Here is a 72,089-nt window from a genome sequence, read left to right on the forward strand (position 1 = left end):
TAGGCTTTTTTTTGAAAAAAATTTCTTTTGATCTTCGCTCCTGAACTATAATTTGTCTTGCATCCTTCGACAAAGGGGTAAAAGCTATGTCCTAGAGGTCAACACACACATGGCCAAGTGTCAAACATTAAGATGGTTTGATCCTAGACCTAAGACAATCGTATTCCAAGGTTAACTAAAGACTGCATGCATTCTCAAGAATATATCCAATAAGGTTAAACTCATTAATGATTCACACTAGCACATCAGGCAACTTCAAAAACTAAGTAGTACATTGACAATTTCCATGTGGTCATGCATTATAGTTCATGCAATTAATTGAACAGTAAAAACGAAAGAGAGTGGGTATGGAAGAATTACACCTGTATTTTGGAGATCTCCTTGATTTCGATGAGAAAAATGCCCGCAATTTGATGAGATATTTATGTATGAGTGTTGCGGCTATCTCAGGACTTGAAAGCGAACCCACCTCAAACTTTTCCACCTGTACAACCAACTAACAAGCACTATACCTTGAGAGGCACATCAGTGTGAAAAATTAAAGACTCGTTTAAGGAATCCAAACTAGAAAAAACTTGAAAACACTAACCTACCTACCAGTCACCACACTACTACTGAGGATACGGTAAGAGGATGTTGTAGAGTCCTGGCTCTAGCCCTAAAGCTAAGCCTCTATCCGCATCATCCAAATAAATAAATAAATTCAACCTCAGTAGTGCCATGAGTTTCATCCGTCTATTCATCATTGTCCGGTATTTCCTTTTCATTTTCCCATCCACATAAACTCATCAAGAATGTAACCATGCGAGGATAGTCATCTTGTGGAAAAGGAAAGCATTGGGCTATCGGGGATATGTCCTCTACGGAGTAGGGGTCAGTGATGGTGGTCAATAGGCGAATTAGCCATTCTAATTCCTCAACATTTTCCTCTCTGGCTAGTACATCTATATGATCCCATTCAGTTTCAATTACAGGATATCACATGTGAAATATCTGAGAAAGGTATAGATGATACCTCTCACCAAAGGTGGGAGCAGATGAAGTGTATGATGATCGTGCATCTGCCATATCTGCAAACACAGATATAGCATCAGTAGGTTTATGACAGGTCAATCTAGTTCTTGATTGTATATACGAATATTTCTGCTCTTAACATGCTCTTGCTCTTTTTACTATTTTTTGCTTTGCTTTTCTTTTCTTTTCTGTGTATGAAGCTATATATATACATCCCCTTGAATTTGGCAATTACATAGTCAGGGGAGAAGTTTAAGGAGGAAGCATTAGAATGTCGAGCGTGAGTACATGCTCCCCCTTTCCTTGGGTAGATCATATTTTTTGCAATGATGTTGCAGCCTCTTGGAACCAATTTGTCCAGCGGGTCATAGGTTGTGATGTGGGCAGATAGCTTTTTATGACCATTGTGGCCACATCCAATTGTAGAGATGTTAGTGTACGCTCCCATTGACGAATGGAGGAAATGGTTTCCGATGATACTATTACAAGGGGAGACGTAGACTCATCGGTCTTTTGTTGGGTGTTGACAAGAGTAGGTGTAGAGCATGTAGAAACTTCTATATCAGCGTGTGCCTGGCATGAGGAGCTAGAAGCTTCATGTGGCTCCCCCCTTCCTGAGCTAGGTGGTAATGATCGATATCGTTTGGGAATCCAAACTAACTCTGGAAGAAGTGGTGCGGAGCACTCTGTTACCTTTCCCTTACCACGGTCTTGAATTGTCATTGGGGTGGCAACATTTGGTTTGCAAGGTTTTACAGGTGATGTAGAGGGATTCAGCTTATGCTTAGGGACCCAAATCTGGTCATTCCCTTCGTAATACCCTTGGGCTACTAATAATTTTTTAGGGATCCATCGTGATGTCACATTACCCTTTTTCGGGTGGGTAGCTGCTTTCCTCCTACGAGGCTTTGTGTGTCTGAACGAGATTGAGAAGGGGAAGTAGCTGTTAACGAAGCTTTTGGGACCCATTTGTATGTACTCTTTGGCATAGTAAGCAGAGCTTTAGAGACCACCCTGCATGTTTCCACTCTTGGCGTTGAAGCATTAGAGGGGTGGCAAACAATCAAAGATGGTTTTGCCACTGGACTTTGTGATTTTTCATTATCTAGCATTTTGTCCAAAGTTGATGGCTTAGGAGCGGGATTTTGAGCGGTCAGACCTAGTGTTGGTTCTTGCGTTGTGACTCGTCTGGTTGCCCAATCGATATTACACTTGGTGGCCATCATCCATTTGCGCCCTAAGTTTACAGTCCCTTCCATGGTACCCGCAGGCATAACCAAAAAGCTTTGAATTACAGTCCCCTTGTCATAGGCAACCGGAGTGTGTAGAATTCTTGAGACAGGGGTTTTCTTCTTGTTGATTCCTTGAACTTGGATAGCACTCTTGGATAAAGGTGGTTTTCCAAGTTGACACCACACGCCAAATTGTGTTGAGCTCCTGTATCCAATAATGCATTATACAACACCTCCCCGTAAGGACTCTGTAACTCAATTGGGTATCTTAGAGGTGGGTCAGATTCCAGTGAATCCTCGTCTGCCTCCTTGAAAATGCTTGTGTAATCCCCAAGTTGGCTTCTCGTTGGTGCCTAGCACGCTGTTGACGTTCTTTGGCTTCAATTCTTGCTTGTAACTTTTTAAGCTCAGCTTGTTCTTTAGCTGCCTTCTTTTGATGGATTGCATGTAACTCCTCTTGGCTCAGGGGGTCATAGTACCTTTTGAATTTACTCCCATTAAGGAATCCAATGGTTTCAACTCCGTCGAGAGTCTCCACTCGGATGGTACCTTGCGGGGTAATTTCACATACTCTATACGGTCCCTTACCAGCATATTTGAGCTTCTTCTTTTCGTTACGCACTCCATACATCAGGACTTTATCCCCAACCTTGATGTCCTTGTCCTTCAGGTGTGGCGATCAAACCATTTTTTCCTTCTATCCTTCTCCACAAGGGCATATACAGCAAATTGTCTTTCTTCGTTTAGCTGCTCAAGGATATATAGACGCTCTACTAAGGAATTACCATCCCAACCCTCTTGAGTAGCAACACGAAGACTAGGAATGACAAATTCCCACGGCGTGACCGCTTCTTGGCCATATACCATTTTAAATGGTGTGCAATTAATAGCCACTTTGTACGCAGTACGATAGGCCCATAAAGCTGTTGTAAGCTTTAGATCCCAATCCGTGCAATGAGCTTCAACTGTCTTTGTCAAAACAGAGATTAAGGTCTTGTTGGTACTCTCGGCTTGGCCATTCGCTTGCAGATAGTAAGGAGTAGATTTATGATGGGATATCATGAAATTTGTTGTGAGCTCCTTAATCACTTCATTTATAAAATTTGTACCATTGTCACTCACAAGTTCAAAAGGACAACCGAAGCGTGTGATTATATTTTCAAAGGGGAACTTGGCTGTTGTCCTTGCATCTGCCTTACGTGTCGCTTTTGCTTCAGCCCATTTGGTCATATAGATAGTGGCCACAATAATATAGCGAGATTGTGTGTTGCGGGCCGTTGGGCTAATTGGACCTACAAAGTCTAAACCCCACTTTTCAAATGGTTGGTTTACTTTGATCGGATGTAGGGGCATCTGATCTTTCCACTGGGGTTTCTTGTATCGTTGGCATTCATCGCAACCCTTCACAAAGAGTGATGCATCTTGGAACATAGTGGGCCACCAATACCCTGATTGTAAGATCTTTCGCGCAGTTAAGTCTCCTGAGAAGTGACCACCGGCTACACCCATATGTGCCTCTTGCAAAATGTATAGATACTCATCCTCTCGGGCACAACGCGTAAGAACGTTATCCTTTCCTCTTTTATAAAGAGCCCCGGCTATCAGGCAATAGGGTTCGCATTCTTTGATCAGCTTTCGAGCTAGATCTTTACGAAGCTCCTTGGGTGGAAAGCCATTAACCAAAAAGTTAACAATCTTCTCACTTCATTTAGGCATTATCTCCACCATGAACAGGGAAGTGTTAGGTAAGTCATCATCAACCCCTGTAGGAGCCTCACCATTAGGTATGCGAGACAAATGATCAGCCATAACATGTTTTTTGCCAGGTCTCACACAACAACAGTGAAATCAAACTCAAGAAGAATCAATAGCCATCATGTGATTCTTCCTGTGGAGCATGGTTTGTTTACCAGATACAACAATGCTTGATGATCCACATAGAAAACAAACTTGGTGGCAAGGAGGTAATAACGAAATTTCTTTACTGCATATATCATTGCCAACCCTTCTCGCTCCGTAGTGGTGTAGTTCATCTTAGCATCGTTCAACTGGCGACTGGCAAAGCTAATGGGGTAGTCTAGCTTGTGTTCTCCAGGTTGAGTTAACACACACCCAATAGCAAAGTTTGATGCATCAATATGCACATGGAAGAGTAAATCCCAGTTAGGCATTCTCAAGATTGGAGCACTCGCCAAGGCCTTCTTTAATAACTCATAGGCACGGTCACATTCTTCGATCTAAATAAACTCGATGAGAAGCTTATACAATGGTCGAGCTATCTCGGCGAAGAATAGAATAAATCTTCGATAATAACCAACGTGGCCCATAAAGCGTTGGACTCCCTTATAGTTGGTGGGTGGGGGTAATTCCAAAATGACCTTGATTTTACTCTCATCTCAGTGGAAATCCCATTTTTGGACACTATATGCCCTAAGATAACTCCGTGTTTAACCCAAAATTGGCATTTGAAAGGATTCAATGAGATGCGATATAATCTACACCTTTCAAATATTTTTCGTAAACACATCAAGTGCTCGTCCCAAGAGGAATGAACACAAAGATCATCTAAGAAAGCTTCACAGAAGTCCCTTAGATATTCCTTAAAGGCCGTGTTTATTAATCGTTGGAATGTTGCAGGTGCATTGGTCAAGCCAAAAGCCATGACGCGAAAGGCAAACACTCCAAACTCCGTGATAAATGCTGTTTTAGCTTGGTCCTCGACTGCAATTGTGATCTGATTGTAACCCGAGTACCCACCTAAAAAGCTATATGCCTCCTTGCCTGCCACTCTTTCAAGCACATGTTTAGAATATGGCAAGGGGTAATGATCCCTTCTGGTGGCTGCATTAACCTTTTTGAGATCAACGCACACTCTGAGTTTCCCATTCTTCTTTGGTACGATAACTATCGGAGAAACCCATTCTGAGTGCTCAATAGGGTATATGAATCCACATTTTACAAGCTTTTCAATTTCTTCTTGTACAATCTTTACGTACTTAGGATTCATTGGGTAGGGACGTTGCTGGACTGGTTTAGCAGTGCTAATCATTGGAATCGTGTGTTGCACCACTGAGGGTGGAACACCCTTCATATCATGATATGTCCAAGCAAATATATCCTTGAACTCTTTAAGAAGCTTCTTAAGTGCAGCTTCTTCCGTCTTGGTGAGGTCTTGATGAGCAATAAAAACTGGTTTAGACCCCTCACCCGGATCTGCTAAGTCTATCTCCTTAACTACCGCAGGGCCATCGTAGACACCGCTACTCCCATTGGTAGGCGTTCGTTGGGCTTTTGTGTAGACCACTTTACGTTCCCCTGTGGTGAATGATTTGAAATGCTCGGGTGCGGGGTGTAAGTCTACTGGTTCTTGTTGTGCCAGGCTTTTTTCTTTCAATTTCGCCTCCTTTTGTTGCTGAGCTAACTCTTGGTTTTGCCGCCTTCTTGCAGTACGACTTAGTTTTGGCTTCTCTTCGATTTCTAATTGGGCGACGTCATGAGGTTGCGGAATACACCACATGACACTTTGGAGGTATTGTCCTCCCCAATTATCCGCTATCTTCCGATGAGCGTCAATAGCTCCTACATAACTAAGCCATTCTGCAGTGGATCGCTCTTTGTTTATTGTGGTTCGCACCTTAGCTCAATAGCGTTGGCGCTTATGTCTCGTTTTCTTCTTACCAAGTTTTTGATTTTTGTTTCTATCAGATTCGAACTCACTTGGTCGATCTTCACTTGTGTCCCCCTCACTCTCGGATGAACTGTAGGAGGTCACTGTCCTAGGCCTTGAGCACCTTGCTTCCACATTTGGGTGAATATTTGATTCATCCCCCCCCATCAGGCTCACGGTCAGTTTCTTCTTGAGATTCATACTCAGAGTTGCATTGGTCAGAGTCTTCTGCTTTCAGTGTCAGTGGAGTTTGCCACTTTCTCGCCATCAGAAGTCAAGTGCATAACACCTATCATGTTTATTGGCACTAACGGTGGCATATCTTGCCCCTCAGCAGGTGTTACTCAACTTGTGCCTCTATTTTCCCATGTGTCTATGGTTGCCGCTAGGTACCCAGCCCACGTTATCCGACTCAGTCATACCCGGAGAATCTTTCCCATCATCAGTCTCTTTTTTTGCATGTATAGCAATACCTTAATGGGGCGGAGTGAATAGTGGTATCCGATCGATTATCACTGATAACCTTGCTTCCTAAAGGATGTGCACGACCATTCTCAAGATCAACTCGAATGACTGAGTCCTGGAATTGTAGGTAGACATGGTTTTTCGTCCAATCATGCACCATTTGTGCTTCCCTCATGAAAGGACGTCCTAAGATCATTTGATATGACATAGGATGCTTGGAGAAATCCATTACAATGAAGGTATGTTTTACCTTGTATCCCAGGACCTTGATCTTAAGGTCCCTTAACATTCCAATAGGTTTAGCTATGGTTCCGTTTGCCATCTTAACCACTATGTTTGTGACTTTGAGGTGAGGTCTCCCCATAGATTCCCAACAGTTTTTACTCACAATGCTCACTCTAGCACCACCATCAAGGATTCCCTTTAGAGTTAATCCCTTTTGGTAGTAATGGGGAGGGTGGCATTAGATTCGTCACCTTCAAAGTACTGTCCCAACTTGTTAACAGGTATTTCCACGACTGAGTTTTCATCTAGGTTGGGTTGTAGATCCCAATGTTCCTTCTCATCTTGAAGCGTGTCGGGTCTATCCATATTTGCAAATTGTGGTAATCCCGCCTTTAGTTCTCCGTTGAGAAATGCCCGAAGAGCTAAGAATAGCTCAGGATCTCCGTATAATTTGGATATGATCGTGGTTCTGATTTCAGAGGACATGAAATCCATTAGCTTAGACACATTCAACGGTACTTTTCGAGACATCGCCCCTTGAGGATGGAATCACTTCCTCTTCGATGGGGTCAGGCATTCCCTCACTAAACATTCTTTCCAGCAAGAAGGGTGTTTGCCCACTTCCGGATGTCCTATCCTCACTTTCTTCCCGAATGATACTCGGTATAGCTAACGGTTTATGGTTCCTGTGAGGCTGAACTTGCGTAGGAAACACTGTGTCTGGAATTTTGATTTTTCTCGAGTTTGGCTCCAGTTCTCTTTGTGTTTCTTCCACCAAACCCCTTAAGTGTTGCACTTGTTCAATCTCCTCAACTGGGTTTGGGTAAGTTCCAATCTTTTTCTTGAGGGTTTTTGGCCCACGTGGCTTGTCTTGGGGAGTCTCAGTCAGTTTGGGTGGTCGAGAGGGCATTAATTGACTTGGTTGTGGGGTCGAGGAAGTTTCCTTCTGTTTTTCCTTATTTATGTACTCGCTTGATTCTCCTTTGTTGAGCTCCCGAGTGGGTTCCTCCCTTAAGGTAGTGGCTTTGGTCCCCATGGTTTCTATTGAATCGGAATCATCTTCAGGATCATTCATATACACAGGGTCGTCTCCTGTCCCTATGTTAGTCTTTGAACTAGGCTTGGAGCTCGTGGCATTAAGCGATCTCTTCCGCTGCGTTTTCTTTTTCTTTGCTCGAGCAATTGATGCAGTATCCCTCTCTTCGAGAATGTAGTTTTGATTTTGAAGCATTGACCGTGTAACTATATTCGCGGGTACAACGGGTGTGGTTCCTCGTGCCTGGTTGGTGACCTCAACCAAATTCAATGGCATAATCTTGGGTGCATTAGGATTATGTGGACATTGATCAATCAAATGATCTATGCCACAAAGATTACATGTAAGTACCGGCATTCTTGATGTGCTCCCTTGATTTGGTTGCATCTGAGTAGCGATCTTCTGTAGTCTATTAGGGCACTCCGCTACACGATGCGGTCCACCACACTCGTAGCATTGAAGAGGTGGTCTCCCATGTAGTACTGGGGAATCATTTCAAACGTATCAATCCCATATGAAACAGTGGGGTCTATCTCCTCTTCATAATCCCCACACGCACTATGTGACTCACAACCCATCTGGTTTACAGGGGTAATCCTTGGATGTAGAGGTTGTGGTCCTAGCACTGGCGGTGGTAACAGCACAGACTGGACTACATTCAGATTCCTTGGAACTATGTGCTGTGAGACGGTTGCTCGACAGGTTGTGCAGGCATTAGCGCAGGTACTTGAGGTGTGTTTGACCAGGCTAGTGGTGCCTGATTTGCCAACATTCGCTTAAGTACTAGGCAATATTTAGATTGATGGCCATACTTACCACATGCATTGCAATTCCCATTGAATTTGACTCTGAATGTGGGACATTCACTCGTGCTATGTGGTCCTAAGCAAACTGAACACCATTGTTGCTCTCTTCTTGGGTACATATGGCTATTTTGAGGAGCTCGATTACCCCTAAAGTATTCTTGAAGAGCCTTAGTAAGACATTTCGGATATCTTGGGCTCCTTGGCAATAGGTTTTACCGTCATTGGCTCGTGCCCAGATAATGCGAACTAACGGATTTTGTCTCCGAAGACACCTTTTTACCTGCAATCATCAAGTTGTCTTCTAACTGGATTGCATTGGCAGTGACTGCTTCCCACGTTGTAAGACCTCTAATGACTAGGCCATTCTATATGTCCTCGTGGCGCAATCCTCGGATGAATCTATCGAGCAGTTGGTTGTTATTGAAGCGTTCATCGGGAGTGCAGCGAGAATTTAGATGCTTCAATCGACTTATAAAGTCTCTCACTGACTCCCCTTCCTCACGTTCAGCTTTTTGGAGTTGAGAGGCTACTCCCCAAAGCACACCCTCACGTATGTATTCTTTCAAGAACAATCTCTTGAGAGTGGGGTAGTGAGTGCGCTCTTCAACCCTTAAGGTTCGATACCAATCTCCGGCCTTCCCACTCAAGGTTAAGCCTAAGGCTTTACACTTATGCAGCTCATTGTGCTCTTCCAAGGAATCACACATGTGTTCAAAGACTTCAATGTGCTTCCTCACATCTTCGTCACCACTGAAGTTTTGAGTGAGCTTAGCCACTTGTACTGCCTTGCTTCTAGGTTCTCTCTCATGCATGCCCCACATATTTTCTGTAATAGATCGTCCGATCATCTGAGCAAACGCTGTGAGATCACCTAGGTGAGCAGGCATAGCTGGTGGAGGCACTTCTGGGATAGCCTGGCTGATAGGAGTTGGCGTTGGTCTGGGTATGTTGGCAAATGACGTAGGATATGATATGTGACTAGGCCTAGCTCCTCTTGGATAAGGATTGTGTGATAAGGCGGTCGTGGAGCATACGCCATTGGCATACTAAGAGGCGTAGGAGCTACATGAGCATGAGTAGCGATAGGTACATATGGTTGATAAGCACTGGCACGCACTGTTGTATGTATTGTTCCACTAGGTAGCGGCGTCGTACTAACTACAGCGGTAACAGGCTATTAGACGACTAAACATGCTAGATCCGAGTTGTGGGGCCCAAACTGGCATGTTTTGGCTTGTCTCTTCAGGGTTCTTGGTAGGGTGCCCTTCCATGGCTTCTGAGTCAGAGGACGAGTCACTAGCCGCTATTCGTGGATCTTGGGTTGCACTCCCTTGGGTTCCAACCGAAGGCCAAGATGCCAACGTGGAGGGATGGAGTGAGCCTGTGTAAACTGAAACGCTTTCTAGTAGCTCAGGCTCCAGTACCCGACCACAGCGTAGATGCATGTGATGTGGGTACCCTACGGGCGTTGGTGACTACCTTTGAAGCCCACACAAGTGGTTTCGTAGGTGTTTTGCACCCCGTTTTTACTTGTTTTTGTATTGTTTTTAACCTGTTTCTAACCCCCTTACTTATGGTCGAACCTGAACTAGGGCGTGTGATAGCTCCAAACGAGCGTATCGTTTAAAGGGTCCTAGCGTGCTTTACAGCACCGTGTTCACCTATCCAGAGCTCCTGTGGTCCTCAAAACAGTCTGTTTTCTTGTGGGGGAAGGGGTGAAGGCCTATTTGCTTGTGGAGGAAAGGGTGAAGGCTTTATCCCACATGCTCACTTCACTCCTTGGGGGGTGGGCTACATATAGGGCACAACTTCCCATAAGCTCTCACTTGAAAGAAAGCTATGGAGGCTCACTCTCCTATATATATATATCAAAAGATCGAGGCCGGGGTCGGGGTCAATTAGGGGTTTTTCTTTTCAAAATTTTTTTCTCTAAATAAAAAATCTTTCCTCTTCACACGTTTGGTTTTTTTCTTTTAAAAAATTTTAGTTTTTTTTATTTTTATATTTTTTAAATTAATTTTTCCTTCTTTTTTTTGTTTGGGATAAGTTTTCTAGGGTTTCTTTCTAAGGTTCAGACTTTGCCGCAGTGCAGTTTGCACATAGCGCAGGTCTGGGGATTCAGAAATCCCCCTCACACGCAGAAAACAAGAGAACACTATGCATGCCCACACGCAGAGTGGAAAACTAACAAAAGAAACAGAAATGCAGAAGACAAATTACAGAAACAGATTGTAGAACACGAAAACACCTTAACAACAAACACACAGTCGCCTTTCCTATAGTGTAAATTTCACTTCATGCAGCAGACCGAGCTGCAAACTGGAGCTTGGTGCCGAGCATCTCCCCGGCAGCGGCACCAAAAATGTGCGCTTTTGCTGCACAGGTCGTAGCTGGGGACTTGCCGAACACTGTATGCGAGCCACAAATGGCTGCAAGCATACAACCAGGAAAGCAAGCTCAAACAGAATGCAAGGGTGTGTCACTCACCGCTCGCCGTGAAGGATTCCCGCGTCGCAGCAGTGAAGGAGGAGCCATCGTCGCCGCTCTACCGCCTCGCCGCCGCCGTGCAGCTACACAATGCTCGATCGCTCTCTCACTCTCGCTCTCTCTCTCTCTCACACATGCAGGAGAAGGAAACCAAGGAGATAAGATAAGATAAGAGCACTCTTGTATTCAACACATGAGAATGAGGGTTTTAGGGTTACATTTGACTCTTATAGGTGACTTGGCCGTTCACACATGGGCGTCCATACATGGCCGGTCGATCCTAACCCTCACCCTGCTGATATTCAAGGTGCGCCTCTCATCGGCGATCACCCAATCCCTTTATCCTTAACATATGGTGCCGACAAGCCTGGCCCATGACTCAGAATATTTAAATTAATGACGTAAAACATAGTACGTCTCAATGTCCGTCATAGGTTAATAATGAAGTATTTATACTTTACATGCGGCTTACCCATAAAGTTTATATGAAGATGCAAGAGATCATGGATAAAAAAACTAAACTGCAACACTTGGGATGACATACATGTACAATATTCCCACTCTAGCTCTTAGGTAGTTTTGAAAGATTTTTTATTGTCCTCCAAAGATCGGGTAAAATTCTTTTATTTTTGTCTTAAATATTTAGATGTGATAATATGTTAGTATTAGTGTTATGTTTTAAGAAACCAGCTATTATATTCTTGTGTATTAACTTTTTAACAACAGAAGCCTCCATTTGAAAAAGGTAAGAAGTCACTCTTTCAAGAGGAATTAGAGTTTCCACAGAACTTTCTTGTGCACCTTGAAGAGCTCAGCAAAAAAGCAAGATGCCTTCTAAGAAATGCTGCTCCAACCAAAGGAGATGAGCTGGAAAAGTTTTTTCTTTCTAAATAGGAAAGTAAAGTAGCAACCTATAACGTGATTTGTGGGGATGTAAATAATCTTCGGAATATCATTCCAAAGGAAGACTACAATCTTGTTATTACTGACATCCCGTCGTATGGTTTTAATATGAGTGGTTCTACAAATGATGAGAGAGCATATATCTATCAAGAAATTCAAAAGATGAGTGGTTTTAATATGATGTATTCTACAAATGATGAGAGAGAATATACCTATCAAGAAATTCAAAAAATGAGTGGTTCTACAAATGATGAGAGAGCATATACCTATCAAGAAATTCAAAACATGAGTGGTTCTCCAAATGATGAGAGAGCATGGTTCTAGCTCACCTTGCCCAACCATTGGGTCGACGAATCTGGCGATTATTACGCACACACCCATTTGAAATTCAAAAGATGTTGCAAATTTCTAAAGTGGTAACTACATCAAATATGTGGAGATTTGTGATCTTTCATAACACTAGCCAAGCTACATCAATAACTATAGCTCTGAGAAAAGAAACACATGGTATGGAGCCTCTTGTTTGGTATGATTTCAAAACCTTATGTTTCTAGTTTATTTTTCATTATCATTTAAACACTTTAGATTTATCTTTCAATAAATTTGATTGTAGGGTCAAAACAAATATAGATCATGTTCTTGGTTCTCAAAAGTTCCTTTAAAATGTTCACGATTGGCTATTGGGATAAAATATGTGTCAAAGCACATGTTAAATATATACTTTCTTATTATTGATTGATTGTTAGTCCTTATATACTATTTTTAAAAATTACAGGTATAACTATGATATGTGTAGTTAATAGAAAGAAAAATTACATGACAATTGAAAAGGATGAGATCTAAGTAGCCTTTATTCCTATGCGTGTGAAGGGTGCCTCCCCCCTCTCTGATTAGCCTAGGGAATTAGCATCTCTACTAGAAAATGCAAATCCTACTTTAATGCTCCCTGGTCCCCAAGGAGAAGAAAACAATGACTAACCCAACAAAGAAGCAGAGGCTCAGAAAGATCCTGATCAACTTCTAGATGTTTAGATACTTGAGTCTGCTATGTAAAGTAGTAGACCATTTTACTTTGTTTTGCAAGATTTGCAACATGCACAGATTTGGAGATGACATGGTTCTTTGGTTCAAGCCATGGCAAGGGAGAGCATGATGGGGGAGGGGCTATTATATTAAGAGAGAACTCACACATGAGTAGCTGAAGGCAAATGGCACGACTCTAAAATGTGCAATAGATATGGTGACATTTCTAAGGGCCACCCTTTCCCCTAGTTATAATTCTAGTTACACTTCCAAGGAAAGGGAAGTAAGTAGAGTCTTTTGGGAGATTAAGAAAGGGGATGTGGACAAGACTAAAAAATGGGAATGTGAAGCTCTCCCCTAGTGATCCATTACATGAATAGATATTCATTCCCTGACAACTAAGCACTTAGATCTAGGAGGTTATCATGCTTTTGTTCTTGGTGTATGCACGACAAATGGAGAAGATGCAAAAACAAGGAACATGTTGACATGTGGGAGTATCATATTGTCTACCCATTGGTGGATATCAATAATAAAAAAGATGACATTAATGAGCCTACTTATGCATGCCATCACAAAGCATTGAGCGAAGAAACTATAGGCCAAGATTGCAATCAAGGGCTCCAATTCTAGTCCCTGCCCCTCCCTGGTGGCCGTACAAAGTCTGCCTATGCCCCTATCATCCTGCCCTTGCCCTTACCCCAAAATGCGAGTCCATGTTCACTGATTACCTATAGAACATGCTTGGTTTTATCATCCCTAGCACCCCAGCATCATGAAGAATATCTAGGTGCATGTATGCAAGACGATCATCAAACATGCGAAAACTGTGGGAAGTTGTAACAGACGTGAGAATCCCTTTGCTTTGCTTTGTAGAACTAGAGTGGAATGAGCCTTCTTTTGATTGGCATGTAAAGTGGATCCATTCTTTGTGTTGGTGGGGAGCATTGGTAGTACTGAAGACTGTACTCTAGAACTATGAGGTGCTCCTTGCGCCAATCACGTTGTATGCCAAAATCCTCGAGTTGGGGATTAGTATCATCTGTGTTGATCGTTGTATATCCTCCCCTTGTATGTATTGGATGTTGTTTGCACCATCTGCGAAAACAATAACTGATCATGAACATAACAATGCAGATTTCTAGCAGATTAGCCAAGTGTGGGCTGGCTAGTTTGGTGTGTCTTGCCACATTTTCCCACAAGGTCCCCTCTCCTCCCATTGGTAGCAGCTCTTCCAATTCAAGCATTGGTACTTAGAGAGGGTATGGTAATTATGGTTGCTTCTGTGACTCCATGGTAGAGTAGGCATCTGGCATGATTCTTTAGGTAGGCTCAAACAGTGTAATTTGCATCAGCACTTTGAACATCAATTCAGGCTTCAAGAGGGGATTTCTTGCCCGAATGAAGCTCTCGTACTCTACAACAGCTAACAAAGACTCAATGACATTTGCATCAAAAAATTCTTATATGACATCTTCAGAGGGAAGATCACATACCTCATCGAGCTGTCGTGGTGGAGATAGAGTTGTTGCCGACAACTCCTCGGGGGCGAGAGGGTTAGTGGGAATATGAACTGGGGTAGAAGAGTAGCAAGAGAAGATATAATCAGCATCAGTTTTGTTAGTAGGAGGCACATTAGGAAAGGAATCTAGTAGCTTACTAGAGATGGAAGAAAACACGGGGTAAGTAAAAGATGTTGAGGATCCGAGTGTTTCTTCTTGTTCTTCTCCCGAATTGGGGCTTGTTAGTTTTCATAAATTCTTGGAGGTCAAGGATTTCTTTTGTGGTTATATTGGGATATTCAATATGTTCTTTATCAAAATTATAAACCACAATGGTGAGCATTGCCTCTAGGTGTTTATGGATGTTTCTATATAGTTTTATAATACCATATGGATGATATAATGTTGATTCAGAGGGATATTCAATATGTTTATGGATGTTTCTATATAGTTTTATAATACCATATGGATGATATAATGTTGATTCAGAGGGATATTCAATATGTTCTTTATCAAAATTATAAACCACAGTGGTGAGCATTGCCTTCAGGTGTTTATGGATGTTTCTATATAGTTTTATAATACCATATAGATGATATAATGTTGATTCAGAGAGATTTAGATGTTGATGAGTATTATAAACTTCAATCCACTCTTGGCTGATCACCCATTGGTAGCTACGTGCAACAACTTCGTAGTTGGGTAGGTTAATGGTATGTCATCTCGTAGAAATAGGTTGAGTTTATCGACATTGTCATCCAGGATGGCCGATTGTTGCGCACCGATACCAACTACGAAAGTTGAGCACTATTGGATGCAATGGGAAGAAGAAAATGTCGTTTGGGTTAGTAAGTACTAGATCATGGAGCCGTTGTTATTAATAATCAGGAGTGCTAAGATGGCTACCTCACGAAACTCTTGAGCATCTGGTAGCTTTGTGTATCATCTTTTGGCTTCATTTTTGGCTATGCTATGGGCTGTGGTTTGCTTGATCTTGAGCCTTGTTGACCTCCTGTTGCAGGCACTCTTGTGTGCCAAGACTTGGGTGCTGTGGAGTTGTTGGTTCACATGTTCAAGCACTTGTTGGTGGCTTACCAAAATTTGATCCATCTCTTGTGTCTTAGTGTGCTGATAACCTCATTGAGGCTTCTAAGCTTCTTTGTGTGTTCCTTGTTCATCTGTTCTCTTTCTGCCTTAGGCTAGCCACCTTTTGCTGCTGCAAGGCAAGAAGTTCTTCCTTGAGCACTTGGGTCTGCTGAGTGTACCTTTCTTCTTTAGCCTGGAACGTGGCGTGGGCTTCCCTTAACTACTGTGTGTGATATATCTCTTTTCCTTGGTGTGCACCACTTCCTTTTGGAGTTGTTCCTTTGCTTTATCAACTTGTGCTTAAAGCTCATTATTTTCTTTGGTTGTTCTGATGGTCTGGCTTAGTAGCCGATTATGCCCTTCAAATGTTTGAAGCCTTACTTCCTGTTCTTCGGTTGCCTTTAAACCCTTAATGATTACCTCCTTATGTGGAGTGTCACAGGCAGCAGCACTAATTGATCTTGAAGAGATTACACCTGTTCTATTTTGTCTCTGAGTTGTTGCCACAATTCTTCGTGTCTGTCATGTAGTAGATGAGTTGTGAGAAGGTGACAATGCCACACTCTTTGTTCTTGTGACCAAATCGCGGAGCTGGAAGAGGCCGTGCCATCTGCTTCATGAAACTAAAGTTGGAGTAAACTATCAAGTCCTTCCATGGTTTCTTCAAGAAAGGCTTCTGAATCCTTTGGTATATGTAAACGATCTAGGAAGGAGCATGTGCTTGGAGTGCCTTTGAAGTCCATGGATGTGTGGATGTGGTCTCTTCATTCTTGTTGCCCTCATCTGTTTCTGGCAATGAATGTTCCTCCTAAGCTTGTGTGGCACCTATCTCATCTAAAGTGGGAAGATCATGTAGTGGTGAGAGGTTTTTTAGCACAAGGGTGGCAAGGATGGTAGGTCGTGTTTGTATTATTGACTTAGGAACTGTGGTTTCGGAGGGTAACTTCCATGTTAAGCTCATGCTCTCCACTCCCAATTCTGTGGTTGTTACCTTTGGTGTTTCTTGTTGTTCCTCGAGAGCCTGCTGATAGGCGCTTGGTCTCCTCTTCCACCTGATGTAGGATGCCCCTCATCTTTTTAGGCTTTCTTGGCCTCTTTTCGTCTTTCTCTCCCTTGGCAATGCCTTGTATAAGCTCCTTTGTCTCTTTAAGGATAGCTTGTCCTTGCTGCAACTCTTCTGGTATGCTGTTAATCGAATTCTAGGATTAACAAGAGCTACCGCCATTATCTTACATCAAGGACTCATGGTAGATACACCAAAGGGTCATACATTCAAGATATGAAGTAATAGTGTCCAAAGCTACAACTTAGATGGGTGCCCGTAATGGTGTGTGACGGAGTATTTATGGCGATGGGCCTGCTTCAAGAGCGTGTGCTAGAAAGTTAGGATGAAGTCCTAAGTGATGTACTTCGTGGATATATTATGAGAGTAGTCATTGTAATAGCATTAGGCCTCTTATGAGCCTAAAGTGCCCGACCGGCCACACTTTAAGTGAGTGTGAACACTTATGGCCATGTATATAAGTGAATATCTCTCATAATACACTCCCTAATGCATGCTAGTGAGTGTGTGTGAGTGAAGTGAGGTGAGAGGAGGGACGAGTACCCGTAGAGTGCAATGCGATGGTGTGACAACGCTCGAGGGAGGTGCGGTGGAATTGCTTCTCAAGGAGTTGTAAAGCTTGGAGACCTCAAGGGTTATGAGCTCGGCCATTGGAAAGATCCTCACGATAGTTGCGGTTCATCACGTAATCTCTTTTTGGATGTGTTTCAAGGAGGGTTAGGATGAGCCATAACATATGTTTGTTGGTGGCTCCATGTCACCTTGGGCTTGTGATATTTCCACTTCTTGAGGGTCTTTGGGTATGGGGATGTTACCTGCATGGCTTAAAACTTTCGTGAGGAGGTAAGGGTTGCATACTTTAGACTGACAAGACCAAAGATAGTTCTCCATTTCCCTATGGATGTACCATGCCCAATCGTCGGATTTATCCTCATATACTTTGGCAATTCTGTGGAGAGGAATCATGTTGTACCTGTTCACTGGTTTCACTTGCATGAGCATCATCGCTTGATAAGCTCTTTCGTCTGCTTCCTCCCATATGTTCTCATATTAAAGGAGACCCGCTTGAGCATGTCCTCCATGGGCATCTGATCTAGTGAGTGCACATGTGACTGAATGGGAGGGGGCAACTGTAGTGCATCTCTGATTATGGCTTCAGTGATGAGAACCTACTCTGTAGATCCATTTGGCTTTGTGATGGTCCCCCTTTTTGTGTTCTTGTTTTTGTAGGTTTTGATATATTCTGCACATAGGGATGGGTTGATTATCCAGGGGAGTACCTCTGCCATCTTTCTTGGCCCCACCTTTTCCAACTTATAATGCACATCAATGTCTTCAAGAATCTTTAGGCACTGTGGGATGTGGTATTGGAAGATGATTTTACATTGGTCTGGATGTCTGTTTGGAGCATTGTCCCTTGTAAATCATGTGCATATGGCCCCAAATATGTCATCTTTGTGCCCCTTTGCGCTCGCTTTCTTTTGTGGAGGCTACTGATCCAGTTGTGCTAGCTTGGCTGATGACTGGGTTCCCTTCACACTCCAGGTTGGAGGCCTCTGAGGATGCCATCTATAACATTTTGAAAATAGCACTGGTAGGAGCTCATGGCACATGTGTTGGTCCCCCCTGTGTGTGTGTGTGTGTGTGTGTGTGTGTGTGTGTGTGTGTTTATGTGAGTGATTTCCTAAGTGATGGAGGATGATGGAAAGTGTGTTAGTGTAGTGAGCAATCAACAATAAAAGATGAATGTTTTGAATTTGCAAAAATTCATGAATTGGTGTTTTCCATGAAGCAACAGAGCAAGTTCGTGAGCTGGCAGTGCATGAAATGTTAGTTCATGAAGTGTTAAAGCGTGAAATGGCTAGGTAGTAACCCATGAAGGGTTAAGTCGTGAAAATGTGTTAACTCATGAATTGCTAACCTATGAAGGGTTAAGCCATGAAATGTGTTGACTCGTGAACTGCTAACCCATGAAGGGCTAAGCCGTGAAGTGTTAACTCGTGAAATGGCTAAAAGCCATGAAGTGTTAACTCGTGAAATGGCTAAAAGCCATGAACTAGTAGTGCGTGAACTGTTAGTTTGTGAAGTGGCTAAGCTGTGAACTACTAACACATGAACTAGTAGTGTATTGTTATGGCTAAATGGTTGTGATGTATGTTAGTGATATGTACATTCCTTGAGTGATTAATCATTAGTCATTAGTTTGTTTTCTGTGAAGTAGCGGGAGCAGGTTTGATATTGTGAAACAGTAGACTGTTGTTTCACGTTATAAATCCCCCAAGTTGTTTTCTGAGAAGTGATTGAGGAAATGATGCAATAGGAAGCTTAAAACAAAAAAGGGAAAAGAAAAGTAGCAGATGCAAGCATTAGGGCCAGTGATCATGTGCACATAATCGTAGATAACCACCACGATTGAAGCAATAGGCAAGCTTAGAGCCCCTACCTAAGAACGATGATCGCAAGTAAGTGGATGATGATGGTGAAGTGCTAGACGTACAGGGCGTCAGTGCTCACAAACACACAGATGATGGTGGAGGAAAAAAAGGATGATGAAAGATGCACGAAAGATGAAAAGTGAAATATTTATGATCTAGCAGTCGCGGCCATCTTGATTGGGTAGTATGACATGTGTTGAAATATGATACGTGGAGGCTTTTTGACCACTTCACCGGGTGAACTGGCATGAGTCAGTTCACGACATGAAACAACTCGAAGCGGTTCACGACGCGAAGTAGCTCGTATCGGTTCATGACGTGAACTAGCCTAATTCCTTTTGCATGAAAATGGTGATACCCTATGGATTCCTATATGCTCAGCATTCCAAGGCCACTCATAATGCATTCAAAGGAGTAGAAATGTATGAACATGCTCCATGGTGTGAATTGCACACCCCTTTTTCTTATACCTATTTGAAGTTTTTGCTTGGAGCTAGGTACTTCATGTCGCCCTCCTCCCTTTTATTGCCATGGGAACCAAGTTTGTACTGTGGAGATTGTGGGTATGTGTTGTTGTAACTGCTTTAGTTCAGAGTGAGAACTTCTAAGCTTTCCTTCCATCCAGTGGATGAGTACGTCTACCGAATCCTAGTGAACCTATTTTGTTTCATGTACATGTGAGTACACACCTGGATTACCTTGTTCGGCAACTTTGCTCAACTTGATCTCTTCGGTGGGTGACTGTTAATCCAATTCTAGGATTAAGAGCTACCACCATTATATCACATCAAAGAGTCACGGTAGATACACCAAAGGGTCATACATTTAAGATATGAAGCAATAGTGTCCAAAGCTACAGCTCAGACGGGTGCCCGTAATGGTGTGACGGAGTATTTACGGCGATTCCTGCTTCAAGAGTGTGTGGTAGCAAAATAGGATGAAGTCCTAAGTGATGTACTTCATGGATATATTATGAGAGTAGTCATTGTAATAACATTAGGCCTCTTGTGAGCCTAAAGTGCCCGGCTGGCCGCCACAGTTTAAGTGAGTGTGAACACTTATGGCCATGTATATAAGTGAATATCTCTCATAATACAACATACTCTCCCATTGTGCATTGAGTCTTACTCTTGCTAATCCTCTTTCTAATCTCTCTCCCTAATGCATGCTAGTGAGTGTGTGTGATTGAAGTGAGGTGAGAGGAGGGACGAGTACCCGTAGTGCAACATGGCGGTGTGACAACCCTTGCGCGGGAGACGTGGTGTAATTGCTTCTCAAGGAGTTGTAGAGCTTGGAGACCTCAAGGGTTACGAGTTTGGCCATTAAAAAGATCCTCTCATGACAGTTGCGGTTCACCAGGTAATCTCTTTTTGGATGTGTTTCAAGGAGGGTTAGGGTGAGCCATAACATTTTTGGCGCTGCTGCCAGGAAACACATCTAAAAAGAGATTACCTGGTGAACCGCAACTATTTTGAGGATCTTTCCAATGGCAAAGCTCGTAACCCTTGAGGTCTCCAAGCTTTACAACTCCTTGAGAAGCAATTCCACCATGTCTCCCGCACAAGCGTTGTCACACTGTCGCGTTGCACTATGGATACTCGTCTCTCCTCTCACCTCACTTCACTCGCACACGCTCGCAGTGTGCATTAGAGAGAGAGATTAGCAAGAGCAAGACTCAATTACACAATGGGAGAGTATGTTATATTATGAGAGATATTCACTTATATACATGGCCATAAGTGTTCACAGTCACTTAAACTATGGTCGGCCAGGCACCTTAGGCTCACAAGAGGCCTAATGCTATTACAATGACTACTCTCATAATATATCCATGAAGTACATCACTTAGGACTTCATCGTATCTTGCTACCACACGCTCTTGAAGCGGGAATTGCCATTAAATACGCCGTCACACCATTAGGAGCGCCCGTCCAAGTTGTAGCTTTGGACACTATTGCTTCATATCTTGAATGTATGACCCTTTGGTGTATCTACCGTGACTCCTTGATGTAAGATAATGGTGGTAGCTCTTGTTAATCCTAGAATTATATTAACATCCCCCCTTCCTGATGGCAATCGCGTCCACGTGATCGCGTTGAAGACCTTTTTGTGGGGAGAGTGAATAAGCTTTGTAGATGGCGTTGATGTTGAATGGCGTTCAATGGTCTTTGTTCCTATGGAGGAAATAAGGAAACCTAGTTAATGAATGAAGAGGTTAGTGGTTTATTGGGAATTCCTAACGGGGTGGGGGTGGGGTTTTTTTGTGAATGATTGCATTTTTATATGTGTGAGCCTTTTTTTTTGCTCACTTTGTTTTTGACAATCATCGACAAGGTTACATTTGATTTTTAACCTCGAGGTTTTTTATATATATAATTATTTTCTAGGTCATCTAGGTCATGATTTGCAAGCAACAGCTTCTTGTGCGCTCATTTCTCACTTCCAAAGGAGTGACAAGTGCATTGTTATTTTGTTCTTAATGTGCTCCTAAGTATTGATTCTTGAATTTGTTGCTGAAATGATGTTGAGACAGTAGGGAAGACTGTTGATTGTTTGCTTGAACACAGAAGCTCTTGTGTTGGTGTTGAATGTACGAGACTGGTTGAGTGATTTGCTTGTTGTTGTTTGGGCCTCCATTCTTGTCGAACTTTAGGTGAAGTTGTTGGGGTTGGGTGAAGTTGTTGGGGTTGAAGTCGATGGTGAGGTTTTCTTCACATTGTTCGATTTTGGCAACCATATAATGGAATTACCATCATAGTATCCTTGTTGTTGAAGTATATGCACAGGCACCCATCTTTGATGAACACTGTAATTTGGTGGCCGATGTGCTTGGTGTTGAGGCTTTTTTCTTTGTGCAAGCTTAGGGGACTTTGTTATACGCTTGGGGACCCAAGCTTTGGTATTTCTTTGGTAGTACCCTTGTGCTTACAGCAGTGTTTTTGGTACCCATACTTGTTGCATTGGTGGAGTTCTTTGAGGAACTTGCATAGGCTTTTGTGGACGGTGTTGTGGAGTACTTTTCTTTTTCCTTGGCTTTTGAGTGTTGCGTTGAGGAAGAGGTTTTGACTGTCGAGGCACTCAAATTTGATTGGTACCTTCATAGTAGCCTTGAGCTACAAGTAGCTGCTTCTCCACCCATATTTTTATACTATTAAGATATCGTAATTATGGGAGTCTTGGTAGAGTTTTCTTTAGGGTTGATGTGGAAGGTTTGGGGCCCTCCTTAACTCTGGTTGGTGCTGAGGCTACAGGTTTGAGACTCATGGGCATTGTTGATGATGATGAGGTTAGAGTCTCTTGTGGAGTGGTTGTTGAGTCTCTTGTGGAGTGGTTGTTGATGATGACGAGGCCTTTGAGCATGTGGTTGTCTCCTTTGATGAGGTTTGTTGATGAAGATGCATAAGATCCGGGGCCTTTCCTTTGAGTTTCCTGTTAGAGATAGATGGTTTTGGGCTCTGAGAACTTCTTCAGGAATAGCTGCTGCTGATTGCGAGGTTTTGGCATTGAACTTGAAGGAGTAGAGGCTTTATAGGAGTTGGTTGTTGATGCAGATGGTAGGTCATTGTGTAGAGGGGCTTTTGTGGAAGAGTCTTGTATCCTTTTGCATTCAGCATCATAGATATCCATTAAAGTTAGATCCTCTTCCTGGCAGTATGGTATTGTCAACTTTTTATCGTTGACCATCATTATGACTCTATCACTAGCAAAGCACAGTGGTGCTTGGGCAGCAACAGTCCATTTATGCCCTAAGATCAAATCTGCTTCCAACACATACTCAGCCACAAAAAACTTGCAAGTGAGAGGGTTAGTTTCAATATACATTATATATTCAAAGTCCCAAACATGGCATGTTCAAGTTTTGTGTAAAGGTAATCCTTTCAGGATGTGCCGTGAGTGTTGGTTGACCTAACAAATCCCATAGCTCGAGAGTCATGAGATTGTGTTTTCGTGTGTTGGATAAAGCTGTGCTTGAGCTGTGGTGATTTTATTTGAAATTTCCATTCCAACCAAAATCCTAGGGATCTTTTCTGTAAGATATGTTTAAAGTTCCAAATCGTGCAAGGTTTCTTCCTCTCGTAATAGCAATTTTACAGTGCTTGCAGGAGTGTTCAAGGTAGACTATTTGCATGGATTCATCTAGTGAATACAACGATTCACCTATCCAAGCTCCACCAAGGACGACATCATACTTAAGGGAATCTAGGGTAGCATGGAATGTAAATTCCATATCGCCATCGATTGTTTGAGTAGTGTATCTAAAGTAACCTGGAACTTCAATGTTTTGATGACACCCAAATGTCTATTGTCACAATGTTATAACTAGCTCGAGGGCTAATCAATGCGTGTTTGCACTTAACATCATTTTGCATGTAGGGAAATCCAACCATACCATGATAGAATCTTCCAAAGGAACCATGGGTGTTTTGGTTATTATTTCAGCTTCAGATCTTGTTTTTGTTTCATATTCCCATTCACTTTTATCCTGTGTTTGGGTCTCAGCTTTTTCAAGAGTACCCAATGCATACACTGGCACACTTGGCCCTCTGACAATTCTTAATGAGGGCTGTTTGGAAACCTATGAATCCTCACAGTCCTGTTTTATGGAGTTCATTATGTCCTTGTATAACTTAGGTTAACTTAGGTTGAGCCATTAAAGGTGCAAGTGTCGATGTGATGGTAGCTTTATTATGAGAGAAGAGCATTCCTCCGAATGAGGTTTTGAGAGACTGTTTTAATCTTATAAGGGAATTATCGAATTCCTCACATGCTTTCTCAAGTGTATAGTTCGTATAGTCTGTTTCAAATGACTCTTCTGTAGGGAGTATGTCTTCCTCTTGAAAGGGGAAGTGGTACTCTTCTAGGCTTTGTATCTTGGTTACTCTTTTAAGATTGGCATTATGAGGCTCAATCACAACCAGTGATCCTATAAAACATTCAACCAAGCTAAGCATGCTCTCTTGAGCTTGCTTTTTGCGTTTTGCATATGTCATGTGATTATCATTATCTATTTGGGGGGGTTGGGTGGGTTCTAGTTTCTTGATTGGTCTATGTGGTGCATTGAGCGAAGAGTAAGAACTTGTTTCATCCTCATAGTGATGTACTAGAACTTGTTTCATTCTCTGACTTTTTTGGTTTGTCAGTTTTTCATTATATTTACCCATGCGACGAGATCGAATTTTCTTTTGGGTTTTTGTATTCTGTGTCGCACATATGGGTGTTGAGGTTTGTGTAGTGGTCTTTGAGGTGGATGCTTCTGCATCATGTATAGCTTTTGGCTCTTTCGTGTTTATGTCCCTTTTTGGGTTTATGTTGACTACAGGGTCCTTTTCCTTGTCTTTTAATTCGACCTTGGTTTTGACAGTTTGTTGTTCTTTGTTTTTCTTGGTTTTTTAGAAGTTTTTACTCCTTTTGGGTTCTGTTTTAAGGCTTGTTCTTCTACCCATGTTGAGGTATTGTCTTTTGCTTTCCTTTTAACTGTTTGTTGTGCCTTGCCTTTCAAGCGTGTAAGCACATTCAAGGGTACCGTGGCCAGTTGTCCATTTTGTACACTTAAGAGTTTAAGCACATTCAAGGGTACCATGGCCAGTTGCCCATTTTGTACACTTAAGATATTAAGAGTTTTATTTTGTGAGAAAAGTTACATTGAAGCAACTTGTCTTGGGAAATCTTGGAACATGTGATCAATGCCACGTCCTTCACACATTGGTCGCAAGGTGTCAGTGGCTATGGACATGGAAGTATTCCAAACTGTGCAGTCTGCCACCTTGTGAGGTCCACGACAATAGAAACACTGAAGTGTTCGATTAAATGCTTCCTGAGCAGTTTCTACCCTTTGGACTGTTTCTATTTGGTGCACGGAAGATGGAGGTTTTGAGTCCATTGCGGATGAAGCGGGACACTTTTTAGTATCATGGTCAAAGGTTTTACAATATATGTAGTATAGAAGGACAGGTGCTCCAACACCTTTGGGGGTTGCTGGTCTCTCTTTTGGCTGCTCATCTGGTTTCGGCACTTGATCATCTCCTTCCTTTGATTGGGGGATACCATTGTCAATGGTATCTTCCTCGGATCCATCCTGAATTATGACCATGGTATCGCCCTTGCCCACCGTTGTCACTCTTCTCCTTCTTCCCGTTCTTAAAGGTTGAGGTTGTAACACCTCCCCTTTGTCCACTTATTTCGCTTGGGCGCGTGTCAGGACATTCAGTGGCATGATGTTTCCAAGCTATTCACTTATAGTCCTGATGATGGTGGAATGGTTAAAAGTAGAACTAGAGCCATTGACGCTATATGGGTAGTCTTTGATCAAATTATCAACACCACACTTAACAAATGAAAGTGTTGGCATATGGCGTTGGTCTACGCTGGGATAGTCTGAGTTTGGCCAGCATTAGCCGCATTTTTTAGAGCACAGTTCACTACTCGATGAGATCCATTACAATGGAAACACAGTATGGGTCCCTTTCTCATAGTTGAGTTTATGTCTTTTCCTTTCCACTTTATCGTGGTTTGTTTACTGATTTTGGGGGGAACCTAAATTTTAAATTTTTACTTTTTGAAGTACTGACATTTGGCACATGAGGACATGCCCTTGAAGTTGAAACCCACTAAAGAGACGTTGAAATAGCCACGCCATATCACATTAAAGTGGTGATAACCCATTAAAATAGCCAAAATTAGTGAAGTTAGTAAAAAGTGGATATGACACCCAATGTCATATTTATGGTTGAATGTCACATTTCTATTGGTCCAAAGCTTAATCCAAATCTGGTACAAGTGATCAAAATGCGACCCTTTTTTAAGGTTTTTGGCCCTAATGCTTGTTTGTGCCAAGCATTAAAAGGAACTTGTTGTCAGTCCTGCCATTGCTAGGGCTAGTGGTCTTATTTGTTGATGATAGGTGTACAATTCATGACTAGAGTGATGGAGATATCACTGTGGTATTATCCAGTACTCTAAGACATGTGCTTTACAAGTTGGGTGGGTATGAGAGATTGGAACATAGTGCTTGTTCAGTTTACTACCACATGTGCTATGAGTGATGTGAAGCCATGGGCTTTATAGGTTGGACAAGTATGAGAGATTGGCACATAGTGTTTGTTCAATTATTACCACATGTGCTACAAGTGATGTGGAGCGATGGCATGTCGGCTTTAGTCACTTGATTTTTGGTAGTTTGTTATGTCTTAAAAGGCAAGAGATGGTGTTAGAGTTGCCAAAGCTTGAGGCCCCTGTCAACACATGTATGTGAGGAATGCATTTTGGGCAAGATGCAATGGGAATCATATTCTTGAAAGATGGATCAATAAAGGCTATCCTAGAAATTACGACTTAATGATGTATGTGGTCCTATGAGGACACCATCGATGGGATATCTCTACTTTGTGACCACTCTAGGCACACGTGGGTGCATCTCTTGAAAGAAAAGTCATAGGTTCTTACATGCTTTAGACCCTTCGTATCTATTGAGGGTGGGAGTATATGTTAAAGGAGTTTCATGTATATGAAAGAGGCATAAAACATCAATATACGATGCCTTACATACCTTGGCAAAATGGTGTGACTGAGAGGAAGAATAGATATCTCATGGATATGGCACATTGCATGGTTAAAGGCTAGGATTTGCCTCATGTCTTTTGGTTAGAGATAGTTATGTGTGCCATTTATGTGCTAAACAAATGCCCTATCAAAAGGCCTTGCAAAAAATTGTCCCTTATGAAGCTTAGAATGGTAGGAAATTCTCTGTGGCTCATTTGCATATTTTGGATATCTTTCTTATGCTCTTGTGCCTGAGTAGTAGCAACACAATAAGTTAGATTATAAGGTGGAAAAATGCAATTTCGTGGGATACAGCTCAGAAGAAAGCAAAGGCTACAAACTCTACCATCCAGCCATAAAGCGGATTTTGGTAAGTAGAGATGTTGTCTTTGTTAAGAACTCAACTTAACCCATGATTTTATCTAAAAAAATAACTAACTGTATGCTTATATAACATCTTTGATACATTGTTACCTTTGTATAATGCTGTGTAGCCATATCTGAAAAAAATAAATGCTCAACAAGGTGCTACAAATTAACCCATACTACCGACTGAAAATGAGCTTGAATTTCAGCCCACGAACCAGCCTATTAATGAGGAAATTCTGGATGATGTAGATAAGAAAAGGTAGCCACATATATGTGTCCAAGATTATGCCAAATGGGTGCTCTGCAGACATTTACAAGACAATAAATTAGCTACTCCTTTACCTCGTAGAACACGTGCAAGTTCTCATCATGTATCTTTATTTTTTGTGGATCACGCTCTTATTATGTAATGAAGAGGAGCTTGTTTCCCTTGAGGAAGCACATGAAAATGACCATTGGATGCAAATCCACAAAATTGACATTTGGTATTTAGTAGATTTGCCTTATGAAGTGGGTTTATAAGCTTAAGTGTAAAGCTAATGGTAGCGTTGTGATTGCTTACAAGACAAGGCTTGTTTGCAAAAGCTTATACTCATGAGAAGGACATAGATATAATGAGACCTGGTACCACCACGTCTCACATATGACTATGATTAGGTGTACTATTGCATTAGCATTGCGAGCGTAGCATGGTTGGAATGTATATCATTTGGATATTAAGATTGCCTTCTTGAATAGTGATTTTGTCATCTCTACATGCATTCTCAAGTGACACCACTAAGGGATGAGAAGCAATAGCAAAAAGAAGGGGAGCCACATGATAACCTTGTCTTACAGATCTATTAATCTCAAACCCTCCCACCACTCTCCCATTAAGTAACACATTGGAGTACCCTCCCCAAGACAAAGTATATATACATGTTGCCATTTTAGTCCCAAATCCAAACCTCTCCATAACTCTTGCTACAAAGGACCAATGAACCCTATCATAAGCCTTTTCTAGATCAAGTTGTAGCATGATGCATTTTTGTTGAGTTTTAAGAGCCACATCTCTTCCTAACATAGCTGCAAAGACGTTATCATCATAAATTGATCTACCCTTAATGAACCCATGCTGCTTCTTAGAATCAACTTCTTGCAAAACTGGAGTGTTCGTGAGAGCAATCACCTTGGCCAAAATCTTATAAACCATAGTCAAGAGAGTAATGGGTCTCCAATGTCCAAATCTGTCAGGCAGCTTGTTTTGGAGTTAATTTCACAAGGCCTTCTTTAAATTCTTTATCCATGCTGCCAGTATTGAAGGCTTTCCTACATACTTCCCCCGCAATATCTTTCAAAGAAGGCCAAAAGGCAATGAAGAATTCTGTAGAAAGACCATCCCAACCAGGGGCTTTGTACCTTCCCAATTTCAAGAGAGCAACCTAGCATTCCTCAACATCCACATCCCTTTCTAACCATCTAGCCTTGTTTGGATCCACACTTTGATTGATTAACCCCAACAATCTATCTTCAACTTGAAACCTCCTCAGGGAGCAATCCTCCTTCAAGCTTTTAGTGAGAGCCCAAAAAATCTACCCATTTCCTAGCCATTACTTTCATGTCATCTAAAGGTTGCCCTTCCTCATCCAGAATATTTCCCACCACCTCTCTATTAATTCCCCTTTTAGAAAGTTTAAAAAGACTGCTCTCTGGTTTTCTTTTATTATTGAAAATTTTCCATTTGGCCCAATTTTCCTCCTCTCTATCACATCTATCATGCTCACCTTTTAAACCAGATTTACATTTGAAGTACAAGTTGGTTTCCTCAACATTTAGACCACCAGTCTGTCTTTTAATCTGTAATCTCTCCAGTTGTGTTGCCCACTTCCTTCTTTCACTCCTCCTTTCTTCTGCTCTCAATTTACCTATAGCTCTAATAATCCCTTGCATTTCATTGGCAAATTGCCTCCATGCACCCTCTGACACCCCTCTTCTTTTCAACCTTCCAATAGCTTCCTCTATATATTCCACATATAGAGCATCCTTGAGGAGAAGATTTTTAACTCTCAGCTTCCTTGTAGGATACTGGGACAGATCAAGCTTATCCCCATCATTGATAGTCCAGCACTATTTCAAAGGCATATGATCCGATATAGCAAAGCTGTAGTCAATAGATACCTCCAAGGTGTGAGGAACCCATGATGCTGGTTGACTAAAGAACACCCTATCAATTCTAGAGGACGAAAAAGTATATTGTAAACTAAAGTATGTATGACCTGGGTTATCCCCAAGTGCCAGCTGTCTATCAGACCCAGATCCCTTCTTAACTCCACCCATTTGCCTTTTTCCTTACCTATAAGGATAGTGCTTCCACCACATCTATCCACTAACCTTTCAACCATATTGAAATCTCCCAAGATACTACTGAGAATATTTAGATTGGCAATCCAATTCCACATCTCACTCTTGATTTTATGATTATGAGCTGCATAGACATTAATGAGCCAATTTCTTTCTCCTCTCACCAAAACTTATACCACAAGAATCCTACCATTAGGGTGATTAGCTATTATGCTTGGGTTGAAATCATTCCTCACTATAGTCATAACCTTGCTATACCCCGCACTTACTCCCCATACATTATCGTCCAATCTCTGAATCTATCCTTTCTAGCTATATTCCCAAAAAGATTATGCACCTGTATAGCCGTAAAACTAAGTATCCCCATTGCTTAACTAACCCCCAAAAAGAAGCATTCTTTTTTTATCCTTTATCCCTTTTACAATCCACATGCACCCAAAAAATTCAGTGTGTTTATACGATGATGCAGTTTCTGGGACCATATCAACCTCATCCTCATCTCTTAGTGCTACATCTTCTTCTATACCCCTTCCAAGCCTCTTCTAATATGAGATCAAATCTTTGTTCCGAGGTAGGGTGACTATCACTCTCCTTTAAGGGGCTATAAGGATTAGAATACACTATGGGACGACTCAGACTGCCTTCGGATTTGTTATTCTTACCTTCTACCCCCTGATTAAGCTAAATTTTCCTAGCCTCAGTCTTACACTAGATTTCCCTTTTACCCTGACCCATTCTCCTTCCAATAGACCCTCACCATACTCCCTCATCTTTTCCTTTCCCTTAGTCTCCATCCTTAGTCTCCATCCTCTAGCTAGGCTGATTCCATAAATTTTCCCACTTCTTTTTTTTCCCTCCTTTTCCCCTTCCCCTTTAACCAAAGGCTATTCAGGATAATTTTTTGCTATATGACCAAACCCTCCACATTTAAAGAAGGCCCATGAGAAAGCTCCAAATTTAAGACCTAGCTCTAAAATACTCCAATCACCCAAGTCCACTTCTATCGGGTTAGGCATCTCTTTGGTAATGTTCCAGGAAATACAAACGCTATTGGATTGTCTACCACCCATCTCGTCATTTGGCAAATACAGCACACCGGACCCAGAGAGTGAACAATATCTCGCATAGCCGGTCTAAGCCATGGGGGGGCCCTACAATTTCAATCCATACAGGACAAGGATTTTGAATACTCTTGTTAATATCAAAGAGGATCAAAAGGAAACACATGCATTAACCGTTGACCCAAGACGAGGGGACCTTTGGTAAACAGCTCTATCACCGACTGTCCTTTAACAAAAAAAACATTGAGAAAAACCCTTTACCTAGGTGAAGACTTTGGATACTACATTATCATGCAAAACATTTTCTTATAAAACCACCTACCTAGCTTGACCTTAGACGTCAGTCTTCCTGGATAGAAAACGATCACGCTGCACATGGAGAAGAGCCCCACTTGATTTTTGACCAACTCTGGATTAATCCTCAAACGTAGAGTAAGGTGCAAGTCGTGATTGTAATGGCTAATGTAATTGCAAAGCAATGACTCCATCACCATCCATTACTTAGCTCCACAACATAAAAAGAAGAAGAGGAGAAGAGAAGAGGATAAATAAGAGTTGTAGTGACATGCCTTCTCAAACCTAAAGTGTAAATAGATCCATAAATGCTATTATAGAGTTGTGTTATCGATTTCTCAGTTAAGACGAATAACTTTTGGCACTTGCTATTTATTAGAGTATAGATGAAGGTAGCAACACACACACACATAGATACAACAAGCAAGAAGAGATAGAGAGAAGCACAACACTCAAAGTTCATTGACAAGAATGAGTGAAGTATAAGTGAAGTGACATATGATAATGTCACTTACACACACTTATAAGAGTGTATACATATGCACATGGGAAAAAACCTCCTAAAGAGGGAAAAAGTATTCCAACCTAATATTAGTCTACGCCCACACATCATTACCATATAAATGTCTACAAATCTCCATTGTAATGATGATGTGAGCATGTAGAGAGATCATATGGTTGATCAACCCCCGAATAACAACAAGCCCAAAGCTTTGTAAAAATCTTCAAACTTATCTTGTGAGATAGTCTTCGTGAACATATCTGCCACATTATCATGTGTAGAGATATAAGCCATGCTAATCTCTCCTATAATAACATATTGATAATGCACCTCAATGTACTTTGTGTAAGTATGAAACACTGGGTTCCTCACAAATGGCTAATGCACTCAATGCGCTTTGTGTGACTAATGCACCTCAATGTACTTTGTGAGAATATGAAACATTGGGTTCCTTGCACGGCTAATACACTCTGGCTATCAGTGAAGATGGAGGTGGGTACTAATGTACAAAAAATCTGTCTTAGCCATACGCACTATGTAGACGCTATAAGAGTTTCCCTATAATTAGCTTCACAGCTCGAAGTGGCCATAATGTTGAGCCATGATATACATGAATCACCAAGATGAAGCAAAAGCCACTAGTGGGACACTCGTATCTAGCCCAATCAGAATCACTAAAAGCATGTAGCTGCATATCACTAGAATAATGTAAGGGACTGAGTGCCATGTAAGTATTGGAATACTTGCTTACTTTCGGGATTGTGTATAAACCTACACCAATGGGAGACCTTAAACTAAATTTCTAGCCTCATAGTACATAGATAAATGAGACTCCCAATAGCCTGTTGATAAAGTGATCCATTAAATGGTTCACCTAGAACCTAGTCCCTTAAAATAGGCTTATAGTCTTCAAAAGTAAACCATGTAAGCAGTCTTTGTATAAGCTTTAATTATAACATCACAATACCTTTATCACACTGCATAAAATGTATGCCTAAATAATAATGTAACAAGCCCAAATATGTCATCTCAAATGACACATGTAATCCGGCCTTGAAGGCTGAGATTGTCTCCTCATTAGAGTCTATAAGTAGCATGTCATCAAACATATCAAAATGATAACCTCCTCTTTACATTCTTTAGATAGAGGGTACTCTCAATTGGACTGTTGCAAAACCAAGTATATGTTTATCTTCTCATACCATGCTATCGGAATCTAAGTTAAGGCCATATAAAGGCTTTTTTAATCTACATACTTTATAAAGAGAATGTGGGGGAGAGGGAGATCTTCAAGCCCTAGCAAGCAAACACACACACACAAGAAAGCAAGACACAAGAGAGAGATGGATAGCTGAATTTTCTTCTATCTTCTTCTTCTCTACTCAACCAACATAACATAAAGATAAGAGTACACACTATATGGGTTAGTACTCAACTACTACAACATACAAGGATCGATCTATAATGTGAACCCGACTAAATGAGATGGCACTATAACTATGCCAGTCTCTAATAATCCAAAATGGCTGTCACACAGCCTGTCATCCCACATCACCCATAATCTCACTAACCATGCCAGTGGTGCAGATGTGGAAGCTATCACCCAGGCAGGTCATCAATGTCCGCCGCATAGCACTAGTTGAGCTCGATATCTCAACACTCCCCCTCAAGCTCAACTTCACACACTGCACTCCAAGTAAGCTCCTAAACCTGTGAAGCTTCTCTGTGCCCAATGCCTTCGTGAAGATGTCAGTCACCTGATCCTCTGTGCTGACATATATCAGATCTACATCTCCTGCTAGAACCTTCTCCCTCACAAAGTGATAATGCACCTCAATGTGCTTCATTCTAGCATGATATACTGGGTTACTAGGGCCAACTGTATGCTGCTCATGTTGTTACACTATATGACAATTGCCCTATCCCCACGGGCTCTCCTATGTCACCAATTAGCCTCTGAAACCAAGCTACCTCACAAGTTGCCAACAGCAGCACCCCTGTACTCAACAAGGCAACTGTTGACTGCTTCTTACTGCTCCAACTCACAGCTGCACTTCCAAATGAGAACATAAAACCACTGGTAGATCTTCTGTCTGCAATACTACCATCCCAATCAACATCTGTGTACCCATGCAAATGTATCTCTGTACCAGTCTTATAGAAAAGTCCATAATCAACTGTGGACTTTACGTACCTAAGGATCCATCTAGCCGCATCCAACCTACATAAACTGACTCACAAGTCCAACAACATAGCTCAAGTCTGGCCTTCTTGTAATGGTCATGTAGATCAAATTACCCACCACAATGTGCCTGTATATGTAGTGGGGTCCTCCAAAAGCACACATGTATTTGCGGAAAGCTTTGTGTTCTGCTCCAATGGCACTGAAATAGGCTTATAGCCTGTCATACCATACTTGGACAACATGTTCAAGCCATATTGCCTCTACAATAGCAAAATGCCATGAGGTAATCTCACCACCTCTATGCCCAAGAAATACCGCAGCTCACCCAAATCCTTCATCTCAAACTTCTGCTTCAAAAGCATCCTGACATCATGTATGTCTACATCACTATCACCAGTGATAATCAAGTCATCCACATAGATGACTAATAGCATGATCCCTCTGTCTTTTTCATATATAGTGAAAAATCTGCATTGGATATCTGAAATCCAATGGTAACAGATCTTGCTTGACCATGCTCTGGGTGCTTGCTTCAAGCCATACAAGGCTTTGCATAACCTGCACACACACAAAATCTGGATATGTATCACTCTCATAACCTGGTGGTTGCATCATGTACACTTCTTTTTGCAAATCACCATGCAAGAAAGCATTCTTTACATCCATTTGATGTAGAGACCAACCCTTTGCTGGTTGTTGCAACCATAGCAATGACAACTCTCACGATTCTTGCAACCAGACTGAAAGTCTCCTCATAGTCTATGCCATAAGTCTGCGTATAGCCCTTGGCAACCAATCTTGCCTTGTACCTGCTCACTGAACCATCAGCATTGTGCTTGACTTTATACACCCACTTACATCCAATTGCCTTCTTTTCCTTAGGCAAAGGCACTAACTCCCATTTTGCTTTTGCATCCAATGCTGCCATCTCCTCATCCATGGCATCTTCCCGTTTCTTATTTCCAATTGCCTGCTCAAAGCAAGTGGGCTCAACATCCTGTATTGCTTTTACCATGTAAGCATAATGATGGGTTATATATCCATTATATCTTAACTTGTCAACAGGGTATCTAACCCTCGTAGACCTGCGTACACTTGGATCACTGCCAGGTGTCCTCAAAACAGCCCTGGTTCTCCTTACACCAGGAGTAACCACAAACGGAATGCCAAGCTCCTCATCATCAAGGCTCTTCTCAGAGCCACTAGAGTCACCATCCACAGATGAGTGACTTGCTGACAGGCACAAAAGGTTGATCTACCTTTTCCTTCCCTTTCCGTGATACATGTGTAGCTGCATCATTCCTCAACCTGCCTAACCATGGGCTAACATTGGATCCAATGCTCGAGGACTCCCCAGGTCCACTCAGCACCTGCTCTACATATGATGCAACATCAGCACTTCTTACATCTGCATCTTCTGTTGCCTTCACTACTGGTGCATACCAGCTACTCATCTCATTGAAGACAACATCTCTGCTTACTCGCATCTCACGAGTGGTAGGGTTATAGCATCTATAACCTCTTTGCTCCACAGCATAACCAATGAAGATGCATTTCTCTGCCTTTGGATCCAACTTTGTTCTCACTTCATCAGGAACATGTACATATGCACATGTACATATGCAATACACCCAAACACTTTCAAGTGAGACACATCTGGTCTTATGCCTGTAAACTTCTGTTCAGGAGTCATACCATGAACAACTGTAGTGGGTGTCCTGTTCATAATGTACACAGTAGTTTGCTACTGCTTCTGCCCAAAAGTAATGTGGCTTATTCTTTTCAGCCATCAAGGTACGTGCCACTTTTGCAATATGCATGGTTTTCCTTTTTGCAACACCTATAAGGCAAATCTGCTAAAGAAATAGGTTCCTCTTCATTGCATAACGAGAGCATGATCTACAAAAGAATAAGATATATGATAAGAACCTGCACACGTGTCTTACTAGGTGAAGGAGTAGCTAACTTGTTGTCCTATGATGTCTGCACCACCTATTTTGACATACTTTTAAAAACATGTATGGCTGCCCTTTCGTCATCCACTCTATCATCTGAAATTGCATTATTAGTAGGTTGATTCGTGGGTTAAAATTCAAGCTAATTTTAGCCAGTATGGGTTGGTTTTTGCGGCATCTTGTTAAGCATTTATTTTTTCCACACATATCTACTCGACGGCATTATAAAAGCATGGGTGGAGCTGAGTTCTTAACAAAGACAACATCTTTACTCACCAAAATCTCTCTTATGGCCGGATGGTGAAGTTTATAGCCTTTGCTTTCTTTTGATCTATATCGCATAAAAATGCATCTTATCATCTAGCTTATTGCATTGCTGCTCAGGCAAAAGGGCAACAACAAATATGTTAATGAGCGGTAGAGGACTTCCTACCATTCCAAGCTTCATAAGGGATAATTTTATGCAGAGCCTTGATAGGGCATCTATTTAGCACATAAGTGGCACACATAACTACCTCTAACAAAAAACATGAGGTAAATCCTAGCCTTTAACCATGCAAAATGTGCCATCTCCATGAGAGTTCTACACCATTGTATTAAGGTATATAAAGCATTGTATATTGATGTTTTATACCTCTTTCAGCCATATATACATGAAACTCCTTTAACATATACTCCCCCCTTGATAGCTATGATGGAGGGTGCCCACTTTAAATGGCACATATAGATTTTTAGCCATAGAAAAAAAGTATCTAAAGCATGTAAAAACCTACGACTTTGCTTTCAACAGATACACCCACATGTACCTGGAGTAGTCACAAAGTAGAGATATCCCTAATTGATAGAAAGTGTGTTCACAAAGGCATCCTATACTAAAACATAATCTATCTTCCACATTATCAATAAAATCTGCAAAAATATTCCACAAATTAAAGTGGAAATATTTATCATGGTATCTAGGATGTTATGCATATGTATATATATAGGCAAAAATTTTTTCCATGACACAAAAAGTCACCAAATTTAGTTTTACCGTAAAACTATGTTACTAAGATACTGAAGTCGAATGGTGCTGTATTTAACGAAGGGCGGCCATATTGATACTGGCCAACGGATTTGAATGGGTAAAGGTAAATTTATGAGCGATGAGACATTATGTCATGCAGCCCACACGATGGTGGGCGCCGTCAGAATTGGGCGGATGCCAGAGATGTGATGTGTAAATGCATTCATATCCTGTTGTGGGCGGTTACAAAATGCTCAGCATTCAGGGTGTCGAATCCGTCGGCAGAACCCAGTATCAAATCCGTTGAGGCATAATTCCTCATGATCCAGAAATTGTTCACACATTACTCCCTCACGATCAAATCCAAGGGCTCCCCTTCAGTGTTCGAAAAAAATAATTTTGCCAAAAAGTTAAAAACCTTCATTAGAAATTTGGGAAATTATTAATTGAAGAATTTCTCAAATTTTGGAGGTTTTCCTTCTAAAATTTCCCAAATTTTGCAGGTTTTTGTACCTTCAAGTTAAAAATTTGAAGGTAATTTTCAGAAGTTGCAGGTGCAAATTACACTAAACCCCGGTTTTTTTCGAACACTGCTCCCCTTATTTCAAGGGCATTCACGCACACTAACTTACAAGGTTAGTATGAAGTTAAGAGCTTCTTTGATATTATTATCACCATCAATGATTTCCTTCGATAAACTCAACATATTTAATAAATTTACAAATACGGTTGCACACTCATAGAGTAAGGTGCTAGTCATGATTGTAATGGCTAGTGTAGTTGCAAAGCAATGATCCATCACACTGTCCATTACTTAACTCCGTAAGACAAAAGAAGAAGAGGAGAAGAGAAGAGAATAAACAAGATTTGTAGGGACATGTCTTCTCAAACCTTAAGTGTAAATAGATCCATAAATGCTATTATAGAGTTGTGTTACTAATTTCTCAGTTAAGACGAATAACTTTTGGTACGTGCTATTTGTTGGAGTATAGACGAAGGTAGCAACACACACACAGATACAACAAGCAAGAAGAGATAGAGAGACACACAACACTCAAAGTACATTGACAAGAATGAGTGAACTACAAGTGAAGTGACATGAATGGTCACTTACACACCCTTATAAGAGTGTGTACATATGCACATAGAAAAAAACCTCCTAAAGAGGAAAAAAGTACTCCAGCCCATTATTAGTCTACGTCCACACATCATTACTGCCATATGAATGTCTACAAATCTCCCTTATAGTGATGATGTGAGCATGTAGAGAGATCATATGGCTAATCAACCCCCAATCTCTTGTGAGAGGATTCGTGAACATATCTACAACATTATCATGTGTAGAGATAGCTTTATGCGACTAATGCACCTCAATGTACTTTGTGTGAGTATGAAACACTAGGTTCCTTGCATGGCTAATGCACTCTAGCTATCAGTGAATATGGAGGTGGGGAGGACTAATGTACCAAAATGCATCTTAGCCATACACACTCTGGCTATCAGTGAAGATGGAGGTGGGGAGGACTAATGTACCAAAATGTGTCTTACCCATACACACTTTGTAGACACTGCAAGAGTTTTCCTGTACTCTGCTTCACATCTCGAAGTGGCCACTTTGTTGAGCCATAATATACATGAATCACCAAGATAAAGCAAAAACCACTAGTGCGGTACTCCTATATTATAATATCTAGCCCATTCTGAATCAGTGAGAGCATGCAGCTAAATATCATCTCTCTTAGCATAGAATAACGCAAGGGACTGAGTTCACAGAAAACCCGCAAACAATGATAATGAATTTGCAAACATTTGGGGCTCACTTGTAATTGTAAAATTTATAATTGCTTGAGGCCAGCAGACTCACTCTAGTACGTTTTTTCCCTTGCTCAAGCCTCATAGTCGAGTCCAGTGTAGTGGCCTCCTTTGTGAACGTTTTGCTGATTTGTGAATGTTATGGTGATAGCCTCCTGTGTCGGCCAAGGCTCCTCATGTGGGAGCCACCAGCTTGGCAGCTTGGCCCCATAATGTTTTTGTTTGTACATTGCTACTTTCGTATATGGCTATTTTTATTTTAGGATTTTTGGGTTTTGTTGTTTAACACAGTGCCATCCTGTGAATGGGCCAAGGCTGAATCGGCTCCTTCCTCTCATGAGGGAGCTGTAGCTTGGCCCTATATTGATGCAAAACCTGATGCCTTCGTTTACATGCCTATTTGCATTTCGCTTTCAAGTTTGTATTGTTTCTGTTGTTGAACGCTCTGAATCTTCCTGCCACATGTTGGGTCCTTCTGGCCTTCCTACTATCCGTAGCCCCATTTCTTAATATTGAGCTGTGGAGAAGCCCTTTGAATGGGTGAGGGTTGCATCTGCTCCTCCATCTCATGATGGTTTGCTTGCCCCAGCAGTAACGATTTTACTTTTACGTTCAATTGTTTGTTATTATTACATGCTTGTTCGTATGAGGCCTCTAGTTTGTATCATTTTTAATGTTTAAAGCTGTGGTATCCTGTGGAGCAGCCATTTACGTATGCTTGGTTTGTATTAGGGTGTATGTTTTGGCGATTTTCGTTAAGCGCATTGAGGGTGCATGCATGGCCGAGAGAGAGTGAGAAAGCTGCTGTCTGTCTCCGGGTGTTTTTTTTTGTGTTATGCCCTTTTCTTCTTAAGGCAAGGGAGGCTCTTAAAGCCATGGAATAAATGTTGTCCATGGCCATGAGCAGCCCTACATTTACACCTCTCTCTCTCTCTCTCTCTCTCTCTCTCTCTCTCTCTCTCTCTCGGGCATGCCTGCATTTACACCTCTCTGCATGCAGGCATGCCTGAGAGAGAGAGAGAGAGAGAGAGAGAGAGGTAAATGTAGGGCTGCTCATGGCCATGGAATAAATGTTGTCCATGGCCATGAGCAGCCCTACATTTACACCTCTCTGCATGCAGGCATGCGAGAGAGAGAGAGAGAGAGAGAGAGAGAGAGAGAGAGAGAGAGAGAGAGAGGTTTAATTACAAGCAGGGGAGGTTAAAGAGGATTAATTACATGAATTAAGACAATTTTAAAGCATGAAGTGTATACATGTTTAAAGTTGTACCTTTGAAAGACCTGTAAACAATGTGGTCTACAAGGTTGTAAAAAATATGGTCTAAAAGGTTTTCATGGCTATCGACAACATGTCTCCTAGCCTGCCCAGGCCTTTTTTCCAACATTTGTTATAGGTTTAATATTAAAAATGTTAAATTTTTTAATGATAAATATGGGGTTTTTGTAAGCGATGTAAGTGTTTTAATCGGAGAGAATATGGCTGGTTATACGCTGCTATAAGGGTATTAACATTTTTGTTAGATTTTATCAGTACTTTGTCTACCATGCACTTTATTGATGTCGTGCACTCACGTATGCTCGGTTTTTGTTAGGGTTCCTGTTCTGGTGCCTGTCGGGAAGTGCTTCGAAGAGCTGCATGCATGCGCGAGAGAGAGTTGCTAGCTATCTGAGTGTTTTTTTTCCCTTGCAAGGGAGGCTCTTATTGCCATGGGACAAATTGCGCCATGGCCATGAGCAGTCCTACATTTGCAGCTTGTATGTATGCATTCCAAAGAGAGCGAGAGAGAAAATATAGCTTGCTGTCTCAGTGTTGTTTATTTTGCAGATTCAAGCCCCCAATATACAAGGTGATAAATATGCAAGATCATAACTAGTAGATAGCCACCAATTTGCAAGACTATAATTCCCAAGTCTTTGCAAGGCCATAAATCCCTAAGTCTTTTTCTGGTAGGTTTTTCTGTGAATATCTCCAAATTAATTTGAAATAAAGAATTTTATTGAGTTCCCTATAGTTTATGCTTATTTATTTGGGTTTTTGTGTTCATGAATTAGTTTCCTAATTGTGAAATTCTAGTTGTTTAGTTTTGTTTTTGTGTTTGTGAATCCATTTTTTAACCTTGAAATTGTAGCTAGTTTTTAATAATGTACAAGCTTCATGCAATCAATCTTAATTGCTAATATTTTTTTTCTTCATAAGTTTTTTGTTTAATCTATCTACCATGTTTAGTTTTTTGTTTTTGTGTTTATGAATAAATTTTCTAACCTTAAAATCCCAGTGGTTATTTTTTCTTTTCTTTGTAAGTTACTTGTTTAAACTATATACCATGTAAATTATTTTTCTAGATTTTAATTTATTTGATCTTTTTACATTATAGTATTATTGATTATACTTTTTTTGATTGAATATTAACATTGACCCAAAAATTAGTTTTTGGGATTTATCTTAATAAAGTTAAAATATTAAAAAAGTTCATTTATTTAAGTGTAAAAAGAGTGATTTGACATACTCAAGAAAACTTTTATAAATGTGAAATATTTGTTAGTCAGTTCATAAATCATGTTATAAATTAAAATGTTTATTTTTTTTATAGTAATAGCGTATAAGCAATCAACTTTGTTAGTGTTACCTAACCTTACACGTTCTGCCGTATCTAAAAAGAAGGCTAGAAAGCAGAGAGATTCGAGTTTGCACGATTTTGAAAGTGTCTCTAGTAACACCCAAGAGTATGAGGTAGAGAGAATTAAAAATGCTTGCATGGAATATACCTGTTGATTGGGCGCATTTTGATGCTGCATGTGGTCATATATTTTAATGCTGCATGTGGTCGTATATTTTGCACTATATGTCAAAAAATGAGAAAATATAGAAGTGAATTTGGTACATGTGGATCAGTGAATATACAACTAAGTGCTATTAGAGTGCATGCCTCTTCACACCAGCATAAATGGGCTGCTTACTCTGCCAACTATGGCAAAAATGCTTTGAAAGAAGGAATAAAGCGGCAACAAGGTGATGTGGATTTGGGAGTTTTAAATTTGTTTCGATGAGCCTACTACATTGCCAAGGAGGATCTTGCTTTTAACAAGTTTTCAAACCTTGTTGGACTAATGTCTGTGTGTGGTGTGCAAGCTCTTCCTAAAGAGCTTTATCAAAATGATAAGGCTGCAGTCTTGTTTGCCTCATTCATTTAGTGAATCGATATGCCAATCTGTCATCCAAAAGTGAAGGCTTCTCCTTTCTTTGGATTCATGGTTGATGAATCAACAGATATTTCTATTATGGAGCATCTTATAGTGTATGCAAGCTACGTGCATGAGAATGATGTGCAAACTTCTTTTTTGGGTTTGCTTGAGGTCATGGATCGTTTAGCAAAGGGATTAGAAACTGCCTTGTTTTGATTGTCAAATGAATATGGTCTTGATCGTTCAAAACTAGTGAGTTTTGGTTCAGATGGAGCATTTGTAATGACATGTGTAACAAATGGTCTTGCTGCCTTGATGAAAAAGAGGAGTCCTTTCATGACTGCCATCCATTATGTTACTCATAGAACAAATTTATGCGTGTCTGATGCATTAAAAAACTCACGGCATGCTAATTTTATGAATACAACCTTAAATAAGATTACTGCTTTGTTTTAGAAGAGCTCTAAATGTTCAGCAAGGTTAGCTCAATTTCAAGAAGAATCGGACTGTCCACACCTTAAGATGGAGAAAATCCATAAACTAAGGTGGTTAAGTCGTCATAAAGTTCTTGTAAAAGTATGTGAAGTACTTGAGCCACTTCTCCTATGCCTAAAAGAGGAGAATGAAAGATTGTATAGGATAGTTGCTAACTTTAAGTTTATATACATGTTACATTTCTTGGCAGATGTGTTAGATCACTTGGCTAATTTGTCACTAGTGTTTTAGAAAAGTTTTGTGGATGTGACAAGCATACCAAGCTTGATACCTTCTACTATTACCTTTTCAGATGTGGAGTTTTTAGCTGGTTCATGCTATATAGATATGGAGTTTTTAGCTGGTTCATGCTATATAGATATGAATTTTCAAGGTCATGATGGTTATGGATTTCCATCCATTTCTGAATTTGGTTGCCAGCATGGTTGGTTGTGGACAATGCGTAAGGCAATTAAAAGGTGATATGTATTACGGGGTAAGGATTAAGAGATGTGCTGTTGGAAGTGACTTGGCTGTAGCTCTTGATTTTCAAATGGAATTTTACAATGAAGTTAAGAATCGCTCTTGAATACTAGATTTGCTGATTCTTCTATAATGAAAAATTTCAATATTCTTGCTCCTCTTGGATTTTCGTCATCCAAAGAGTTAAAAAACTATGGTGCTGTTGAGTTGGATGCCTTGGTTTTACATTATGGATATGCTGTCATGTTGGAAGATGGTACACATATTGATGCAATGTTAGATGAGAGATGCTTAAGAAAAGAGTTTCATGTGTTCAAAATTCAAGGTACATCAGATTGGAAAGGAAAGTCACTCAAGGACACCTGGTTCTTGAATGAGAGAAATGATGTGTGGCTTCAAAAGTATCCTACATTGTTATCTCTAGCTCAAATTGTAATGTTGCAATGTAGTAGTATTGCAGTGTGTGAAAGAGGTTTTAGTGTGCAGAACATTATCAAAAGTAAGTTGAGGAACCGGTTGGAAATGAAGAGCATGGATATAGTGATGCGCATTTCTATTGAAGGACTGCCACTCATGTCCTTTGATTTTACAGATGCTATTAGTTTATGGAGAGCTGGAGCAAAGACCTCAAGACATGTTTATTCACATGTGTCTCAGGATATTTGATTGATTCAAAGTACTTCAAAAATGTTATGTATTTATCTTTCTATTGAAGTGTGATTACCAAACCACTTCTATGGTTGTTTATAATCACTTCTATGATTGTATCAAATTGACTATGTAATGTTTTAATGCTTTATCAACTATCAAGATAGGTACTATGATTTTTTCTTACATCACTGTGCAATTTTTAATTTGTTAATATAAAGTTTTTAAAGTTTAGTTTTCGATGTAAAAAGGTTTTGTGCTGTTGTATCTCAGAAGTAAAGGTTTTTTCTTGAGAACATTAAAATTTGAAGTTTTGAACTCTTGAAAATTGATTTTTTTTTTTTGCAAGTGTAAAGTTAGAGGGTTTCTTGGTGCAAATCATATATAGTTTTTTGGAAACACTACTAAGTACCATGTAAGTATTGCAATACTTGCTTGGTAGTTTGTCAATGCTTACTTCCGGGACTGTGCATGAACTTGCTCAACTGGGAGACCCCAAACTAAATTTTTGGCTTCATAATACATAGATAAATGAGGGACCCAATAGCTTGCTAATAAAGTGATACATCAAATGGTTCACCTAGAACCTAGTCCCTATATCTACTAGTGTAGCATAAGAAGCTTACAATCTTCAAGACCAAATAATGTAAGCAGCCTTTATATAAGCTTTAACTATAACATCACAATATCATCATCATACTGCATAAATTGTATGCCTAAATAATAATGCAACGAGCCCAAATCTATCATCTCAAATGATAGATGTAATCCGGCCTTAAAGGGGCTGAGATTGTCTCCTCATTAGGGCCTGTGAGCAACATGTCATCAACATATAAACTGATGACCAGAAAACAATCTTTACTCCTCTTTACATTCTTTGTAGAGTCTTGCCCCTATATCTACTAGCGTAACAACAGGCTTACAGTCTTCAAGACCAAGCCATGTAAACAGTCTTTGTATAAGCTTTAACTATAACATCACAATATCATCATCACACTACGTAAACTGTATGTCTAAATAATAATGCAACTAGCCCAAATCTATCATCTCAAATGACACAGGTAATCCCGCATTGAAGGCTAAGATTATCTCCTCATTAGGGCATGTGAGTAGCATGTCATCAACATACAAAATGATGACCAAAAAATAATCTTTACTCCTTTTTACATTCTTTACATAGAGAGTACTCTCAGTTAGACTGTTGCAAAAACCATTTGTAACTAAGTATACGTTTGTCTTCTCATACCATATTTTGGGAGCCTATTTAAGGCTATATAAAGCTTTTCTTAACCTACATACTATAGACTCATGTCCTTTCTTAATAAAACCATGAGGCTGAAATATCATGCTTTGGGAGCCTACTTAAGGCTATATAAAGCTTTTCTTAACCTATATACTTTAGACTCCTGTCCCTTCTCAACAAAACCACAAGATTGAGATACATAAGCCTTCTCATGCAAATCACCATTCAAGAAGGTAATCTAATTGATGTACATTCCAACCATGATGTGCTGGCATTGCCAATGCAATAATACATTTGATCATAGTCATACGAGACGTGGGTGCAAGATCTCATTATAATCTATGCCCTTCTCTCGAGTATAACCTTTTGTAACAAGCCTTGCCTTGTAGTGATCACGCTACCATCAGCTTTACACTTAAGCTTATAAAATCGTTTTATAAGGTAAATCTGCTAAATATCAAATGTTATTCTTGAGAATTGAGTCGCACTCATCTTGCCTGCATACAATGGTCATTTTCGCATGCTTCCTTAAAGGCTTATCTTCATTACATAATGAGAGCATGATCCACAAAAGGATAAGATACATGATAAGAACCTGCACGTATCCTACTAGGAGAAGGATAGCTAATTTGTTGTTCTGCAATGTTTGTACCAGCCATATTGACATACTTTTGGACGCATATATGGCTGCCCTTTCCTTACCACTCCATCATCCACAATTACTTCATTAATAGGCTAATTCATGGATTGAAATTTGATCTGATTTTTAGTCAGTATGGGTGATTTTTGCAGCACCTTATTGAGCATTTATTTTTTCCACATATGGCTACTTGACAGCATTATACAAAGGTAAGAGTGTATCAAAGATGTCCTATGAGTATACATTTTGTTATTTTTTAGATAAAAGCATGGGTTGAGTTGAGTTCTCAACAAAGACAACATCTTTACTCACCAAAATTTGCCGTATGGCCGATGATAAAGTCTATAGCCTTTGCTTTCTCTTGAGATATACCTCACAAAAATACATTAGACCGCCTTATCATCTAGCTTATTGCATTACTCCTCAGGCAAAAGAGCATAAGAAAGATAAACAAAAATCTGCTTTCTCCTGCGTTGTACCTCACAAAAATACATTTTACCGCCTTATCATCTAGCTTATTGCATTATTGCTCAGGTAAAAGAGTATAAGAAATATAACCAAAAATCTACATATGAACCATATATATATATGAAACTCCTTTAACATATACTCTCCCCCTTGATAAGAGGGTGCCAATTTTACATGACACGTACACATTTTTAACCATAGAAAAAAAATGTCTGAAGCATGTAAAAACCTATGACTTTGCTTTCAACAAATACACCCACATGTGCCTCGAATAGTCACAAAGTATAGATATCCCCCAATTTATAGAAAGCACCCACATGTGCTTGGAATAGTCACAAAGTAGAGATATCCCCCAACTTATAGAGAGTATTTTCACAAAGGCTTCTTGCAGTAAAACATGATCTATCTACCACATTATCAATAAAATTTGTAAAAAAAATATTCTACAATTTAAAGTTAAAAATATTTATCGTGGTGCTTTTCAATCTAGGATGTTATACATTTATATGGGCATGTTCCCCCAAAAAATAAAAAAATAAAAAATCATGACACAAAAAGTCATTAGAGTTGGGATCAAATTTACATATTAAGACACAATTTGGTGACTTCAAGTGATCGTGAATTGGAGAATCTGACACGCTTGAGTAAAAATTCAGTCTAGCTGAAGCAAAATTTGCCACAACAACAGTTGGGATGCATCCTCGGGCGGACTTGTGGGCGAGAGCGATGTTGAAGAGGGCCTGCTTTGGGCGGCGTTGTCGGAGCTGTGAGGATTGTGCTGATCGGCAGTGGTATCAGTGCTGTGAATAGTATTGTGCTGCTGATGGTGGGCGGCGGAGGAGCAGCTACCTTTGTAACGCTTGCAGAGCGCCCTTGCAATGCTGGGTATGGCGACACTTAAGCGGTCCATGAAAACGAGCTTCTTGTGACGGCCAGATCCGACGGCAGTAGGCGAAGGAAGTAGACGGAGAAGGCTGAGACGATTGGCGGAGCAAGGCGAAAGGGGAGCAAAGAATGCAGATACCGTAGGCGAATGGTGCCGTATTTAACGAAAGGCGGCCATACTGATACTACGTCCTGCCGCCGGATTCGACACACGGCATTTTCTAACCGCCCACGACATGGCTCCGGTTTTCACCCGCCGTCTACGTGTTTACACATCACATCCCCGCCCAATTCTGACGGCGCCCACCATGTGGGCTGCAAGACCATCCACATGGTACTCAAATAATGTCTATCGCTCATAAATTTACCTCCCTACTAGGCCCACTCCACTAAAGAAATCCCTCGTATAGATTTAATGCGATTGGATAAGAAAAGGCCATCATTGCTCATGATCCAGAAATTGCTCACACATTACTCCCTCATTCTTCTAGAGAGAGCAAATTCATTGGGAATGAGGGAGAGCAAATTCATTGGTTGACGACTACTCGCTCATTTTTGGGCAAACTCCCTCTTCCATTGGGACAAGGAAACATGGGCATGATGCGGCGTCTAATTGGGATGTGTGGTAGGAAGAAGTGTGTAAACAATTGAAGATTAGGCGATCCATCCGAGGGCTCCCCTAGGCTGGCACACTAATGTGTAGACCCCCTTAATATCTCACCCACCACAAGACAAAAGAAGAAGATGATAAGGGAAGAGAATACACAAGAGTTGTAGTGGACATGCCTTCTCAAACCTTAAATGTAACTATATAGATCCATAAATGATATTATACAGTTCTGTTAATCGATTTCTCGATTCAAACGAATAACTTTTGGTACCTGCTATTTGTTGGAGTATAGAGGAAGGTAGCAACACACACACACATATACAAAGCAAGAAGAGATAGAGAGAAGCACAACACTCAAAGTACATTGACAAGAATGAGTGAAGTGAAAAATGAAGTGACATGATTAGGTCACTTACACACACTCATAAGAGTGTGTAGATATGCACATGAGAAAAAACTTCCTAACCACCAGGAAAAAAGCACCCTAGCCCATTCTTAGCTTACATCCACACATCATTACCATATAAATGTCTACAAATCTTCCTCAAGACTTTGCAAACCATGTAAGCAGTCTTTATATGGGCTTTGACTATAACATCACATTACCATCATCACACCGCATAAAACTATTGTATACCTAAATAATAATGCAACGAGCCCAAACAAAAGGGGATGGAGGCATTGGAATTTTACACATATGCCTACTCATACTCTAGCAAGGAGTGCCCTGATGCTGCCTAAATGTCTGCTTTTCAGAATGAATCTTGGGCTATAATGATAAGGGAATTAGTTGAATTATCAGTGGTGTATGCTAAAGGTAGATGGCTAGATTTGGGTTGGAAAGATAAATTGTTTTCTTATGCTCCTCTCAAATCGACAAACTCTACATTCTGCAAGATGCTATGTAAAAAGGGGAAAGATAAATTGGTTTCTTATGCTCTGCAATATATATATATATATTTACTATTGGTCCCCAAAAAAAAAAAGAATTTGCTCTGATAATGTGTGAACAATTTCTGGATCATGAGCAATTATGGCCTTTTCTCATTAAAGGGTGGGTCTCAATTTCTTTAGTGCAATGGTAAATTTATGAGCGATGAGACATTATTTGAGTACCGATGTCATGCGGCCCACACGATGGTGGGCGCCGTCAGAATTGGGCGGGGATGTGGTGTGAACACGTAGCGGGAGCCATGTTGTGGGCGGTTAGAAAATGCTGTGTGTCGAATCCCGGCGGCAGAACCCTGTATCAGGATGGCCGCCCTTCGATAAATACGGCACCATTCGCCTACGGTATCTGCATCGTTTGCTCCCCTTTCGCCTTGCTCCGTCAATCATCTCAGCCTTCTCCGTCTACTTGCTTCGCCTACTGCCGTCGGATCTGGCCGTGAAAAGAAGCTCGTTTTCATGGACCGCGTAAGTGTCGCCATACCCAGCATTGCGAGGGCGCTCTCCAAGCGTTACAAAGGCAGCTGCTCCTCCGCCGCCCACCATCAGCAGCACAATACTACTGCCGATCAGCACAATCCTCACAGCTCTGACAACGCCGCCCAAAGCAGGCCCTCTTCAACATCGCTCTTGCCCACAGTTCCGCCCGAGGATGCATCCCAACTGTTGTTGTGGCAAGTCTTGATTCAGCTAGACTGAATTTTTCCTGTAATCCCCACTGTAATGACTTTTTGTCATGAAAAAAAAAATGATATCATGCCTATATAAATGCATAACATCCTAGATTGAAAAACACCATGATGTGGGATATTTTCATACATTTTAGTGGAAGATAGGTTATGTTTTAGTGCATGAAGCCTTTGTTCTATACACTTTCTATCAATTGGGGGATGGGACTTCTCCAGGCACATGTATGTGTATCTGCTGAAAACAAAGTCATAGGTTTTTACATGCTTCAAATACTTTTTTTTAATGGCTAAAATGTGGATGTGCCATGTAAAGTTGGCACACTCTTTCGTACTTGTCAAGGAGAGGAGTATGTATATGTTAAAAAAGTTTCATGTATAAATGGTTGAAAGAGGCAAAAAAACTTTAATGATGGTACATTGCATGATTAAAGGCTAAGATTTGCCTCGTGTTTTTGGATAGAGGTAGTTATGTGTACCACTTAAGTGCTAAACGTTTTTTGGATAGTTATGTGTACCACTTATGTGCTAATCAGATGTCCTATCAAGTTCTTGCAAAAAAATATCTCTTATGAAGCTTGGAATGATAGGAAGTCCTATGTAACTCATTTGCATATTTTTGGTTATCTTTATTATGCTCTTTTGCTTGAGCAGCAATGCAATAAGCTAGATGATAAGGCGATAAATTGCATTTTTGTGGCATATAAGTCGGAAGAAAGCAAAGGCTCTAGAGTTTACCATCTAGCCATAAGGCAGATTTTGGTAAGTAGAGATGTTATCTTTGTTGAGAACTCAACTCAACCCATGATTTTATGGTTTTATTGAGAAGGGACATGAGTCTAAAGTATGTAAGGCTAAGAAAAGCTTTATATGACCTTAAGCAAGCTCCCAAAGCATGGTATCTCAGCCTCGTGGTTTTATTGAGAAGGCATATGGATCTAAAGTATGTAGCTTAAGAAAAGCTTTATATGGCTTTAAGAGTATGAGAAGATAAACATATACTTGGTTGTTGCAAATGTTTTTTGCAATAGGCCAACTAAGAGTATTCTTTATATGTAAAGAATGTAAAGAGGGGTAAAGATTATTTTTGGGTCATCATTTTTATATGTTGATGATATACTCACAGGTCCTAATGAGGAGATAATCTCAACCTTCAAGGTTGGATTACATGTGTCATTTAAGATGATATATTTGGGCGCGTTGCATTATTGTTTAGGCATACAGTTTATGTAGTATGATGATGGTATTGTGATATTATAGTTAAAGCTTATACAAAGATTGCTTACACAGTTTGGTATTGCTACACTAGTAGATATAGGGGCTAGGCTCTAGGTGTACCATTTTGATGCATCATTTTATCAGTAGCAGCAGGCTATTGGGTCCCTCATTTATCTATGTACTATGAGGCCAAAAATTTAGTTTGGGTCTCCCAGTTGAGCAGATTTATGCACAATCTTGAAAGTAAGCATTGGCAAACTGCTAAGCAAGTATTCCAATACTTACATGGCACTCAGTCCCTTGCATTATTCTATGCTAAGGGGGGTGATATTAAGATGCATGCTTTCAGTGGTTTTGATTGGGCTAGATATTATATTATTCGAGTGTCCCACTAGTGGCTTTTGCTTCGTCTTGGTGATTTACATATATTATGACCCAACAAAGTGGCCACTTCGAGCTGTGAAATTGAGAGTATAGGGAAACTCTTACAACGTCTACAGAGTGTGTATGGCTAAGATTCATTTTAGTACACTAGTCTCCCCTCGATCATAATAGGTTAATAAGTATTGTGCACCATCTTCACTTATATAGCTAGTGTGCATTAGCCATGCGAGGAACCGAATGTTTCATACTAGCACAAAGTACATTGAAGTACATTAGTCGCACAAAGCACATTGAAGTACATTAGTCGCACAAAGCACATTGAGTGCATTAGTCAATTGCGAGGAACCCATTGTTTCATACTCGCACACAACACATTGAGGTGCATTACTTTTATGTCATTATAGAAGAGATTAACATGGTTTATATCTCTTCACATGATAATGTGACAGATATGTTTACAAAGACTCTCTTAAGAGAGAAGTTTGAAGCTTTTCACAAAGCTTTGGTTTGTTGTCATTTGGGAGTTGATCAATTATATAATCTCTCTACATGCTTACATCATCACTACAGGGGAGAGTTTTGTAGACATTTATATGGTAATGATGTGTGGGCATAGGCTAACGATGGGAAAGGGTTCTTTTTTCCCTATGTATATCTACACACTTTTATAAGTGTGTAAGTGTCCTTATCATGTTACTTTACTTGTACTTCAAATAGCAAGTGTCAAAAGTCATTCGTCTTAAGCGAGAAATCGGTAACACAACTCTATAATAGCATTTATGGATCTATTTACACTTAAGGCTTAAGAAGGCATGTCCACTACAACTCTTATTTATTCTCTTCTCTTCTCCTCTTCAAATAAAGGCAGCTTATATTAAGAAGTTAGAGAAGACACTTACTGTCATGAGAATATATTTTAAGTCCTCTTTAAGAATATTATTTTCCCCTCTTGAGTAATTTGGAGACGCCTAGGTTACTCTTGTGTCATGCCAGCTAGGTTAATATCATGGGTGACACCACTATAAATATTAATACGTGCGGTTTATGACATATGCTTGGGACCGTCTATGATTATTTCAGTTAGGTTTGTATGGCAGGGTGATTCCTGGGGTACTTACGCCTGGTAGTCATGAGTTGGTGATGGTTTGTGCCTGTTTAATATTTGTGAGATTAATTTGATTATTAATTGGGCTTATATTTTCAGGTGATGAAGATTACGAGGATTGATGAATAATGTCGAGGAGAATGTTTCTTATGCGCATCATATTTATTTTTACAAGCGTAGCTTGTAACCTTAGTAGTTGATTTTTCCATTTTGATACATTGGGAAAAATACATTTATAATGTTGAATTTATTAAAGCCTAAAGGCTTTACTCTAGCCCCAATTCTTGGGACACTCTATTTTTGTTGTGGAAGAGTGTCGTGCTCTCTAAAAGCACACTTTGTATATTTTTGGGGGCTATGGCCTATTTTTAGTGGAAAAGCTAATAAAAATACTCTTGTGTGGGAGGAAGGCCATGCACAAGGGGGGGGGGGGGGAAGATTGCACCCAGCATGTTTGTCTTGGAGCTAAGTATTATGTTTGCTATGCTTTTGTTCAATTTATTTGATTTTGTTGAAACCTGCAAAGCATGTGTTTTCATGGTTGAATTTATGTGTTGAATTTCTCAAGTATTCCACAAGCTATCCTAGAGAACGATTCCGTTTTCAGTGGTATCAGAGCTTGGGCTAGGAGATTTGTGGAAAGGTGAGAAAGGTCTTCATCAACACAACTCTCAAGAAAGTTGCGGGCTTTTAACCGGTAGGCAAAAGAAGGGTTTGTGGTCTCTAACCAAAAATTCAAATTCTCAAACTAGCTCTACTTCTCAAACCCACTTATCTCTTCCCAAAACCATTCTTCTTCATTGAAAAGTGGTTTTGCTCAAAGCTTCATGAATTTCAAATCCAACCGTATAGATGGATTTCCCATAGCCAAAAACCTCATGTGATGTGCTCAGTTTTTGCAAAGGTTCAAGGTGGAAGTAATCTATAATGGACGGACTGCATGCTGTGTGAATTTTGAGCCATGAAAAATAAAGAAAATCAAGCAAAGTGATGCGCCAATTTGCAGCCTCACGGGCGAAAAATGTGAGAAGAAGATTACAAAAAAAAACAATTAAGCTCCTAATTGCTTAATCTCAATTAAGCCAAATCTTCATCTTAACCCAATTCTACTTTTCCCAAGCCCAATGCATGTCACATCAACTTTTGGAGCTTTCACACTACCTATTTTCCTATTTCAAGGAAAATTTCAAAGAATTGCAATTTTCAGATTTTTGGGTGCAGAAAATTGATTTTTCAGGACTCAAAGAGGCTTAAAAAGGCCAAATAAATGCCAGAATATTCCAAAATAATTTCTGAAAAATTTTAAAAATTCTCAAAAATTATTACAAAGGTTTGGCCAAGTTTTCAAAATTTTTTGAGCAGTGTTCAAGGTGCAAAAAATTATTTCTTCAGCATTTCGACTAGCCCAAGTCTCTTAAATCACTCGGAATTGCTCGGGACTTGTGCGAAACGAAGGGAATTCGACCCAACCATTGAACCAAAGTCTTTGTTCAGTTTCAACACAAATCGAATTGTGGAAGAATTGAGATAAGTACAATCATTTGCTTTATTTACATACATCAAATAATATCAATTTACACCATCCACCAAAGAGCTGTCAATGCTACACTTCAAGCACAAAATTCACGGAAAGATTCTAAAATCAGTCGTAAAGCTTTTTCATTTCAGAATTATGATGGCAAGAAAGATGCTCGAGTCCTTTTGGCATGGCTTAGTCAATTGGATGACTACTTTTCGGGGGAGAAATTTTTCGAGAAGGACAAGATCAAATGTGCGGCTAATCACATGGTGGATAGCGCAGCTTTATGGTGGAGCGTCATCAAGCAAGGACGTGACAAACCAGATTCATGGAAAAGGTTTCAAAGGCTAGTGAAAAAGCATTTCTTATCTTCATAATTTAAAACTAAAACTAGGCATCAATGGGATACATTGCATCAACTTGAAAAAGAAAGCATGTCTCAGTACGTGGAGAAGTTTTGGAATACATTACTACAGGTACAAGTTGTGGAGAAAGTCAATGAGAAGGGCCAAAAGAGGAAATTCATTTCGGGCCTTAAGTCTACAATTAGGGCCGATGTGAATATGTTTAGACCTCATTCACTTTCTACAGCTATATCTTTGGCAACAAATTCCGAACGCAAAAATGGTTTTCTTAGAGAGGCCAAGTCATTTGAGAGTAACCACTCTAAACCTCTTTCTAAACCTTTTCATGCTTCAAGAAATTTTCATAAGCCAGGGTTTGACAAAGGCAAGGAGATGGTCAAAGGCGAATCAAATTCAAAGAAAGTCAACGGTGGCAAGCCCAAAGGTCCTCCAATCAAATGTTTTCGATGTCATAAAGAAGGACATATAGCACCAAATTACCCAGAACGTGCAAAGAATCCAACACCTGCGACACTAGTCAATATGCTTGAAGGGGACGACAATGAATCGCTCAAGCAAGAGGGTAACTCTGACCCTGACTATTCAGAAGCAGAAGGTAAGCCTCAAGCTCATTCGTTACTCAAAATAAAAGGAAAAAATAATGAGCATGAAGTCATTGTTTTGCATGACGATGGTAGCACTCATGACTTTATTTCTGAAAAGGCAATTAGAGCTTTAAACATTTAACCTTCATCTACACATTATAGAGTTAAAGTTGCATTTACTAGAACCAAGTATAATTGCATGTAAGAGGTGAAAGGTTTAACTTTAAGCATCAATTCCTTAACAGAGATTACCTAAGTCTAGGCCTGAAGACCATAGTATTGACTTATTGCCAGGCAACTCTCCACCTTGTAAAGCTCCTTATAGAGTCAACAATTTAGAGCAAAAAGAAATCCAAAAACAAATCGAGGATTTGTTAGAAAGAGGCCTTATTAGACCTAGTAGTTCACCCTTTGGAGCTCCAATCCTTCTTGTTAAGAAGAAGAATGGAACTTTCCGAATGTGTGCTAACTACCGAGCATTGAACAAAATCACTGTCAAGAACAGATACCCTATCCCTAGGGTAGATGACTTACTTGATAAGCTTAGAGGTTCAAAGGTCTTTAGTAAGATTGACTTAAAGTCTGGTTATCATCAAGTACGCATGACTGAGTCACAGACATATTCAAGACTGCATTTAGAACCCAGACTGGCCATTATGAGTTTTTGGTTATGCCATTTGGTTTGACCAATGCTCCAGCTACATTCAGTCGTATGATGAATCGCATTTTCCTAAAGTTTCAAAACTTTGTTGTAATGTTCTTTGATGATATTCTTGTTTTCAGCGAGAATCGTCAAAAGCATGAGCAACACTTGGAGCAAGTGTTTAACCTTTTGAGAGAAAATGAATTGTATGTCAATCCTGAAAAGAGTTCTTTCTTTCAAAAAGAGATTGAATACTTAGGCCATATAGTGTCAACTGAAAGAATCCGTGTGGATCCTAAGAAGATTGAGTGTATAGCCTCTTGGCCTACACCTCGAGACATTCATGACCTTAGATCTTTTCTAGCTCTATGTAGTTACTATAGGAAGTTTGTCAAGAATTTTGCTTATATTGCACATCCTTTGACGGAACTTCTCAAGAAAACTATATTTTTCCATTGGACCGAAAGTCAAGATAAATCTTTTCTAGTACTCAAGGATGCATTAACTCATGCACCAGTTCTTACACTACCTGACTTTCAAAGACCATTCTTTGTGGTAGTAAGGCAAAGGTTTTGGTGCTGTGCTTTTGCAAGACAACCATCCTATTGCCTATGAAAGTCGAAAGCTAAAACCTGCTGAAACAAATTATAGTACATATGACAAGGAATTAGCAGCAGTTGTGCATGCCTTGAAGATGCTAGTAACTGATGCTAGTGGCAAAGGTTTTGGTGCTGTGCTTATGCAAGACAACCATCCTATTGCCTATGAAAGTCGAAAGCTAAAACCTGCTGAAACAAATTATAGTACATATGACAAGGAATTAGCAGCAGTTGTGCATGCCTTGAAGATTTGGAAGCATTACCTAATGGGTTCAGAATTTCTTATCAAGACTGATCAACAAAGCATTAGGCATTTGCTTTCGCAACCCCTTAGTCAGATAGGCACATCAAATGGGCATCTTTCATACAAATTTTTCAACCCATGATTCAATACCAACCTGGAAAGGAAAATGTTGCCGATGCTTTAAGTAGAAGACCACATATCAACAACATTTCTGCTATTGAAAGTGAACCATTTGTACTTATGAAAGAAACTTATGAAGTAGATCCAGATTTTTCTGAGATATGGATCAAATTGCGTGAAAACAATTGGACACCTCAAGGAAATTATTCTCATAATGATGGCTATCTTTTCTTTGAGAAAAGATTATGTGTTAACCCTATAGACAACTTGTCTTGGAAGAGATGCACCAACCACCATTCATGGGACATAGAGGAGTTTCCGTGACACTTCAAGTAGTTTCCCGAGAATTCTTTTGGCCTCATTTGAAAAATGATGTAGCAAAATTTGTAGCTAAGTGTAACATTTGTCAAGCAATTAAAAGCTACAAAGGCAAAGCTTTGGGATTGCTTATGCCTTTACCCATTCCAGACCGACCATGGGAACAAGTGTCTATGGACTTCATTACAGGCTTTCCTACTACTTCCAGTCATCATGACATGATTTAGACAATAGTGGATAGGTTTAGTAAGCAAGCCTATTTCATTCCATGTAAAAAGACACTGACTTCTCAGCAAGCTGCGACCATATTTGTCAAGCAAATCTTTGTTCATCATGGTCTACTCAAAGTGATAGTTTCTGATAGAGATTCCAAATTTTGTAATCACTTTTGGATTGCTCTTTTCTCAAACTTAGGCACTAAGTTAGATTTTTCTACGGCTTTTCATCCTGAATCAAATGGACAGACCGAAGTCACGAATAGCACTATCTTGGATATGCTTAGAGCCTATGTTTCCTAGCAACCTAGTTCATGGGATAAGTACATACATCTACTCCAATTTGCTTATAATAATACTCCTCATTCTGCTACTGGTCGAGCACCATTTGAGATTATCTATGGTAGAGCTTTGCCTATTCCGGCTACTAGACTCTCCCATAAGATTGAAGCTGCTGACCAATTTACTCGAGACTTTGATCGCATTTTATCTGAAGTGCATGATTGTATTGCAAGAGCTCAAGAGAAGTATACATTTTAAGCAAATAGGAAGCGTAAAGATTTTTCATTCCAAGAAGGTGATTATGTACTTTTGAGAATTGAGAAGAGACGATTGAAGAGTGTGGAAAAATTCCCTGCAGTTAAACTTGCACCTAGATACTATGAACCATTTAAAATTATTGAAAAGATTAACGATGTGGCCTATAGACTAGAGTTACCATCTAATTGGAATATCCACAACTCTTTCCATATTCATCTCTTGAAACCCTTTCGAGGAACACTTCCTTCTCACCCAATTTATGAGGAACCACCTCTTGTTGAAGGAGAGGAAGAAGTCTTAGTTCCTGATGCTATTATTGATCAAGAGACGACAACAACAAGAACTGGGAACCAATACATCAAATATCTTTTGACATTCAAAAACCATCCTCAAGAAGATGCAAAATGGATGCCCGAGAAATTTTTCCGAGCTTATCCTGAGATCCTTCGTTCTTTTCAAACCCAGCGAACCTGTAATTGAGGGAAATTGCAAACTCAAGCAAGAGGGATGTCATGAGAATATATTTTAAGTCCTCTTTAAGAATATTATTTTCCCCTCTTGAGTAATTTGGGGACGCCTAGGTTACTCTTGCGTCATACCGGCTAGGTTAATATCGTGGGTGACACCACTATAAATATTAATACGTGCGGTATATGACGTATGCTTGGGGTCGTCTATGATTATTTCAGTTAGGTTTGTATTGCAGGGTGATTCCTGGGGTACTTACGCTTGGTAGTCATGAGTTGGTGATGGTTTGTGCCTGTTTAATATTTGTGGGATTAATTTAATTATTAATTGGGCTTATATTTTTAGGTGATGAAGATTACGAGGATTGATGAATAATGTCAAGGAGAATGTTTCTTATGCGCATCATATTTATTTTTACAAGCGTAGCTTGTAACCTTAGTAGTTGATTTTTCCATTTTGATACATTGGGAAAAATACATTTATAATGTTGAATTTATTAAAGCCTAAAGGCTTTACCCTAGCCCCAATTTTTGGGACACTCTATTTTTGTTGTGGAAGAGTGTCGTGCTCTCTAAAAGCACACTTTGTATATTTTTGGAAGCTATGGCCTATTTTTGGTGGAAAAGCTAATAAAAATACTCTTGTGTGGGGGGAAGGCCACGCACAAGGGGGGAAGATTGCACCCAGCATGTTTGTCTTGGAGCTAAGTATTATGTTTGCTATGCTTTTGTTCAATTTATTTGATTTTGTTGAAACCTGCAAAGCATGTGTTTTCATGGTTGAATTTATGTGTTGAATTTCTCACAAGTATTCCACAAGCTATCCTAGAGAACGATTCCGTTTTCAGTTACAAAACATAGAGTGCTTTAATGAGCCTCACATCCTTGGAGATGACAGAATCTCTCATCTTTAACAATTCCTGAATTTTCTGTATCACCTGGCTTTCCTTTAGCTTTCTTATGCAGACAAAGAAGCTTGGTGTCAAGATCTTTCAACCGTCTTTGTATGAATCTTTCACCTGCATGTATCAAGTTCTCTTTCAACATGAAGCTGTTAGTAGGCATATTGTTATAAACGGAATCAAGTCTATGTAACCACAAGCATCATAACAGTTCAGTTCTCAAGACAGCCCATAGTTCCAAAGTGCAACCAATACCTTCTCCAAGTAACATGTTTTTCCAGCCAAGGGTGTAGCGATTCCATAACTAAATGCATTTGGCCAATGACTCGAAGCATTCCTTTGCAATAGGGCAGTGCATGAATATGTGTAGGTCATCCTCAACCTCCTTGCATCTGTGGCACTTCCCATCCCCAATATTAAGTTTGAGGGCTTTAAGTTGAGTCCAAATAGCTCTGAACATAACCAACCAAGCTAGGCACGCTTTTTTTGGTTCCACATATTTATTCCATAACTTACCAAACAAAAAGTACCATTGTGTTCTGTCCATCTCTTGTTTAAAGTGCAATAGATAGGAGCAATCCCCTGTTTGGGGGGGATAGGAAGTAGGCCCTTTTGACTCTTCCATTGGAAAGCTTTGTGAATTGGCATATCTTGAATCCATAGCAGCCATGTGTCTGATTGGTGCCATAAGCTGATTCTTGCCCCAATAAGGTCTAATTTTGCATATGTCACATTATAGTCTCTGATCAAATCAGCTCTGGACATCTAAGAATTGATGTCTCTGTCGTCCCAGATATCCCACCAGCAGAGCAGATTCCTTTCATGTGCATCCTCAAAGCCGCTTCAGCCTGGGCATTATCAATTGGGGGGAGGGGAATGCTTGGCCACCAGATGGAGTCTCTCCCATGTATACCCCATGTGTAGCTAGGTTTCTCAGAAAGGATAAGGCTAGTCTTGACAGCATTCCAAGTTGATGTTATATACGTTGTTTTCCATCCATCTTTGAAATCGATCATTTATGTTCCCGGGTTTTGGCACGTATGCGTTAAGAATAAGGAACAATTGTACCTTCAAAATGGAAGGGACGGCAATACTCTCAGCAATTGAGGTGTTCCGAACCGATTGGTCGTAGGTTTCAATCCCGGTTCCGCAGGGAAGCGCTTTCCCCTCACGCATAGCACAATCATTGGTAAATTCAACTCAACAGGTATCAAGTTGAGGTCATATTTGCACTATAGGCACGAGTTAACCTTACAGACCGAACAGAGGCTAGTAAAATCTAACGCAACACTTAGAAGGTCGGTATAACGGCGTGCCCACATGCTAGGAGAATGGCATCCAAAGGCATGAAGCTTGCTTACCACCCTGAGATCGACGGTCAAACAGAAAGGGTAAACCAAGTAATCGAAGATATACTTCGGTCATGCTATGGCAGGGAACCCAAGAAGTGGCTAAGTTATCTGCACCTAGTCGAGTTCTCCTACAAGGCTTCTTATCACCGAAGTATTGGGATGAGCCCTTTCAAAGCTCTGTATGGACAAGATTGCTTAACTCCATTAAAGTGAATAGACCAGCTGGCTACCAACCGGTTTCACCATGAAATTGCTTGCCATAATTGTGAGCGGGAGGAGGTTCTTCCACTCTTAGGGAATTGTTTGAGCTAAAATTGATCAAGATTTCTAGTGATCAACTGCGCCCAGTCTTCAGAGGGGTAGAGAAAGCTTTTCAAGACCCATTTGGCAGCAGCCAGTCTATTAGCTAGGTTGGACACATCTTTGATACCAAGGCCCCCTTTACCTGTTTCCAAACAGCACCATTCCCACCTGACTTTAGGGATTTTCCTAATCCAGGGGTCCCCTCCCCATAGATAGTTCCTATATAACCTTATGAATTGTATTAAATCATATCTGGAGATCTCTAACAGCAGCTGAGAAAGTAGACGATAGAAGGGATAATGAAATGGTTGATTACCATCTTTCTGTCCCCAAGTTCAGATGCATTTTCTGCCATCTGGTAAGTTTCCCTTCCACCTTATTTAACACCCATAGCCATCTCTGCTTAAGGGTGACCTTGAAGCCCATGGGAATGCCCCCAATAATCTGAAAATTACTCCCTCTTCCAGGACCTTACAACCAGCTTGGATCAACAAGCTTGGATCAACCAGTTAGGAGGCTTTTCAATGAGAGTCTTGATACATGTTTTCTTATGGTTAATAACTGATCCAAAAGCCCTGCAAATAAATGTCCAAGCATTCCTAGAAGCACCTAATGCTTAGCTCATTATTAGCAACCATAGCATTAGTATCAGCAACAACAAACATTTGGGTGCATAATTGCTTATTGTTTGGGAAGAGAGATGCCATTCATTTTCCCTTTGTCCATCCTATCATCACTAATTAGCAAGTTCATACCATCTGCAGCAATAGCATAAAGGAGAGGTGCTAGAGGGCAGCCTTGTTTGATAGATTTGGTACAGGAGAAAGCACCAAAAAGCATACCATTGACATTCACCCTAGCAGTGGCATTCCCAAAAAGAGTACTCACCATCTGGATGAGATGCTGACCTTCACCCATATGTTTAAGGGATTCTAGTACATAATGCCAGCACAGCTGAGGCTATCATAGGCTTTATCAAAGTCAATTTTGAAAAAGATGTAGTCCTGTTTAGATTCTTCTGCATACTCCATACCCTCCCACAAGGTGATAATGGCATCCAGAATGTACCTTCCTTTGATAAATCCCTTATGCTCCTGTCTGATCCAATTCTTTAGTTGATTGGACAGCCTCACAGCTAAGGCCTTGGCAAATATTTTGTATGCACAGTTTAACATGGTAATAGGCCTCCAATTGCTCAAATCATTCTTCTCTCCTTTCTTATGGATAAGTTTTATCCAACCCTCATTGATTGAGAGGGGCAACGCCCCAAGAGAGACAGCCTCCTGCCACACCGCCAATAAGGGAGACAACAAGAGATCCTTGAAAGCCTTGTAGAATTAAACGAGCATGCCATCAACACCTGGGCTTTTCCTCACCTTTAGGCAGTCTATGGCCTTACCAATCTCCTCTTTGGAGATATTGTTTTCTAGCTCTTTAGCTAGTGTGTCAGGAATGGTTGGCTTCCTAGCTTGCCCTATGAGTTGGTCCTTGGTCACCCCTCCCCCATTACTAAATATATTATTAAAGTGTTTGAAGACTCTTATTCTATTCCCTTCCTCTCAGAGGAGTTACCCGGAGTGTTAGGATCATGCAATGTAGGGATTACATCCTTACATTGTTTGACTTTCAGCATTTTGAACATCTCAAGAGTGGGTAGGTCAACTTTCCTAGCCCACCAATCTCTAAAGAATAGGAGGGCCTACTTCTGGGATAACTCCTTTTCTCTCCTAATTTCAGCCCTAGTACTAAGAACAGCTTCTTGAATTGCAGGGTCTTCCTTGTTGGCTATCACTTCCAACTCTTTTAGTTTCAGATAAAGCAAGTTTCTTCTGTTTTTCTTGATTCTAGTTACCTCTTTCCTGATGCATATCAATAGGGCTTGGATAGATTTGATGGCCAAACTCCATGCCCTTGTAGGGGTGAGATCACAGCAGTTGAAGAATTCAGTCCAGATTCTTTTGACTTCCTCCTGACAATAGGTATTTTAAATCGGGCTAGATCCGTGTGGAACCACTGATTAGAGACCTTTTTGTCATGGTTGTCCAACACTAATATAATGGGGTAGTGATCTGAGAGGCAAGTAGAGATCAGTTTTAGATTCACATTTGATGTAGGAGTTACCCAAGGTTTTGCTAATATATCCTCTGTCCAATCTAGCTTTCCTGGTCAAGTCCCCATGGGCATAATTCTGCCACGTGTAATCACCAATATTCCCTACGTCACATAGCCCAAAGTGATTAGCAGTGCACTGCCAGGCTTGGAGCTCAGCCCCTTTTATGACTTGACCCAAACCTCTTAACCTGTCATTTTTGGATTCCACCATATTGAAATCCCCCATTTGGATGATAGGATCAAGAACACTTCTCAAGGTACCCCAAGTTTTGATTCTGATAGCCTGAGCACCTCCAGCATAAATACCAATGAAGGAGAAGGTGGTCATTTCAAATGCAGCCCACTAATCATACATATCAATCCTCACGTCCTTCAGCTCATTCTGATGCTCCACATGCATGCCCACAACCACTCCTCCAGAGCCCTGACAGTGGGTTATGTAGATCCAGATGTGCTCTTTAGAAATGTTGAGAAACCTTTTTTCAAGCTCATCCCGGCTCACTTTGACTTCAGTTAGAGCTATGAAGTCAAATCTACCTTGTTTCCTCAGCCATTGTTTCACTAGTTGGACTTTTGAAAGGTCAGTCAGCCCCTTAACATTCAGAGTGGTGCATCTCATTTTCCCTTTTTCTAAGTGTTGACCTTTTTAGGTCCCACTTTAGAGGCAACTTGAGGTGTGGTGGATCCAACCTGAGCATGCATTCTTTTCAATTCCTTCACTATCTCCATTTCTTTGGGGGGAATACCATTTGCTGTATTAGACAGAGACTACTCAGCCCTGACTTGCTCATCTCCCATTAAACCAGCCATCACTGGTCATGGTCCATTTGGTTAGTTTCAGCCAGAATTCTGGATCTATCCAGAGGTGTGGATTGAATGAACTCTTGGGAGTCAACCGAGTCTTCAGGGTCCGAGATGTTGTCTAGTAAGGCGAAGGAATTAGAAAAAGCCCTTTGGTTTCCCGACCTATTTTGTCTAAAGGTCTTCCTCCTATTGGGTACTGTAAACTTTTCTCCCTTTTCTTTTGAGGTAGAGGGAGCAAGGGGAGGGGGCACAGTCAGATTCTTATTCACTCCACTAGGCTGAGTTTGGTTGCTGGCTGTAGGAAGATTAGGGGCACTAATGGCACTTAGATTGGGTATTTGGAAGGACATTCTCTGATAACATGCCCTTGCTTTCCACAGTGGAAGCATGCGTTGGGAAGGTGTTTGTACAAAATGCTTTGCTGGATGCTATAATCACCACAATTGATTTCAATCTCGTCTATGAGGGGCCTATCTAGATCCACTTCCACAAGGACCTGAGGATGCCAAGCCGAGTTGTAATCGTTCTTGGGCCTCATGCCTAGAACTTTCCCTATGGGAGATACATTTTTTTTGAGCCAAGGGTACAAGTAAAAAGGCAGGTTGGGTAGTTCTACCCACACAGGACATGCTGAAGGCTTTGGACCCTTAGGGTTAAAGTTTTTAGACCAAATGAAGAAACAGAAAGGGATGTTCCTGTACATCCACTGCCCTGACCCTAGGAACATTAGAGCCATATTTGAGTCTTTGAAAAGAAAGAGGTAATACCCATTTGGGAGGGCTTGGATGATATCTACCTCAATACCAATGGAGAGCCAGTTGTCTTTGACCCAACCCCTACTAAGGAAATCTACTTTGGCAGTCGTGGCCTGAACAGTAACCCTACTAAGCACCGGGCTGTGTAATCTATTTCCAAAGATTGAACCAGATTTGGTGGAAGATAGACCAGAGGTTTAATGGAAGAGGGATTACCTGACGGGGCCGCTACCTTTGCTGGAGATTGCTTGTTAGTCTGTGCATCTTCTTCGACTTATTTCTGCAGCAACAGCATCAGATTTAGTTCTTCCACTCAGGCTCTGGAATCTTCCAATTGTTTTTTGGTCTCCAGGAAGTCTTCTAACACCATAGCTTCTCAATTGCCATCCATGGTAGGAGGCCACTGTAGCAACTATTGAAATGGTGCTTGAGTACTCTTGACTGGAGATGAAATCTGTGCAGTCCTAGAGCCAGAACCCTGCGCCCTGAGCAGAGTGGGGGTTCCCCCTCCACTCGGTGCCCATGCACCTGAGGGGGGACGCTATCGAGAAGGGGAAAAAAACTGTTGCCAGCCAGAAGTGAGCCTCTGGGCAACAGGCACAGAGGAAGACGAGAGAATATAGAGGCCCCCTAACAGTAACAACACACCATCGCGATCAAGACCTACGCAGCTCTCGCCGGCGATCCTTTTGTGTTTTGATTTACCCTTCTCTTCTCCTCTTCTTCTTTTGTCTTGTGGAGCTAAGTAATGGACAGTGTGACGGATCATTGCTTTTTGCAATTACACTAGCCATTACAATCATGACTTGCACCTTAGTGACGAGTGTGCAACCATATTTGTAAATTTGTTAAATGTGTTCAGTAATATCAAAGGCAATCATTGATGGTGATAATAATATCAAGGAACCTCTCAACGTCAAGCTAACCTTGTAAGTAATTTCAAAGGAAAGGTATGCTTGTGAATAACATGTACACGATGGTGGGCGCCGTCAGAATTGGGCGGGATATGGTGTAAACACGTAGGGGGCGAATCCCGGCGGCAGAGCCCAGTATCGCCCTCCTGTCGCCTTGCTCCGTCAATCGTCTCAGCCTGCTCCGTCTACTTCCTTCGTCTGCCGCCGTCGGATCTGGCCGTGAAAAGAGTCTTGGGAAAAAAAAACCATGATAAATATTCACTTTAAATTGTGGAATATTTTCACAGATTTTATTGATAATGTGGAAAATAGATTATGTTTCAGTGCAAGAAGCTTATGTGAAACACTTTCTATATACACTATATTACATTATGGAAAAAAAAACTTGTTTACAAATGCCATTTCTTCTCCAATCAATAATGAAAAAAGGATGTACATAAGGCTTAGAAAAGGCAGTTTGGTAGTGTTTGCTATAGAGTTTTTGAGAAAAAAAAAATTGTCATTTGGGAGGTCTAATAACTTCACAAAACTCAGCAAGCTTAAACACTTTCAATATTTCAATTTAAATATTAAGAAAACCTTTATTGTTTTTCACAATATAATATTATTATAAAGATCCAAACTACACTTCCTAAACTGATACATTTCCTTAATCTTTTTCGTTCTGGAGTGATAAAAAGGGTAAATCTCAAAAGGTAAATTTCCTTAATCTTTTTCGTTCTGGAGTGATAAAAAGGGTAAATCTCAAAAGGTAAAACAACTTATTATGGTCGCTATTTGTGTAATTAGACATCATCCTCAATACGTTTTAAATCGTATGGATATCTTTTATTGGTTTCTTTGTACATTTAATGTAATGTTATTGTACGAGTTTGATGTTACCACTAGCACAATAAAAAGAAAGTAAGATAGTTATAAGAGTATAAATCAATACAACATTTTTGTTACAAATATTTTACGTTTCTTTATATATAATTAAACCATGGTGACTTGTTCCATGCAAGCTTCAAAAAATCTACTTTTGATGATTGATTATACCATAAATAGTGTTTTTCATTATAAACCGCATTTTTATGCAAGCTTCAAAAAATCTACTGATTTAACACAAGTAGTGTTTTTCATTGTAAACCACATTTTAGTGTTTGCCAATCAAAGTCTCAAAATGTTCTAGATGGAAAAAGAAAAAGATACATAATTAATTAGATAATTCTTTGAGGCCAAACATGCTTGCAAAATTTTGTATTTCTCCTACCTAGAAATAAGTACTTCATAACGTGCAATTGGTTTACAATGCTCAATGATGTTAGACATACAATAGTACTGTACTATGAGGCCATGTACTTATACCATCGACACTTTTATCCTGCTAGGTTTTTTTCCATGGCCATCCACGTGTGAAAGGTCAGCTTAGGGCTAGCTACTATATAAGCAATCTCATCCATAGTTTATGATTGTTGTTCATTTTACTTTCTCCTTTGTACTTCTAGAGAGCTTTATCTCTCTCCTTTGAGCTTTGCCAATCTCTCATAATTAGACTTGTTATTGTACTTTTTATTTTCATTGTGGTTAGGTGGTTGCAGAGAAGCTCTTAATGCAAACAGAGCTTTCATATTGAGCTCAAAACTTCTCTGTTTTATGAGCTGATAGTCATTTTGTAGACTTGTTATTGTACTTTTTATTTTCATTGTAGGTGGTTGCAGAGAAGCTCTTAATGCAAACAGAGCTTTCATATTGAGCTCAAAACTTCTCTGTTTTATGAGCTGATAGTCATTTTGTAGCTCTTCGTCACTAACAGTTGTGGAGCAAGCAAGTTTCACTCAGTCCAATCATGTGTTAGTAGCAACAGTCTTGATCTCAATTAATTTACGGACGATGTCGACTCAACGTTTAGATCTATCAAAAGGATATGCCGCATCCCCACCGCCTCACCTGCATTTAACACATGGCAGATAAAGATCGCTTGACTCTGCAATCATTTCTCAGGTGCAATCACTCTTAGGTGCAATCACTCTTAGGTGCAATCAGTAGATTCTGCAATCGTTTTTAGGTGCAATCACTCTTAGGTGCAATCAGTAGATTCTGCAATCGTTTTTAGGTGCAATTGCTCTTAGGTTTACAATCACCCGATTCAATTGTTCAATCGTGGATTTCTTCAATCGCAATCGAACCGGTCAATCACCCTCTCCCTCCCTCTCTCCCCTCTTTAACCACTCTCTCTCTCTCTCTCTCTCTCTCTCTCTCTCTCTCTCTCTCTCTCTCTCTCTCTCTCTCTCTCCTCTCCTCTCCTCTCTTTGTAAGATCCCCTTACCTTGTATTTTATTAATAGAATTTATGAGACGTGTAGAGAGAGAAAATGGAAATAAATGATGAAGTTATCAGTCGTTGAGGTACAAAGTTTTGTAAAAAAATTAGCTTATAAAGACTAGTTGTAGTGAGTGTACCAAAATTTTGATGTCAGAAAAAATAAATGAAAGCCTTGGAAGCCTGTTTGCACATGTGTGTGAAAAATCTTGGTAGTGGTGAGTAATAAATGAAGATGAAAGAATTTAAAGAAATGGACCCCAAAAATGAGTTCAGCATATGCAGATTACCCTGTAGTCCAAATATCCGCATAAAATGTTATGGGCATCCCCCAGAAAATAATTAAAAGATCCACCTTAGGCAAGGAGTGTCATTAATTAATAAATCTCCTAAGGTTAAACGGGCTAAGATTCCAAAACCATGGTATGGTGGAAAAACCGTGGGTAGAATTGTTAGGTGGAAGATGGAAAACCATGGGTAATTTCTAGATTGTCAGGTGGAAGATGGAAAACCATGGGTAAATTCTACAGTGATAAGTTTGATAAGTGGATTTCACTAACTTGGGTATCATGTATGGTATGGAAAACCATGGGTAAACTTTAGAGTGGTAAGTGGATTTCAGTACCTTGCGTATCGTGTGCATATCTCTATTAGTTCACTCCAACAACAAAAAAAGGGGCTCATGCAAATCTCAAACCTTAGTGTAGTCCATAATTCACTTAAGTGCTCTTAAATCGATTATGGTTACACGGTAGGCTAAAGTTCCCACTTATCTAGAGTGTTCATGGATGCATGTGGGGCTGGTTGGGGCTATAAAAATAGGCCCTCTCCCTTCATTTTTTCCACACCTCCTTCAAGAGCTCCTAGATGCTAGATTTTATCATCATTACCCTCTTACAGCAGTACTTAAAGCCCTTACATTATCATAGTACCTACAATATTTATATTTGAGCTAGTACATATCATATTTGAGCTAGTGCATATCATATTTGAGCTAGTACACATCATATTTAATCTCTTTTTGGGCAGTAAAATCAAGGCAAAAACTCGTAGACTTTTTGAGCAATTCGGGAGCCTTTATCTACTCTATAGCACTTCTATTTAATCAATTTTCAAGCCTTATACAAGTAAGTTGGCTTCACATTATTCAAATTTGATATTTTAAAGTACAATATGTACCTTTCTCTAGATTCAAAAACTCATTAAATTGTGAAAGGAATAAACTTTTTATTATAATTCGACTCTCTATAAATAAACCAAAGAAGAATAAGTTATTTAAACTTATGCATATTTGATCTCTAGACCCTTAGAGTCTAAATTGAATAGTCTAAATTAAATGGTCCAAGTAGGATGCCTTAGTTAAAACTTATGCGTATTTGATCTCTAGACCCTTAAAGTCTAAATTGAATGGACCAAGTAGGATGAACCTTAGTTAAACTTATACGTATTTGATCTCTAGACCCTTAAAGTCTAAATTGAATGGACCAAGTAGGATGAACCTTAGTTACTCTATTAGTCTACCTTCAAATTGAGAATTTCTTAGGCTATAAATATGAATCAATCCAACCTTGGGATAAAAAATGCATAGAAGAACTAGGCATATTTTTTATATGTTTGGGCCCCTAGCTTTACCAATTTAGGATTAGAGAATTTTGGGAATATGATCCCCTTAAATTTGCTTAAGGTTAATTCTAGAAATTTTATAATGTTAGGTTATTTAATCTAAAGTATGCATATGCGAATTTCCCTTTTCAAATACACTTAGTGTGCATATGCATAAGGATTATGCTTTATTTAAGGGAGTAATTGTTTAATTCAAGTGCATCTTTGCTTTACAAAAAATTCATTGGATTAAGATCTTAGGAAAGGACCTTGGAACCAATAAAGGAAGATGGTATAAATCTAGAGAGACAAGATTTCTCTAGGGACCTTTTTATCTCTCTAGAAGTTAGATTATAGATAGAACATTGTCATAGACTTAACCCTTCACCTAAGAAGAATTTTTTGGGACAAAATGATGGCTTGAATTCAAGTGTATCTTGGAATAATTCTAGAGAGAAGAAAATTCTCTAAAAATAGTGTATCTCTCTAGAAAGAGGATTATGTTTAAAAGGAAAATTCCTAATGTTAAATTCTCCTTCAGAAAATAATTTAGTAGTTTTCCTTGAGTCAAAAACAAAGGATAAAAAGGGTGAAGTAAATCTCAAATCAAACCCAGAGAGAGAAGACCTTAGATTCATTTTTAAGTCTAGAGGTCAGAATTCTAGAGTAATATAGAGTTTTAAAAGTAATAAGATACTTATTTAGACTAAGAGAAATATTCCCTTAGTCTAAGGTTTACATCAAGAAGAACCTTAAAGAATAAAGACTAATCCAAAACTACTTAGGAGAGAGAAAGAGAGGTAGTTAGACCCAAGCTTTTAGTTAAGAAAAAAGAATAAAGACTAATCCAAAACTACTTAGGAGAGAGAAAGAGAGGTAGTTAGACCCAAGCTTTTAGTTAAACTAGTTAGTATTAAGAAAAAAAATTTATCAATAAAGAGAACCAACAACCCAGTTGAGACTTTTGTAAGCCTTTAAGGACCCATAAGTATATATTATAAAGTAATAAAACTTTTGAAGAAGAAAGGTCTTAAGGACCTAAAGTCTGAAGGCATAGTATATACTAGAAGTCTAGTATTCCCTATAGAGAGCTAACAAAAGTTACAACTTTAGAATTAAGGGATGCAAAGTCACTATAAGACTTACCCTATCTTAGCCCGGTGATTTTAGTAAAAGCTATAATGGCTCCCTGTAAATTCAAGGGAGACCTCGCCTAGACTTTGCAGGCTGAGGATTTGTGATTGAAGTTGTGAATTGAGGACTATGGAAGTCTCTTCATACTTGTGATGGTTTACTAAATTATGGATGTACGAGTGATGCATGACTTTTTTATCATGTTTTACTTGTTTACTTGTATTCATTGTGAGATTGTTTGTTGTGGATGCATGTGAAGATACCACACGTGTGCGTGCTTTGCTATGTAGATGTCACTCGAGTGGTGAATCTTGTCACGAAGATGATTACCTAAGACAACCCATCTCGGTTGGATGTGGGTGTGCTCCTCCCAACATGGACACAATTGGTGCGATGGACAAGGTGTACATGTCTAGGGACTAGATGTGCATGTTAGGTTCATGTGGCTCCTGTGGGACTGGTTAGCTAGAGTGTTCTTGCCTTGGGAGTGGTATGGCTATCAGAATCAGGTCCTTGGATTTTGGCATGACTATTGGATTCAGATGCGAGACTTGTGGGATCCTCTTGTCAACATAGTGGTCTAAGAGAGTGTTTAGGCTTAATAGTGCATACCTTCTTAGTCTAAGGAACACGTCGTGCTGTGCAGAGGTATTGATGAATTTTATAGTGATGGATTTTATAGTGATCTATAATGGTTTATGATGATATATTCCGTATATTTTTATAATGATGTATTTGCACATATTTTTAGTCTTAAGTTTTTCCATTAATTTTTATGTTAAAAAGAAATGTTTGTCATGGGAGAGTGTGTGTGCTCTGTTTTCCGCTTAAGTGTGTGTGCATAATAAAAAAGGAAATTTCAATTATAGATGTGTGAGTTCACACTGGCTCCATAGGCCCAATCCATAGGCCCAATGGAGGGCGGTAGGCTAACCCATGGGATTGGATGCGATTAAGCTGAGCCAATGAAACTAGTTAAAATTTATTAAGAATTCAAATATTAAAAGGCGGTGGGTGGTCAGTTGGACCCGAAGTATGGGTGCTTTCTAAACCTAGATACCAAACTTGAGTATAAACTTAGAAACTTGAAAATTTTCTAGAAACTAGCTTTAGATCGTAGAATTTTTAAGGGAACCAAGGTAGAACCATTCTCTTCAATAATCGAGAAATAAGAAGTCGTGTTGAGCCCACATGGGAGGCATTGCTCCCTACCGCTGCCGATGCCTCTTATTTGTGAGAATTATGAAGTGGACATTTTACTTGGAGGAATCATACTTAATTCCTACCATAAGGTCTACTCCAATCAGCTATATTTGAGAAATTTTTTGGATTGCTGAGCAATAGGATATTGATGTATCGAGGCCCAGAGAGAGTTTACTCTACCCTTAGTCTAGTCTTATGCTATAGGAGGGGATAGGGGTCTCACACACTCTCTCCACTATCTCTCTCTCTCTCTCTCTCTCTCTCTCTCTCTCTCTCTTCTTTTAATAGAAGATATATTACCAAAATGACTTTACAAATGGCCACATGGCTGCCATGTGATGTACTAGCTTTTAAAGAGAATGTGGGTGAGAGGGAGAGCTGCCATGTGATGTACTAGCTTTTAAAGAGAATGTGGGTGAGAGGGAGAGCTTCAAACACTAGCAAGCAAACACACACACACAAGAGAGAGCAAGACACGAGAGAGATGGATAGTTGAATTTTCTTCTATCTTCTTCTTCTCTACTCAAAAAACATAACATAAAGATAAGAGGACACACTATATGGGTTAGTACTCAACTACTACAACATACAAGGGTCGGTCCATAATGTGAACCCGACTAAATGAGCTGGCACTATAACTAAATGAGCTGGCACTATAACTATGCCAGTCTCTAGTAATCCAAAACAGCTGTCACATAGCCTGTCATCCCATTGGCCGCATATCACCCATAATCTCACCAACCATGCCAAGGGTGTAAATGTGGAAGCTATCACCCAGGCAAGTCATCAATGTGCGTCGTAGCACTAGTTGAGCTTGATATCTCAACACATCCCCTTGAGCTCAACTCCGCACACTGCACTCCAAGTAAGCTTCTAAACATGTGGAGCTTCTCTGTGCCCAATGCCTTCGTGAAGATGTCGACCACCTGATCCTCTGTACTAACATATACCAGAACTACATCTCTTGCTAGAACCTTCTCCCTTACAACGTGATAATGCACCTCAATGTGCTTCATTCTAGCATGATATACTGGGTTATTGGCCAACTGGGTTATTGGCCAACTGTATACTGCTCATGTTGTCACAATATATGACAACTGCCCTATCCAACAACGGTCTCTTCCATGTCACCAAATAGCTTTTGAAACCAAGCTGCCTCACAAGCTACCATAGCAGCACCCCTGTACTCTGCCTTAGTACTCGACAAGGTAACTATTGGCTGCTTCTTAACTGCTCCAACTCACAGCAACACTCCCAAATGAGAACATAAAACCATCGGTAGATCTTCTGTCTACAATACTACTAGCCCAATGAGCATCTGTGTACCCATGCAATTGTATCTTTGTACCAGCCTCATAGAAAAGTCCATAATTAACTGTGGACTTTATGTACCTGAGGATCCGTCTAGCCGCACTCAAGTGTGGTTTCCTAGGGGCATGCATAAACTGACTCACAAGTCTAACAACATAGCCCAAGTCTGGTCTTGTAATGGTCATGTAGTATTAAGGCTCTGCTTAGAGCCTAAAGTCATCATCCACATATGAGGGACCTACTGACAGATCAGGCACAAAAGGTTGATCTACCTTTTCCTTCCCTTTTCGTGATACGTGTGTGCGTGCATCATTCCTCAACCTACCTGACCATGATCCATTGCTCAAGGAGTCCCCAGGTCCACTTAGCACCTATGATTGCTGCTCTACACACATCCCCTATTATGGAACTAAGCATGTGCTGCATCACAAACCGCTGCTCACTTCTGTCATCACCTCCATGTTTGCTAGATGATGCATAGTTGCCTTGCTGTAACTTCCCACTTTTAATGTCATTCTACTTTTTGTAGCAGTCCTTTGCCATGTGTCCTAATTTGCCATAGTAATAGCACTCTATGCTATTTGCATTTTGATTTCTTTGCCAACCACCTCGGCCTCTTTGGCTCCCGCTGTCTCTAGACTGGCCTCTTCCACCTATGTATGATTGCTGTTGTGAATCATTGGACTGTTGTTGTCCAGAATTCTGATTTCCTTATCAGCCACCACCTTGGCCTTGACCATGGCCTCTACCTGAATTAGAGTAGAAGGCCTGTTCCGATGTATTCTTGCTTTGTGAAGAAG

At 40.2% G+C, this 72,089-nt stretch overlaps 1 pseudogene; it reads left to right on the forward strand.

The window, feature by feature from the left end:
* Positions 1 to 40,860: 40,860 nt before the first annotated feature.
* On the forward strand, positions 40,861 to 41,897 carry LOC147609322 (uncharacterized; annotated as a pseudogene).
* The last annotated feature ends 30,192 nt before the right edge of the window (positions 41,898 to 72,089 follow it).

Source organism: Cibotium barometz, chromosome 51, assembly GCF_041138505.1.
Source record: "Cibotium barometz isolate CiBa-2024 chromosome 51, ASM4113850v1, whole genome shotgun sequence".
Lineage (NCBI taxonomy): Eukaryota > Viridiplantae > Streptophyta > Polypodiopsida > Cyatheales > Cibotiaceae > Cibotium > Cibotium barometz.